The sequence below is a fragment of the Physcomitrium patens genome, chromosome 18 (assembly GCF_059467195.1).
Source record: "Physcomitrium patens ecotype Gransden chromosome 18, ASM5946719v1, whole genome shotgun sequence".
NCBI lineage: Eukaryota > Viridiplantae > Streptophyta > Bryopsida > Funariales > Funariaceae > Physcomitrium > Physcomitrium patens.
In genome coordinates, this window is record NC_143427.1 from 725,108 (window position 1) to 797,196 (window position 72,089).

Consider the following 72,089-nt stretch of genomic DNA (forward strand, 5'->3'; position numbering starts at 1 on the left):
TATCATGGCAAAAATACCATCCTATTATTTGATCATTGTTGAGGCCTTCATAATGTTGTTATAATACACATTGTCTTATTTACAAATGGATTGGTGTTGTAATACATGAAGTCTTGCTTGAACATGCATTGAGCATTTGGCTATAGAAGATAGAAGAGAAATTACAGCAATAAGATCTTAACAATTCTAATAGAATTCTAAATAAATTCCACTTAAATCTTAATAATGCTAATCAAGCTTTAATCAAATCTAAAAGAAATCTTTAAAAAATTACAAAATAACATGAAGAAATCCTAAAGAACTTCTAAACAATTTATAAAGAAATCATAAGTAGACATTAAAGAAATCCACAAGAAAACTTAAAAAAATATTAAAAAAATATTAAAAAAATCTTAAATAAATCCTAATCAAATCCTATTTTAGTCTTAATTGAAATCTTAATGGATCTTAATTAAATCCTAGATCAAATCCTAATTAAATATTAAATCAAATTCTAAACAAATCCTAAATCCTAAACAAATTCTAAACCCTGAATTAAATCTTAGAAAAATTAATTTAATCCTAAGATAGTTTAGAACCTCAATATCTATCAATTGTATCATTGATCTTACCTAAGTTTTTACACACCTTTCAACATTTAAATTGGCAATAAGTATACAAAATTTGAAGAAGATTAAACTTACCAAATATAAGATCAATCTAAAATTTTGTTTGGATGTTGGCTGGCCTCCTACTCTAATCTGAATGTTGAACTTCAAGTACTAATATTTCCTTCTTGAACCATTGAATTACTCTCAAAATTCATCTAAATTGTTGAAAATTGAGTTTAAACTCTATGTAAAAAAATTACTTTAATCCAACCAAAAGAATTCTAAAAAACTTAAAAATATTCACTAATCTTCAAACTCTAATTACTGAAACTTCAACCTATAAAAACCTTTATACACTTCAATCTAACAGTTTAATTGACCTCAAAATTTGAACACACATTTATAACTATCACAACAACATTCTATCTAAAATTTATTTATAGATATATTAAAAAATTCAAGAAATCCTCAATTTTGTAAACATAACTTTATTTTTTAAAATCTAACTAAGAAAATTATTAATTATAAAAAAAATTTAAAAAACTAAATATTAACTCAATTGATATAAACTAATGCTCAAAAATCTCTTTGCAAGTTTGTTCTCAAATTCCACTCTTTGATCTCTCAAAAAGCCATAAAGGTGCCATAGGTATATAATTTTGTACTTAGGGATCTGATTTCAACCCAGATTAATAAGCGGTACTCTTTGAGTATGAATATTTGATCATATGAGGTAATTTTTGCTTGAATCTATTGGTAACTCCTTTCAAAACATATCCATATCAATTACTTATCTCATTTACTTTGATTTTATGTCCCTACAAAGGAAATAGAAGCATCTTCTCTAAAAGGTACTATTAAGATTGAACCTTTTATTACCTTCTTATTATTTATTCTTATTTTTTTACTACGTCTTTCTATTAGAATCTTCTATAACAATATCCATATTTTTTTTTTATCATATAGTTGTATTATTACACAGCATCCACCTCCTTTGAACCTATACATCCTTTAGTATGCGACAAATAATCCAAATCTTGTTTGATTCATATTATATTCTCTATACCTTCATCTAAATATTCTTCATCATTTTTACTACTTAAGTCAAATTCATCTTTTTATTGTGAAAGATTTATATTGTCAATAAGGTCTTCTATATTTATTTCTATTTATCTTTGTTTGAATATCTTTACTCGCTTTCCTACAACTGATATTTTTAATCTTGTTCCATCTAATTTTTATAATAAATAAGTTACATTATCATGTATACTTGTTACTACATATGGTCCAAATCATTGTTTAAAAAAATTCTTTAAAAAACTATGTTGATTGTCCAAGCTACTATCATAGATTTAATTCAATCACCTTCTTCAATTGCTTTAGATCTCAATCGATGTTGTTTGACAAATTGTGCTTTGTTTTATAATCTTACTATTTTTAATCTTTCTAATGCTATTTGCATATTGTTCAATCTTTGCTCAAGTTGTTGATTTCTAATAGATAAAAATTCATCTCTTCTCAATTCTTCCTATGGCAATACACTCCAAGTAGGTACCTTCTCTTCAGTTGGCATAATAGGTTTTTGACTTGTCATGAGCACAATAGGCATATATCCCATAGCTAAACTATGTGCTATTCTATTAGTCTATAATGTAAATGACAAAAATTGTGGCCATTTTCTAACCTTTCTATTACAAGCTTTATCTAATGTTTTTATAATTGGTGCATGACTATATTCAATTTTTGTATTTCTTTTAAGATTATAAGCTATAGTCAATAATAAATTAATTCTATATCTTTCAAAGAATTCATGAGTTTCTTGAGCATTTAATTCTCTATAATTTGCATTGATTTTTTCTATACATTTATAGCTACAAATAAAATCTTCAAGCAAAAATCTACAAATGAGATTTTTAGACTTTGTTTTTAATGCTCTACCTTCCACTTGGTTTGATAAATTTACATGAGGTAAGACTAAATATCTCATTTTCCATAATCATATTGGAATAATAACTAAATCAAAAATCCATTTAAAATGAATAGCCAAAGGATATATAGAATTGAAACCATCTTGATGTTATATATTAGAATACGTTTGATAAAATTTACACAATTCTACAAATAAAAGTACATCCAAATATATATTTTTCTACCAATATCACTTTTTAAATTTGACAAAAGTAGCCCAAATTCCCTTATGCCCTACCTATAAACTATCATGAAACCTCTTTAATAATTTTTGTTGCTCTTTCTTGTTGCCTATCACTTGTTGTGGCATTCCAATTCCTTTCTTTGATCTCTTCTATAAAAATCCTTCTTGAAGCAAAAATCCATATGCCTTTTTTCTTATTTTTTAAAATTTTTCCATTAACCAATTTTCTTATTTAGTCAAGGTATTCAAATAACGACAAATATCCAATAACTTTTTTTCATAAAGCTCTTTAAAAAATAACTTGTCTTCATTGTTAAAGTTTAATATTGAATAGAATTTTGTTCCAATATCATCAATACCTTCAACTATCTTAGCTTTTCTTTCATATGTTACTCAAGAAAATATGTCTACCACCAAATAATCCTTTCCAATAATATGCCTAAAATTTGGATTTAATGATTTAATATAAGCAATCCATCTTAATATTGCAATATCTGGTATTGAATAATTAATAATCATTCCAAGTAATGGCAAGCAATCTATTTCAATTACTACAACTACTTTAATTAAATAATCTTTTTAGTTTTCATAGCTAAAACAACTCCTTACAGTTCTCTTTTGACTTGAAAATATGAATGTTGACTAGTACTTTAAACTTTAGCTCCAAATCAAATTATAAACATATTTCTTCTTAAATCATCTTAATCTATAGTCCATCCAATAGCAATAGGACTAGTATCTATAATAAGTATTACTTGCCTATTACATTCATAATTAAATCTTAAAATTGGAGGTTTCAACAATAATACTTTTAACTTTTGCATTGCTTCAATATGCTTTCTTTTCTATTTAAATTGACAACTTTTGTGTAATAATTCATAAAATGGATCTACTATATGAATATAATGAAAAATCTATATATAATAAAATATGCAAGCTCCTAAATTCTTTAACAAAAGAGTTTGCATATTTTATCCTATTTGTACTTTTGTTAAAGAATCACATGTAACTTTTATCCTTTCAATTGCATCAACTTTACATAGATCTAGTTTCCTCCCATAAAATCTACACAAATGTCCAACAATAATAACTTCTTATATTCCAAATGTAGAATTTACTTTCAAAAGTATAAGATAAACTTCTTCAAGTTAAGTTAAAATCTTTTCACAATCTTGTATATAATCAACAACATACTTGCAACACCTCCTTTCATTTAAAGTCTCATCTTTTATACCTTCTTTACATCTTTTGATAGAAACATAATCTAAAAAAATATATTTTTTTTTCAAGAATAAAGTCTCTCAATACTTTGTTCATCCCATTCAATATATGTGCAATTAAATAAGTAATATCTTGTAAAAGAGTATACATTTTAAGTAGTCCAAGTGGTATTTTTATTCTTATTAAATTTCTACTTTTATGTGCAAGTTAAAATTGATCATAGCCCAAATATAAATCATCCATTGAATAAATCGTCCTCTCTACAAACACTTTTGGAAACTCATCTACTAAAAGTCCTATATTTATATTTTTAATAGTTATTATATTTATTAATTTTATATCTTGGATAAAATGCAATGATCCATTTTTCTTAGGTACTACAAACTAATGGTTAGAATATAGAGCAAAAGAACACTCCAAATCTTTATTTGCATCTTTTTCTTCAATAACTCCACCAATTTATGTAAATGTGCGAGAAGTAAAGAAATTGGCTTTAAGTTCCAAAGTACATATAGTACCATTGTCGTATTATAAGAAGTCTTGCTCAAGAATACATTAAATATCTATCTATGGAAGATAGAATAGAAATTGCTACAATAAAATCTTAATTCTAATAAAATACTAAATAAATTCTAATTAAATTATAATAATATTAAATAAGCTTTAATCAAATTTTAAAGAAATTTTAAAGAAATTACAAGAAAAATAATAAGAAATTTTAAAGGAGTTGAAAAAATATTCTTAATAAACCTTAAAAGAATCCTTAAAAAATCCTAAAAAATATTACAATAATCACAAGTATATCTTAAATATATCGCAACTAATTTCTAATTTAATCTTCATTAAAATCCTAATAGACTTCAATCAAATCTTAAAAAAATTCTAATTCTAAACCAAATACTAGACAAACTTTAAATTCTAGATCAAATCCTAAATAAAATCTAAATCCTAAACTAAATCCTAGACAAATTCTAAATCTTAAATCAAATCTTAGATAAATTCTAAATCCTAAATCAAATCCTAGACAAATCCTAAATCCTAAATCAAACCTTAAGCAAATCCTAAATCCTAAATCAAATCCTAGAAAAAACTTAATCCTAAATCATATCCTAAACCAAATCCTAATCCTAAATCAAATTCTAAATAAACCTTAACCAATTCAATCTAATCCTAGTACTGTTTAGAACCTCAATATCTATCAATCGAACTATTGATCTTACTTCAAAATTTACATACTTTTCAATAATTAAATTAACAACAAGTATACAAAATTTGAAGATAATTGCACTTATCAATTAGAAGAAAAATCCTAAAATCTGCTTGGTTGTTGGTTGGTTTTCTACTCCAATCTAAATGTTGAACTTCTAAAGCCAATATATTTTTTTTAAATCATTTAATTATCTCAAATTTCACATATGTCTAGAAAATTAAGTCTATTATTTTTTTACATAAATTTTATCCTAATCCAACTAGTAGATTGCTAAAAATCTTAGAAATACTAACTGCCTCTCAAAGTCCAATTTCTAAGACCTCAACCTACTTGAAATTCAATAACCTTCAATTCAACTGTTTGATCAATTTCAAACTTATACCATATACTTTAACAACTATTTTTATAAGTCCTTCCAATTTGAACTATAGAACTACTATCTAATACATGAAATTCTCCAAAATATACTACTTTTTTTATTTCACAAATTCTAGAGCCACTTAAAACAATTATGACTTTGCAAAGCTCTTGCAAAGTCATTATATACTTAAATTACTCAAAATTAATGCTCAAAGAAATATTTTTAAGTTTTTTCTCTAAGTCTATTTTGTAATCTTCAAAAGGATTCTTGAATTGCTATTTGTGCTTGGTTTTGTCCCTCGGAGTCTAATTTTGACCCAAATTAATAACCAATCTTTTCTAAGTATCAAATTTTGCCTTTTTGAGTTAATTTCTACTAAAATCAAATTCTAACTTCTTTCTACATATTCTCATATCTTTTATTTTTCTAATCTACCTTATTTTGTATTATTTATGGCCTTATAAAGTAAGTAGAAGCCTACTTTGCAAAATGGTAGTATTTACACCTTTAGTTTTATTTTCTTTTGGACTATTGTCTATTTTCTAAGATAATTTGCTATAATATATGAAATAAAATCTTTTATAATATAATAATTTATTCATCCTTTTCACCTATTAGTCATATTACATCATGATATTGTGAAGATAATCATAGGAATAATAATATTAAGATATGCACATCTTATTTTATGAAGTCCAAAGAAAAATGATTTATCTCATTTTACAAGGATTTCCTTTAAAATATTCAATTTCTATTAGTAATAAAGAACCATCACATCCAATCTTTAATTCTTTAAAAGTCTCCTTCATAAATTGATATCTAATATTCTTAGGATCTCTTAAACTTCCTTTCTATGATGCTTCTTTTATTTGTTCCATAGAATCTTTTGATAAAAGAGCAGCAATAAGTTTTACCTTCTTATTTATTCTTTTATATTTTGTCTTAATAATATTTTTTGGTAATTCAAAATATTTAAGTATAATATAAACCTTCTTTGAATGAATTTTCACAATCTTATTATCATCTCCTAATCTAATAGATGTAATTAACTCAAAAAATCTTCCAATCCATTTTCTTCATGAACATCTAAAATTCTCTCATCTTCTAATGTCTCTAATCTATATAATTTTTTTTCAATATTATATATTTTTTAACTTTTTTTTCTTTTTAAATCTTTAATTTTCTTATATAATACTTCCATTTTTAAAACTACCAATAAAATTTTTATTAAAGGCATCTATATCTTGTAAGAGTATCCTCTTTTTTTGTACCTCTATAATCTTGTTTTATAGTGGTACTTCTCCAAAATCCTTAAATCCTTCAATAATTCTTTGCAATAGCTTCTCCTTCAATCTATTTCATTTTTGTTCATGATTAAAAGGTACGGTTAAAAATTATACCGCTTTCTTTCCATCTTCACTACATATCCATGCATAAGTTGAACCAACATCAAGAACTTTTGTTTCCATCTATGTCACCATAATATAAGGTTGTCCTAAAATCATTGGATATGATGTTGTATCTTGAATAAAAAAATGTTGGTTTATTATAATATCTCCAATTCAAATTTTAATATCTAAATAAGCTCCATATAATTCACTCCATATATTATTAGTTATTTATATTGCCCATCCATACTCCATATCAATTGGTCATCTTTGCTTCTCATGAAGATGCTTAGATATAAGATTTATCTCAAAACATTAGTCAACTAAAATAACAACCGATTCTTTTATATCTCCTACATTCACCAATATCTCTGTAGTTACCTTTGCCTAATACTTTTGAGTATAATAGATTGAATTGTAAATATTATCTTATAAATTCTTGATAGGCCACTCAATCCATTCCAAAAATAATTTCTTAGTAATACAATTAGTGTCTTCTAAGATTTTTTTTTTTTTTTTTTTTTTTTTTTTTTTGTTTAATGCATATAAAAATATCTCCCATAAATTTTCATAATGCTTCATAATTGATGTAACATATATTTATTATCTCCAATATTGTGGTAAGTCCAAATAATTCAATCATCTTCTTTTCAAAAACTTGATTTAATTCCATTTCTTATACATAACATCTTAAATACTTTAAAATATTTCTTCCATTAAATTGGTCATTTTTAATGACCACTACTTACAGTGCTTTAGTTGCCAAAGCTTCTATGTGAATATTGCTTTGTTATTACTTCATAGATAATGAAAAAGCTTAAAACATACTTGTAATAGTTGGATCTATGTACATACCTTGTCCTTTACAAGAAACTCTACAAGAAGCTCTACTTGAAGCTCCTCCTATGGCTCCTTCAAACCTCTTTCTCTTGTCCTCCATTACATCAAAATAAAAATAAAAATAATTAAACTCTAATACTTCTTACCTCAATCTTTGACATTGGGTTCACTACTTACATCATATTATGTGGTCTTGCTTGAACATGCACTGAGAATTTGGCTATAGAAGATAGAAGAGAAATTACAACAATAAGATCTTAACAACTCTAATAGAATCCTAAATAAACTCTAATTAAATCTTAATAATGCTAATCCAATTTTAATCAAATCCAAAAGAAATCTTTAAAAAATTACAAAATAACATGAAGAAATCCTAAAGAACTTCTAAACAATTTATAAAGAAATCATAAGTAGACATTAAAGAAATCCACAAGAAATCTTAAAAAAATATTAAAAAAATCTTAAATAAATCCTAATCAAATCCTACTTTAGTCTTAATTGAAATCTTAATGGATCTTAACTAAATTCTAGATCAAATCCTAATTAAATCTTAAATCAAATTCTAAACAAATCCTAAATCTTAAACAAATTCTAAACCCTGAATTGAATCTTAGAAAAATTAATTTAATCCTAAGATAGTTTAGAACCTCAATATCTATCAATTGTATCATTGATCTTACTTAAGATTTTACACACCTTTCAACATTTAAATTGGCAATAAGTATACAAAATTTGAAGAAGATTAAACTTACCAAATATAAGATCAATCTAAAATTTTTTTTGGATGTTGGCTGGCCTCCTACTCTAATCTGAATGTTGAACTTCAAGTACTAATATTTCCTTCTTGAACCATTGAATTACTCTCAAAATTCATCTAAATTGTTGAAAATTGAGTTTAAACTCTATGTAAAAAAATTACTTTAATCCAACCAAAAGAATTCTAAAAAACTTAAAAATATTCACTAATCTTCAAACTCTAATTACTGAGACTTCAACCTATAAAAACCTTTATACACTTCAATCTAATATTTTAATTGACCTCAAAATTTGCACACACATTTATAACTATCACAAAAACATTCTATCTAAAATTTATTTGTAGATATATTAAAAAATTCAAGAAATCCTCAATTTTATAAACATAACTTTATTTTTTAAAATCTAACTAAGAAAATTATTAATTATAAAAAAAATTTAAAAAACTAAATATTAACTCAATTGATATAAACTAATGCTCAAAAATCTCTTTGCAAGTTTGTTCTCAAATTCCACTCTTTGATCTCTCAAAAAGCCATAAAGGTGCCATAGATGTACAATTTTATATTTTGGGGTCTGATTTCAAGTTAAGTTGATAATCGGTGTCATTATATGTGGTGTTTCACTTGAAAATGCACCAAACACCTAGATGTGGAAGATAAAAGGAAAATTTCAATAATAAGTCCTAATAACTCTAATAGATTTTCAAAAAAATTACAATGAAATATTAGCAAATATAATCAAACATCAAATCAAATTAAATCAAAATTTCAAAGATGTTATGTAAAAAACACAAAGTATTCTTAAAAAACCTTAAAAGAAATCATAAAGAAATAATATAGAATTCAAAAATATACTAAAATAATAATCTTAATAGAATATTAAAATAAAAATCTTAATTAAATCCTAGTCAAATCCAAATCAAATTCTAATTAAATCCTATTTAAATCCTAAATAAAGCTTAACCAAACCCTAGTCAAACCTTAAAAATCTTAACTAAATCCTAATCAAACCCTATTCAAATCCTAAAAAAATTCTAAACAGATCCTTATCAAATCCTAAACAAATCCTAACTAAACTCTAAACAAACCTAAAAAACCTTAATCGAACCCTAATCGAATCCTAAACATATCTTAATCAAATCCTAAATAATCCCAAATAATTCCTAGAGCAGATTTAAATCTCAATAACTAATGAATGAACCATTTATTTTAACTCAAATTTTTCACACCTCTTTATAATTAAGTTGAAAATAAGCACAAAGTTTTTAAAGAAGATCGAATTCACCAAAAAGAATATCAACTCTAATATTTGCTTGGATTTTGGCCAGCCTCCTTCTTCAATCTGAATGTTGAATTTTTAGTGTCAATATCTCCTTATTAAATTATTTGATTAATTTCAAATTTCTTAAAAATATGGAAAAATAAGTCTATTATCCATATACATAATTTTCCTTCAAATCCAACTAATAGATTGCAAGAAATCTAAGAAAGCCTCACTGGACTTAAAACTCTACTTTCCTAGACTCCGACTCACTTAAACCTCAATAATCCTTGATCCAACCCTTCAATCAAGCTAAAAATCACAGCATACATTGAACACATATATATCCACAAACCTTCAAAATATCACTTATAGATCTATTGCCAAAACTACGAAATTCTCCAAAAAATATCACCCACTTTATTTCACAAATCTAGAATCACCTAAAACAAACCTCAACTTTGCAAAGCTCTTACAAAGTCAATACATACTCAAATCATATTAAATCAATACTCAAAAAAAATCTATCAAGTCAACTCTTAGATCCTATCCTTTGATCTTCAAAAAATCCCTAGAATCGTTGTCGGAGCTTGGTTCTGTGCCTTCGGGTCTGATTTTTATCTTAGTTCATAACCAACCCTCTCTAGGTATCAATATCTAGTTTTTTTAGATAATTTTTACTGAAAACTACTCCTAACTTCTTTCTTAAGATGCCTATATTATTTTTTTTCTAATCTATCTTATTTCGCTTTATTTGTTGTCCTACAAAGTGAATAGAAGCCTATTTTGCAAAAAAGTAGTATTAACACCTTTAATTTTTCTATCTCTTGACTATTTTTTTTAAGATATTTTGTTACAATATATTTAAAATAAGATCTTCAAAAATATGATATTTTCTTCACCTTTTTACCTACAAGCCATTTTAAATCATGACATCCACCCCCCTTAAACCTATGCATCTTTTGGCATACATCAAGTTTTTTATATCATTTTTATGTAGAATGGCCTTTATCTTTGTCAAATTTTTTATCTTTAACTTGTTCTTCTTCTTCTTTAACTTGTATCTCAATATCCCTAAATAGTTTTTCTTCTATATTAAAACAAATATCTTCATCTCTTTGTTTAAAGAATTTGATTTACTATCCTCCTATAGGTATTTTCAATTTTATACCATCAAATTCTCATAACAAATATATTCCATTGTTGCACACTTGTTTCACGACATAAGGCCCAAACCATCATAAGCTAACACCCAATTATCATCTTTAATTGCTTTAGGTCGTAGTCAATGTTTTTATCAAATCTTTCTTTATTTCTTTTCTTTGCTTCTTTCAATCTCATTATTACTGCTTCAATATTATTAGGTCTTCTTTCTAATTTTTGAATCTATAATGTTACTAAACTTTGAGTTGTACAATCTATCCATAGTATAAATGGTAATAGCCTAGACCATTCATGTGTTTTGCTATTGCATGCCTTTACTAATGTCTTAATAATAGGTGAATGTCCACACTCACTCTTTCCATCATCTTGTAGATTATATGTTGTTGTTAATGAAAGTTTAATTCCTATTCTACTAAAGAATTCTTGTGCTTCCCTTGTATCCAATTCACTGCTATCTACTATAATTCTTCTAATACAATTTTAGGAACAAATAATATCTTCCAATAAAAATCGGCATACACCTTCAATATCCTTTGTTTTTAATGCTTGTCCTTCAATCATATTTGATAAATCTATTCGTAAAAGTATCAAATACTTCATTTTTCCAAGTTCCATTGATATTGCTACCAAATCCATCACCTATTTATTATGTAAAGCTAAACGATATGTTGGGTCTAATCCATCTCGATGCCAAATGTTTGAATATACTTGATAAATTTTGTAAGATCCTACAAAATTTGCTATAACTTTATGTATGCCTATCCACCAATATTTTTTGTTCAACTTAGTAAATGTTGTCTAAATACCTCGATGTTCAGCCTATTGACTCTCATAGAATTTCTTAATGATCTTTTGTTGCGTCTCAATTCCATTTACAACTCGTTGTGGTATTCCACCCCTTTTTTTTTATGCTTCTATAAAAACCTATTTTGAAGAAAATATCCATATGCTTTTCTTTAAATCCTCTTAAATTCTTTGTCTATCCAACCTTCTTGTTGCATTAATGTACTTAAGTATTTTTTTATATACAACCATTCATCATTATATAATTCTTCTAAGAATAATTTAAATTATATAGCCAAAGAAAACCCATTTTTTCTTGTACACAAAGTTCAATAAAAGTCAATGTCAATATTTTCTTCATCATCAATCATATCATCTTCATTATTATATCATGTTCATGACAACATATCTACAACTGCATTGTTTTTTTTTAAAATGTGCTTGAATTCAGGATTCATAGACTTTATATATGTAATCCACTTTAATATTGCAATATCTAGTGTTGAACAACTCGTAATCATGCCCAATAAAAGTAGACAATCTATTTCTATTACTATCAATGTATCAATCAAATATTTCTTTTTATTTTTCATAGCTATTATTATACTCCATAATTTTCTTTTAATTTGTGTATATATCCTTTTTTTAGCATTCAAAACTCTTGCTCCAAACCTTATTATATATCTATTGCCTTCTTCATCATCTTGTCCAATTATCTAGCTTATTTTAATTGAACTTGCATCCACTATTAATACCACTCATCTTCCACACTCATAATTTATTTTCTTCAAAGTTGGAGGTGAAGAAAGAAGGTTTTTTAATTTTTCCATAGCTTTTCTTTACTCTTCTTTCCATTAAAATTTTTGATTCTTTCTTAACAACTCATATAATGGATTTGCTACATGAGCAAAATGTGGTATCCATATATGATAGAAAATACATGCTTCTTAAAACCTTATAACTTCCATTGTATTTGCACATTCTTTCATCTTTTTTATAACATCAATTCTTTTCATATTTGGCTTGTATTCATATGATCCACACAAATGTCCAACCATCAAAACTTTCTTAACTCCAAACATTGATTTTGTCTTCAATAAGGTTAAATGAACCTCTTCTACTCTTGTCAAAATCTTTTTACGATCATCAATATGATCTACTACAAACTTTCTATATTTCTTAAAATCCAAAGTTTCATCTTTTTTTTCTTCTTCACATCCCTTAATTGATACATTATCTAAAAAAAATATTGTTATACTTGGAATAAAATTTCTTAATATCTTATACATTCCATTCATCATATGTGCCATAAAATTTGTAGTCTCTTGTGATAAGGTACACATTCTGACCAATTCTAATAGTGTCTTCATAGTTGTCAAATCTTTGCTTTGCATTGCCAATTGAAATTGATTGTACCTTGAATAAAGATTTTCTATAAAATAAATTGCTCTTCCTGCAAATGCCTCTGCAAATTCATCTACAATTGAGTTTGAGTCCATATTTCTAATAATTATCTTATTTATTGATTGCATATCTTGAATAAACCTCAATGTTCCATTTTTCTTATGTACTGTGAACCACCAATTGGAATATGATGCAATAGATGGTTCTAAAATTTCCATCTTAATCTTTTCATTGAATAATTCAATTAGCTTTGGCAAATGGGTCTTTAAAATTGAAATTGGCCTCAAGTTCCATGGTTCATGTGGAATTATAAAAATAACCATAGATTCTATAATATTTGGATCAATGTACCTTATTTCATGTGATTCAAATGCAAATACCTTACCATGTTGTGAAAGTATTTCTTTAAAATATCTTTTCTCATCTGTTGTTAAAAATTTATCACATTCAATTTTCAAATCATCTAATGTCAAATCATCCTTGCCAAGTATCACCAAGACAAGGTGGATTCATAGTCTCAAAATCCACTAAGCTGATCATGAGTTAGAGTAGGAAAATGGAGCTCCCTATTAAAGGTGCTAGGGACCAATACTAGAGGTAGCTACTATCTCTCAAAGACAAATGGCACAGCCTCAAATAACTATAAAAAGAGTTGACTGGTATATCTAATGGAACTATTAAGAAGACAACCATGTCGAGTACTTAAAGATTGTGGCTCTACAAAAAATTACATCTCAACTAAAATTGCTGACAAGTTTCGAATTAAAACCAAAGAAATCAAGGAAAGAAGTATATACCTTGCAGATGACCAAAAAAACGTATTTAATGAGATCTATGAAGAAGAAACCTTATGATTGACAAATACCTACAACTTAAGAAAGAGATTCAAGGTGACAAAGCTAAGGTATGATATTATCCTTAGTATAGAATAGATATTAATTCGTTTTTAAAAGATATTGATAAAATATATTAATAGTCCATATAATAGGAAATTTAGGAGGATGGATGAGTGATTTAGTTATTAAAAGTGATTAATTATAGAATTACGGTTAAAATTTGGAGAATCAGGAAAAAGTATATAGGAGTTGTAGAAGTTAATTAAGGTGCCAAACTGTGATAGTCATGAGCCGAGAGCCAAACTGTGATAGTCATGAGCTGAGGACCATCGCTGTGATAGTCATGAGCCGAGGGCCATTGCTGTGATAGTCTGAGTCGAGGTAAGCTTGGTGCTACCTCTTTTCTTTTCTTTGTTATTTTCTTTGAATAAGAAGATTGAAAGTTTTTGAATATTGTGAAGTGAATTATGGAATGGAAATGTGATTGGTATTATTTGAGAAGAAGAAAGATTGAATACTGAAAGCTGATAGTAGTTCAACAGAGAGAATGAGTTTGTGTTTGTGTGAAACACTGTAATGTGAATGGCAGTTCTGTGTGAAGAATTCCAGTGATTGAAATGAGGATAATTGTGTGTTGAAAGCTGTGAGGGCACAGTATTACAGATGGAGATTATGAGGGTGAATATATCAGTAGAAATAGCAGTTATTGGTATGACTGAATTGTTGTAAGGAAGAGATCGATAAGATGAAGGAGGAGATTATAGTTTCCTTATGTATTCAGATATTGGAATTAGAGACAATACATTCAGGAGGTAATTGATTGTGTGACCCTAACGTGAAAGCTTAAGCAACTAGTCATTCTCTATGTTTGAATCTCCCTATACGGGTTTATTCTGGGAGGTTTCTTTTAGAATAAGTAAAACAACCAATCACACTTGATATACCATAGCTAAAAATGAAAAATAAGAAAGTTGATTAAATAGCAAGAATAATCTCTTTTAAAGTTAAAAGATGCAAGGTGACTCTTTGTACCTCCATATTAAGTGTAGAAGAAAGACATTGAACAAACTCTTGGAAAAAGGCCTCATTTGAGAAAGCACATCACCATAGGAAGCATCTGTATTATTTGCACCTAAGAAAAATGATGGATTTTTTTTTTGCATCAACTATCAAGGTCTCAATAAGCAAACTATTAAAAATGCATATCCACTTCTATGCTAGGATGATCTTATTGACCAACTTCGAGATACAACCATCTTTAGTAAATTGAATCTTTAGAGCAGCTATTGGTAAATACTTATTGGAAGAGAGGATGTAGAAAAGATGGCATTTTATACATACTATGGATATTTTGAATGGTTAGTTTTATCTTTTGGTCTTATTAATGCTCCAACCTCTTTCATGGATCATATGAACAGATTGTTTTGAGACTTTTTGGACAAGTATGTAATCGTCTTCATTGATGATCTCTTCATATATAGTAAAACCTTTGAAGAATATGAGCAACACCTACAAGAAGTGTTGTGCCAATTGCAAGATAGTTGCTTCTATTATAAACAATCAAAATGTGAGCTTTGAAAGTAAAAAGTTACTTTTTTTGGATACATGGTGTCCTCCAAAGACATACATTTAGAACAAGATAAGATGTCATAAACATATAGATTTACTTCAATAGTTACTTATATGAGTAAGTAGAAGTAGGTCAATATAGAATAAATTCATAAAGTCTTCTAGAGAAGCTTCCTAAAAGCTTCATAGATATGGTTTTGACTTTAGATGTATTTGTAGGTTGGAAATTTGGCCAAAAAGCTAACCATGTATTGATAGCTTGTAGAACAAGCCAACTACGTGGCGCATACATAGATAACTTGCTTTGCAAGATAAGACATGTGGCTAGCAAAGTCAATACATGTTGAAGGTCTTATAGGACATCGCCACATAGCTCTTAGTTAGATAGTATATATAGAAGCAAGAGTGAAGCCTTCTTCACTCTTGTCAATGCCTTTTTAGTCTTAGTATTGTTTCAAGACTTTCTAGTCTTTTTTATTTTTGGCAATAGCCATTCTAGTTAATATTACATCACCTTTTTGAGTGACTTTCTAGTTCTCTTTAGTGATAGAAGAGTGTATTGAGGATTCTCTTTCTCCAAGATTCATGTCTTTAACAGTTTGACAAGAGTGCTAACATATTGTTTCTATCTTATTTTAGGATTGAATGGATTATACCACTTCTATTGTTGTATTTTAAAGGTTGTAGATTATCCACCTTTAAACAAAAAATCTTATTTTCTAATACTCATCTTTTTCTTAAAGAAAATAGATTATCCCTCTTTGTAGGATTTATTTTTAGATATTATGGATTACCCTCCTCTAATTTAACTTTTGAATTCTTTTGATTTGTCTATGAAAGGAAAGATTATGGATGCTATTGTCAATGGAAGTGAGAATAGATTTATAACTATGGCAGATCTTCATGAGCTTGTCAACATTCTAAGAGTGGAAATCTCATGTATTTTCAAAGTGAATCATAAAAGTACTATGCCTATGCATATGGAAGAAGTTCAGAGTCAACGGCAAGAAATTGTGCAGTTGAAAGAAACAAATAGATCAACGTCACAACCAAATCCAGGGAATTTTATATGCAATAATCGTTTATTTAAAAGGTGTCAAGAATAAAGATTTGATTAGAAAGAAATAAGTCAAGTAATGGTGGCAACTCTCAAGTTTTCTAAAACGTATTTGTCAAAGCCAAAACCAATGCAAATTGATATGATACATTTTAAACCTCTCACAAAGCAGGAAAAAACTCGACGTCGCCAAGAAGGGTTGTGTTTATATTAGGGAGAAGCTAAGCCCACTGTTCAATATTATCCAAAAAAACAACACAATTACAAAATGAAGAGCACAATTACCAAAGAAGATAATGTGTCAAAAAACGAGTTTCTCGAACTACAATAGGGGCCGTGTGGCTAGAATCATGTGCAATACCTAGTAAAGGTTCTATCTTCTCCTCAGACCCCTCACCTTATTTCATAATAGAAGTATATTTAGGACCTAATAATCACAAAGTCTTTGAGTTGTTAGATTCAAGAACCTCAGCATGTTTTATAGACAAAGATTTTGCCAAAAATCAAAAAATATTTTTAGTGAAGAAAATTAAATCCGTACATGTAGAAGTCATAGATGGTCGTTTGTTATCTTTTGAAAATGTTATCCATGAAACTATTCCTTTAGATATAGTAATTAAAGATCATAACAATGTAGTAATATTTAATGTAATAAAATCTCCTTCTAATCTGATTATTTTAAAATTATCATGGCTAATAAAATATAATCTTCAAATAGATTGGATTTCTTATAACCTTAACTTTCCTAATAGTATAATCCAAGATCGCATTAGTAAAGTAGAAGTACGTAAGTCCAGTATATCCAAATCTTTACTAGTAGGTACAAAAGCTTTCATGTATGTTGCAAAAGAAGGATCATCTTTTGCTATATATGCTACACCCATTTCTAATGGTGAAACAAAGTTGAGTGATATTCCTAAGCAATATCAAGAATTCCAAAATATTTTTTAAAAGAAGAATGCAGATATTCTCTTCGAGCATCAACCTTATGATTGTTCAATTGATCTACAAGAAGGAGCTCAACCACCATTCTGACCAATCTATAGCTTATCGCAAAATGATTTTGCTACATTAAAGGAGTATATTGATGAGACTTTGGCAAAAAACTTCATATGCCATTCTAAAACTCCAACCAAGGCTCCTATCTTATTTGTGAAGAAGAAAGACGGATCTCTATAAATGTGTGGATTATTAAAGACTCAACAAGATCACCATCAAAAATAGGTATCATTTGCCTTTGATTTCAGGACTTCTTGACCAACTCAATCAAGCAAAGATCTATACCAAAATAGATCTACGAAGAAAATATAATTTAGTTTGTATCAAAGAAGGAGATGAATAAAAGACTACTTTTTGAACTAGGTATGGATATTTTGAATATAATGTCATGCTTTTTGGACTCACAAATGCACTGACCACTTTTCAACATCTTATAAATGATGTTTTTCGTAAGTTTTTAGATGATTTCATCGTTTGTTATTTAGACGACATTCTAATCTATTCTAAGAATATAGAAGAATATGAGCTTCATATTTGTCGTGTGGTACAGAAACTTAGAGATGCAGGATTATATGCTAAGTTAAAAAAGTGTGTATTCTACACTACTCAAGTTGACTTTTTAGGATACGTCATTTCCAACGAAGGCCTTATGATGGATCCCAAGAAGATTCAAACTATCATAGATTGAAAGATTCCAAGAATAATATGAGATGTGTAGTATTTTTTGGGCTTTGTTAATTACTATCGAATCTTCATCAAGAATTTTTCTCAAGTTGCACCTTCACTTACATATTTGACTTGTAAAGACAAACTTGAGTGGAATAAAGAAGCAGAAGTATCATTTGATGCTTTAAAGAAGGAATTTATTTCTGCACCAATCTTATATTGCATTGACTTTTCTAAGATATTTTTTATGGAAATAGACACATCAGATTTTGCTATAAGTGATGTATTGTCACAAATGAGAAAATATGACAAACTCCACCCAATAGCTTTCCATTCGAGGAAATTTTTAGCAGTCGAGATTAATTATGATATCTATGACAAAGAGCTTCTTGCAATTGTGGATTCATTTCAAGAATGGCATCATTATCTAGAAGGCACTTCAAGTCCATTTATCGTATATACAGACCATACGAACCTTGAGTACTTCATGTCAACATGTGTCATGAATCGTGGTCAAGCTCGTTGGAGTATGTCTTTATCTAGATTCAATTTTAAGATCACTTATCGATCCAAAAAACAATAAGGTCTATCAGATGCTCTTTCTAGACGTTCTTATCTTGCACCAAAAGAGGAGATTCATCTTTTGATCAACAAAGATCAATTCTCTTGAAGCTCGAGTATTTTCATCTTCGAGCTATAAAATCAACATTGATTATTGATTCAATATTTGTGAAGTAAATTCAATCAAGCATGTCCTCTAATCCTCTTATTTAGGATATCAAGGATACTTCTTTTAAGTCTCATGATACTTCCAAGTTTGAATTCAAAAATTATCTATTATATTTCGAAGGATGCTTATGTGTTCCAAAAGGTGAGGCTCAATTATGTGTTCTTCAAACTCGTCATAACTTTCTAATAGTTGATAGACAAACAAAATGGATAAATCAAGTTCTAGAGCAGTATTTGAGATGTACCATCAACTATCATCAAGATGATTGGACAACTCTTTTACCATTGGTAGAATTTACATTTAATAATTTGATATATTCTTCCACTCAACAAATACCTTTTTTTACCAATTATGGTTATCATCCAGATCTTGATACTTTTGACTTTTCAAAGTTGATAATCTTGTGGCAGAAGATTTAGCAAATCACTTATCAGAGCTACATACAACAATGAAGATACAATTAAAGGAAGCTCAAGAATGACAAAAGACCAATGTGGATGCCTATCACAAGGAGCAATCACAATATAATATGGGTGACAAGGTGTGGTTACTTCATTGTAATATCAAGACTACTCATCCTCGTGATAAATTAGATTATCATAGGCTAGGACCTTTTCTTATTTTTGAATAAATCAATCCTATTGCCTATCAATTATATCTACTCAAGTCTATGAAGATCCACCCTGTATTTCACATGTCTCTTTTGAAGCCGTATAAGATAGTAAAAATCTTGGAAATAAGACAAATGCCACCTCCTCCTATAGAAGTGGATAATAACCAAGAATTTGAGGTGGAAGAAGTCATAGACTCAAGGTAGCGCTGAAATAGGTTGGAATATCTTCTTCATTAGTGCGGTGTTGTATGGCATGATTTGCTATCTGGAAATATACTGGATATTTAGCTGTAGAGAGTGTAGTTTAAACCTTTATATGAATCTTATCTTAGCTTCCAAAGACTCCTTTATTTGCATAAAACTCAAAATATAACAAAATTTCTTCAAAACATATTTTTCCGGCAAAGGATTTTCTTATTCCAAACTTTAGAAACTCATAACTCTTGATCTAGCAATTCAATTTATCTCAAATTTATAGAATAGGTAGAATTTATCCTTAACTTTTATCAAAAAAAAAATGAACTCCAAATTCACTTTCAATCTTTTGATATCTAAGAAATACTAGCAGACGCTCTAAACCCTAATTTATAAGCATCTAAGCACTATTTTCTTAATATCTCAAGAATCCAATACTCAAATGTCATAAAACTTATATACAAAGTTTACTAACATGAAATTATACATTTTTTGAAATTTTTAGGCAAAATATTGTCAAATTGCTTAAAATATATAGCTCAAGATACAACCACTATTAAATCGAGTCACTTACTACCCTTAGATTGCAAGTATTGACTTCAAAATCCAATAACTCCTTCATTAAAACTTGGAATCCAGCAATCAATATACAAAAAATCTAGATACAAAAGTTTTCTTTCCAATCGCAATCGCCGATCTTCCATTGCCTTCTATACGCGTGCGTTATATCAAAAAGAGTGACAATAGCTCCCAAATCAACACCTTAACTTTGAGTATCTTTATCTCCTTCATATAAACTCCAAATCATACAAAAATTGCTCCAAAACCATAGCCAAAAACCTAAACTTGCTGACCCTAGCCTTCAAAGCTCAAATGCCTTCGAAAAACTAACCCTAATTCCTAATATGGCCTCGGGCAGCCTCCTCAAAGCCTATTGGTCATGATTTTTGACCAATAGGAATAGAGGTTTTCATCATTCATCTCCATTCATCTATATTGGTGCCCTAATTACTCCCTTTGCTACCAAAACCCTTCTTCAATCCTTTTTGTTATAAGATTTACATAATTTATGCTCTAAACAACAAATAAAAGAACCAAAATAAGTTTCCAAAGGTCACCAATGTCTAACAATGGCGACTCTAAATATTTAGAAGTTACTATCAACCAAAACCAATCTTAAAAGCTACTATCAAAAGAAAATTAAAGTTATACAAATTCTATAGTAATCTTTTTAAACAACCTCTTCTCAAGGTAATAATCAAATTATATTCTACAACCAACTAAAATCTACTAATATGGCTCTCACCATGTTACTTAATAAATTATATATTAAGTACATAATTACATTATTTTCATATAGCAGCCAAACTACAACACAACAGTAGATATGATATTAGTGAATGCACATGAGAGCCATCAAAGAATCTTGTAAATGTAGCAAAGAAAGTTGAAGACTTTCATCAACGACATCCATCAAAATCAAGATGAAAAATAGCAAACCTTTGCTATAAAAGAAACAAGATCAAATGAAAATAACATTCTACCTTCTATCTTTCATCGTAGCTTATGTATATTTGTGATGAAATGGAGCACCAACAACTAATCAATTCAACTCAAGAGCTTTCATTTGCAGACTTACCAGATAAGACATTGCGATTGTGATAACTTTCAAGATGACGGAATCGAGATGAAGATCTTCAAGAATGACATGTCTTTCCTCGAATGGATGGCAAGATACAATGTGTTTAGTATCACGACCTTAGAAGAGACTCCCGATGTTTGGTAATTTTATTAGAGGTAGGAACAACTCTTGACAGTGTTCCAAATGTTTTATTTAAAAGAAGTTATGAAGGCTTCAACAATGTCTAAATAACAGGGTGATCTTCTCGCCTTGGTATAAGACACTATAGATAGTTGAGAGGACCTATCAACCATCTTCAAAGAGAGTAAAGAGAAGAGTATGTAGCAAATACAATTCGCAGTATCTTGAACTTCTTCAACATATGAAGACCGCTCCTCCTGGAACTCATCTCTAGAAGGGGGGGTAATGTCACGGACATATATATTTATCTCAATAGTTACTTATATGAGTAAGTAGAAGTAGGTAAATATAGAATAATTTCATAAAGTCTTTTAGAGAAGCTTCCTAGAAGCTACATAGACTCGGTTTTGACTTCAGATGTATTTGTAGGTTAAAAACTTGGCCAAAAAGCTAACCATGTATTGATAGCTTATGAAATAAGCTATCTCCGTATAGTAGCTTGTAGAACAAGTCAACTACGTGGCACATATATAGATAACTTACCTTGCAAGATAAAACATGTGGCTAGCAAATTCAATACATGTTGGAGGTCTTATAGGATATTGCCACATAGCTCTTAGTTAGATAGTATATATGGAGGCAAGAGTGAAGCCTTCTTCACTCTTGTCAACGTTGTAGGGATAGAGAGAATTTGCCTCAAAAAAGCGTTGAGCTTTTAGCTGCCACTAAATACTCAATGAAATATAAGATATAAAAGTACCAAGTTCATATAAATAATATATTCTTTTTTAGAGAAATTACATCAATATATAAGCCAAGTACCAAGAAAACATCCAAATGTATGATAAAGTATCTTAAAACCTTATATATCCTTATGAGAAATATTTTTTGAAATTCAACAGCTCATATTTCATGATCGGACTGTCCAAACAACCTAAAATTTTATATGAAGTACTAATATACTCTCAAAAACTATCATAAAAAAAATCAACTATAAATTTTTTATAAATCTTGAGATATTACCAAAATCCTAATAATAGCTTTAAATCCTAGCTTACATACATCTATGTACTAATTTCTTCATATCTCACAAAATAAGTACTTAAATACCATGAAATTATGTTTTATAGCTTTTTAACTTAATAACTCACACTTATAAAAATTTTGAGGCAAAAATTCGTCCAAGAACTCAAGATATGGCTCCAACTATTACTATCAACAAAATGACTCACTTATTGCCTTTGATTTACATGTGTTGTCTTCAATGCCCTATAACTCCTTCATTCAGACTTGGAATTCATCAAACAGTATATGTAAAGTATAGCCAAGAAAGCATCTTTTCCAATTCTAGTTGTCGATCTTTCATTGCTCTCCATACGCATATGTTATGCTTCAAAGAGTGATAGTAGATTCAAATTTGACACCTTAACTTTGAACACCTATATCTCCTTCAAAAAATCTCGAAACTATACAAACTCTTCACCCAAATTATACCCAAAATCTCAAACTTCTTGACCCTTGCCTTCAAAGCTTGAATGCCCTTTAAAAAGAAACCCTAATCCTTAATAAGGCCTCGGGCAGCCTCCTTGAAGCCCATTAGATATGGCCTTCGACCAATAGGAATGAAGTTTCCCATTCCTTGCCTTTATCCAACCATGCCTTGCTTTCATCCCTCCCAATTAGCCTCCTATTAATTAAGATTTTCTTCTTTAGGCTCTAATCTCATCTTAAGGCTTTATACAAAATATTTAGGTCTCATAATTATTTTAAAGGCTATAATCAAAAAAAATAAAACTCAAAATAAAGTTTCTTAAATCCACTCTCTTTAAATTAATCTATTAACCATTCTAATATATATCTAGATTTATTAATATATATTATATTTTAATTAATTTTTACATAGTTTAAGCTTTTATAGTATAACAACGCCTTTCTAGTCTTAGTCTTGTTTCAAGATTTTTTAGTCTTTCTTATTTTTGGCAATAGCCATTCTAGTTAATATTACATCACTTATTGAGTGACTTTCTAGTTCTCTTCAGTGATAGAAGAGTGTGATTGTCATTTTACTTATTCTTCAATTTCTTTTAGAATAAACTTGTATAGGAGAATTCGAATTTAGGGAAAGACTAAGTGCATGAATTTTACTTGTTAGGGTCATACAATTACCCGTATTCCGAACCACTAAAATACCAAGAAACATTACAATACTTTCTCTAAGTAATAATATTCTTTCATCAACAAATAACAACAGTGTGCAACCTTGCACTCTCAAAAGACTGCTTAAAACACATAATTTCCATCCAACACCAAAAATAACAAACTTCACTCCAACCAATCTAAATTCACATAATTTCTGTAATCACCAACTTCTTTTGTCAAAAATACACACAGCTCTCAATAAACAACAATCATAATCTTCTAATAACTCTTCATATAATTCAATCACTTAGTGCTTCAATTACATAATCAATAACTCATAAATCAATCTCTGATTTATTCCACAAAATCACTTCTCAGTATTCAAAAACTATCCATTACTCTTCAACAACAAAGAAAAAATAAAGAGGTAGTACCAAGCTTAACCCCAACTCATAACTATCACAGTCTGATACTCAAACTAACTTCCACAACTCCTATATACTTACTCTCTATTCCTAGATTCTAATTATAATCCTGTAATTAACCACTTTTAATAACTAAGTTAACCATCCATCCTCCTGAACTGACTATTCTATGGATTATTAGTCTATTTTATCAATATCTTATAAAAACAAACTAGTATCTATTCTACAAAGAGTATTTTGAAGATTCTCTTTCTTTGAAATTTATATCCTTGATATAAGATAAAAGCAATGGAGGATTGGCCAACCTCCAAAGATGCTTCTAAAGTTTGTTTATTTTTGGGCCTTATTAGATACTATGGCCATTTTGTTTGATGATTTGCTCACATTGTTGCCTTATTGACAAACTTATTGAAAAAAGATGCTCCATTTGAATAAAAATTGGAGTAGCAAAATATCTTTGATAAGATAAAAGAAGTACTTATTACTGCTTCAATATTACAACCGTATGATCCTAATCTCTCTTCTACGCTTGACATTGATGCTTCTAACTTTGCTATTAAACTGATCTTTTAACAAGACTTTAATAGAGGCCTTCAATTTATGGCATATGAATCATGTAAGCTTAGAAGGACAAAGGGCAATTACTTTCCATGTGATTGAAAATGATTAGTAATTATACATGCCACAAAGGTGTCGCGACACTATCTATTGGAAAAACTATTGGTTGTTAATACTAATCATTGATCCTTGCTACATGATTTGCATTTGAAAAACATGAAATTATGACATCATCATTGAGAAGAATAATTGTAACTTTTTAATATCCAGCTTGAGTACAAGCAAGGATGATAACATATTGTGCTAAGTAGTTTATTATGGAAACAAGACTTGAAGGATGAATCAAGAGATAAGACTAAAATTACTACTATTAATAGTAATATTTTAGATCTAACCAAAGAGGTAAAATAGAAGGAATCTATATAAAGAAATACTTATTTTAAGATAGTTAGCAATCAACCAAAGGGTGGCGATATACAATATCAAGATTACATTCTTAATAATGGCTTATTCTATTTCAAGAAGTAAATTTATGTATGTGACAATGCTAAATTTTAAATGTGCATACTTCAAAAAGGACATGACATCCCAATATCTAGACATCTCAGATGAAAAAATACCCTAGAACGAATCTCAAGGACATGATTTTGGATAGACTTGGATTGTGATATTTGAGCTTTTGTACACTCTTTTGAGTCATGTCAAAGTAATAAAATATGCAACATAGCGTCTCTTAGATTACTATATCCAATTTTACTATCTATGGCATGTTGGGAGCAGGTGATTATGGATCTCATTACGTATTTGCTACAGATACCTCATAATTATATTACAATTGCCGTCTTTGTAGATCAACTCTCAAAGCAACTTAATTTAACTACAGTGCATTCAAATATTGATGTCTCAATGTTTGCACGAATTTTCTTTGATACCATCTTTCATCACCATAAATTATTTCATGTCATCATTTTAGATCGAGATCCACACTTCACAAGAAGTTTTTGGCAAGCCTTATTTAAGTTGCTAGACACACAACTTATCATATCTATAGTCTTCCATCTTCAAATAAATGGGCAAATAGAGTGTGCAAATCAAATCTTAGAGGATATGTTGTGGGCATTTGTGGTACTTCATTATAATGATAGAGATGAATACTTGATATCCTTGGAATTTACTTATAATGATAGTATTCAAATAAGTATCGATTATTCACCATTTTTTTATAATACTAGTTAGCATTTGATTATGCCAACAAATTTTTATTGTCTCATTGTCACCAACAACTTGATAATCAAGGAATTTATACAATAGCTTATAACAATGTTATAAGATACATAACATTATTTCTTTATTGCACAAAATTGATAAAAGTAGTATACAGATAATCATTGGTAACATAAGATCTTCTGAAAGAGTGATCAAGTGATACTCTCCAATGCCAACTTTCCACTTGCAACATCAATTCAAATTCATATATTAGGACCTTGGTGGCTTAGACCTCTAATGTTGCATACTGCCTTGAATTACTGCCATATATTTGGATCCATCCAGTCTTCCATATTTTACAACTAAAGGAATTTTATACCAAGCCAAAGGACTTTCTAGATCAATATCAACCACCACCATCAGTTGTAGTTGATGATCAATAAGAATATGAAGTAGACAGCATTTTAGAGCATCACTACCTTTGTCGTGGCAGTGGGCGTCTACAACTTTAGTACAAAGTTCTTTAGAAAGGTTATCCCATCCACAATGCAATGTGAGAACTTACACAAAATCTCACCCATTGCCAAGAGATAATTCAAATATACCATCGGTAGGAAAACAAGGACGTTCTATAGTAGTGGAAGGGGATTAATTCTAATAGGGTATAAATAAGATAATTATATAGATAATTAGAACCATGGAAGTTTATAGAATTAGAATTAAGTTAATGGACTAAGTAGTATCTATCATAGAATATTCTAAAAAGGATTTAGGATGGTTATTTAGATGGGATCCACCATAGAACCTTTTAGAATAGGCTTAGGGCGATTATCTAGGTAAAACTCATTATGGAACTTTCTAAAAAAGAAATTTAAGGTGATTATCTAGGCAAGGTCTACCACCTAAGAACATTCTAAAAAGGTCAAAGTGATAGGACAAGATATAAATAAGATTGATTAAGGCCTTTTGGGACATTTGGTCAGATATGGCTTCAAACCCTTTCTCTTAGTAAAGTTTGGTTTTACATCTTTTTGTTTAATTTTATTCTATTTTATTTTTATTTATTTAACTTTTCTTTCATATCTTATATTATTTAATTTTATTTAGTTTTGTTCTATTATATTTTATCTTATTTTGTGATGAGATTCTATATTGCTGTGGAATAGAATTATCGTGGATTTTTGAGATAGTCTGGTCCTATTTCACTCTTGAATTGAATCTGTTGGTTACTAATTTTTCATTTTTTTAGTACCACAAATACACAAAAGCTACAAATAAGGATAGAAAGTAGAATATTATCTCCTCTAGATCTTAATTGTAAAGAATAATAAAGATCTGCTATTCTTTATCTTGACTTTGATGGATGTTGTTGATGAAAAGCATTTGCAAGATTCTTTATCAGCTTCCATGTATATTTATTAATATCATATCTGTACTAATGAATAAAATATTCTAATCTATTTCAGCATCACCTTAAATCTAAGGCTTCTTCCATCTCAAATTTTATATTATTATTTACTTCTATAAGAGGAGGTGATATTTCTCTTCTTTTTAAGATATTTATTGTCTTATATGGCTCAAGAAGACACACATGAAATATGGGATAGATCTTTATAGACTCTAATACATATAATTGATAAGCAACATGATTAATTTACTTACAAATATGAAATGGTCCAAGTCCACAATAATCCAACTTATTCTAAGCATAGGAAGGCTTGATATTTTAATAAAATAACTATACCTTGTCATTCATGTTGAATTGTAGTTGTTCCTTACAATAGACATCTCAATTAATCTTTTGTGATTCTTGAGCTTCTTTTAATTACACCTTTATTATTGCATATAGCTTTAATAAAAAAATTTCTAAATCTTTTGTTGTAAGATTATCAAATTTTTAAAAGTCAAAAGTATCAAGTTATAGATAATAACTATAATTGATAAAGAAAGACATTTATTGAATAGAATAATGTATCAATTATTATATGTAAAATATATCAATAGCAAAAGAATTTTCTAAATATTTTAATAATAGTTGATGGTATGCTTCAAATATTGCTCTAAAACTTAATTCATCTATTTTGTTTGTCTATTAGTTTGAAGATAAAAAGCCAAAGAGAACTTAATATCCACATTTAAAATCTTAAAAAAATTTCTCCAAAATCTTCATACAAATTGAGTCCTTAAGCAATCCATGATAGTGATCAATGTTGTAAAAAAAAGGTTAATTATTTCTTCACCTAAGATAGATTTTTTACATGATGCAAAATATACCATCTTAGTAAAATAATCTATTATTAAAAATATAGAATCATATAAATCTAAGATTGAAAGATTCATGATAAAATTTATAGAAATTAAAGACTATGGTTGTTTTAGAATAGGTAATAGTTGAAGAAGTCCATAAGATTGATAATAAAAAGTTTTAGATTTTGAACAAATATCACATGATTATATAAAGTCTTTCACTATCTTTTACATTTGAGGCCACTAAAAATCTCTAGTAATTAGCTCTAAAGACTTGTTCTATCCAAAATGCTTGGTTGTTAAAAAGTCATGTTAAACTTAAAAAATACATAATTATGCTTTATCTTTTAGAATATATAATCATCCCTTGAAATAGAATAGATTATTTTTTTATATAAATTTAGAAGAATCATGATACTTGAAAGAATTATTTTTAATATTATAAATAAGAGGATCAAAGGACATACTCAATTGAACTTACTTGAAAATGATTGAAGTCAATGTTGATTTTATTGCTTCAAGGTGAAAATACTCCAACTTTAAGACAATCATTCTTTATTAATCAAAAGATGTATTTTCTTCTTTTAGTGTAAAGTAAGAATATCTAAAAAAGACGTTTGACAAATCTTATTGTTTTTTGGATCAATGAATAAGCTTGAAATCAAATCTTGATAAATACATATTCCAATAGATTTGACAATAATTTCAAATATGTATCGACATGAATTACTCAAGGTTCTTATGATTTGTATATATAGTGATCAAACTAGAAGCACCTTTTGGATAATGATGCTATTCTTGAAATGAATCCATGATTGTAAGAAACTCTTTGTCATAGATTTCATACTTAATCTCAACTTTTGAAAAATATTTGGAATGAAAAGCTACTAGGTAGAGCTTGTCATTTGCTTCTATTTGTAACATATGACACCCATAGCAAAGTTTAATGTATTTGTTTCTATAAAAAATGCCTTCAAAAAATTGATATTATATATAATTGGTGCAAAAATAAATATTGACTTTAAAACTTTAAAAGATGCTCTAGCTTCATTACTCTACTTAAGTTTGTCTTTACATGTCAAATATGTAAAAAGAGGTGTAACTTGAAAAAAAAATTTAATTAAGATCTTATAATCTTATATTTTTTAATTTTTATAACACACAACAAACATAAAATTCATGATTTATTATATTCTTGGAGTTGAATCTAACAAGGCTAAGATTTTGTGATTTTTCAATTCTAAACAAATTTTTATTGTAAAACAAGATAAAAGATTTGAAGAAAAAATAGAATCTTTATTAAGAATTATGTAAGATTCTAGCCACATAGATACTATCATAGTTGGAAAAAATTATTTTTTGATACATCATCTTCTTTCAAAAACCATACTCTTTATTTTGTGATTGCATTGCTTCTATGAATAATATTGAATAATATGCTTAAATTCTCCATAATATAGGCATAAAAATTCTTAAAAATATAAAATCTTTTCTTATTCAATAAGAAGTTTAAAACATGTCGATTTAATTTATATAGGTTCTAGCCTAAAGAAATAAGCTTCCAAAAACTTAAAAGATATTATTATGGCTTGATTTTTATTTTTCTAATCAAATCTTTGTTTTTGTCTTTCAAAGAATCAATAATTGTATGCAATGGCTTGAATAATAAATTACTCTAATGAATCTATTCTTGACATTATCAACAATAAATCTTTGATATTATCTTTTAACATATATTAAAACTAATTGATAAGAGCTTTGTCATTCTAATCTACATTACAAGCAAGATTTTAGAATTTAGTAGAATATATTGTGGCTAATTATGATCCTTATTATAGCAATTGAAGCTTAATCTTTGCTATTCTTTTTCAATCTTTTTCTCCAAATGTAGCCATAAATACTTTCTAAAATGAATTTAAATTATAGAGTATTCATGAATCTTTTTCTATCAAAGATACAAATCAAAAAAGAACACTTTTTGATAGAAGTGAACTTATGAATCTAACTTGAGTAAATCTATCTTGATATTGAAAAAGATGTAATCTTAAATAGAACTTAGTTCATTACAAAAAAATTTAAAATTTTGAACTTGTTCCATAAAATTTCTTGGGCATACTCATCTTTGCTTTTCTTATACTTATTGAAGTGAAACTTTATAGATTTGATTGAGAAGCTAATCTACTTACTTCCTTTAATTGCAAAACTTCCTGGTGTAGAATTTATATTTTTTTTTATGTGTATAGAAAAAATATTTCCATAATTCACAACAGTAATACATGAGATTTTTACTCTTTGAGTGTTTACAAGCTTATAAAGATCTATACTAGTTGTAAATCTATTTTAATTTCTACTGAAAGTAGCATCTATAATCTTTCTTTCCATAGACAACTCAAATAAATTCAAAATGTTAAATTAAAAGAAGATAATCTATAATCTCTAATATTAAATAAAAAATTTTAATAAAAAGTATAATACACAATCTCTAATATCAAATAAAAATTTCTACTAAAAAGGATAATATATTTTTTTTAAAGAAAAAAATCAATGTTTAAAGATTAGTAATTTGAAACCTTCAAAATACTACAATTAAAGTAGGATAATCTAATTACTTCTAAAAAAAGATAAACACTCTTATCAAACTATTAAAGATATGAATTTCAAATAAAGAAATCCTTAATATATTCTTGTGTCACTCAAAAAGACTAAAAAATCATTCAAAGATGGTTATATATTGAACAAAAATGGCTATTGCTAAAGACAAAAAGACTAAAAAGTCTTATAATCAGATTAAGGATTAAAAAGATATTAACAAGAATGAAGAAGTCTTCACTCTTATTTCCATATATACTATCTAACTAAGAGCTACATGACAATATTATATAGGACCTCCAACATGTATTGACTTTGCTAGATACATGTCTTAACTTGCAAGATAAGTTATCAATATATGCACCATATAGTTAGCTTGTTCCACAAGCCATTAATACATGTGACACATGGCTAATTTATTGACTAAATTTCTAGCCTATTAATTAAGTAAAAACATGTACAAAGTCAAAGCAGCATCTATGAAGCTTTTAAGAAGATATTATGAAATTAATCTACTTAAACTTATTTTTATTTAATCATATAGATAATTATTAGAATAAATATGTATATTTATAAAAAGATATTATCAAAAAAAAACTTAGTTATTTTTTTACCTAAAATAGAGTTTATACATGATTCTAAATATATTATTTTGATGAAATAATCTATTATTACAAGTATAGAATCATATCAACTTGAAAGTAAAAGATCTGTTATAAAAGGCATACAAAAAATTATCCATGGTTTTTTTAGTATAAGTAATAATTAGAGAAGTCCATAAGATTGATAAGAAGGAGTTTTTTACCTTGAAAAAATGTCACATGACTATACAAAAACTTTTACATCCTTCTATATTTGTGACCACCAAAAATCTTTCAATATTAGCTCAAAAGTCTTGTTGTATATAAAATATCTTATCTTTGAAAAGTCATGACAAGCTTGAAGAACATATAAATGTACTTCTTTTTTTGGAATATATAAACAACCTTCAAAATAGAGTATGTTGTTCTTGAACTTGAACTTAGAAGTATCATGAGATTTAAAAGAAGTATTCTTGATATCATAAAGAAGAGGATCGAAAGGCATATATCATTGAATTTGCTTAACAAAGATTGAATCAACAATCAATATTGATTTTATTGCTCAAAGATGAAATTTCTTGAGCTTTAAGATGACCATTCTTTGTTGATTAAAAGCTATATTTTTTTTCTTTTGATGTAAGATAAGAATGTTTAAAAAGTATGTTTGTCAAACCTTATTGTTTTTGAAATCAATATGTAATCTTGAAATCAAATCTTAATAATTACATGATCTAACAAGTATAGTGTCAATTCAACATGCATACTAATATAAAGTACTCAAGGTTCTTATGATCTATATAGCAAATTACTAGATTAGAAGGGCCTTCAAGATAGTGATACCATTCTTTAAAAGAATCTATAATTGAAAAAAAAAAAAAAAAAAAAAAAAAAATCTTTATTATAGATTTTGTAATTGATCTTTGATGCTGAATTTTTTTTAGAATATTAAGCTACTAGATGGAATTTTTCATCTACTTCCATTGGTGATAATATCTCATCCAAGGCAAATTTTAATGCATATATTTTTATAAAAAAATACTTTAGAAAAGTTGACATAATACAATATTGGTGTAAAAATAAATTCTTTCTTAAAAGTACTAAACAATCCTTTTACTTCTTTATTTCATTAAAGTCTATCTTTACAATTCAAATGTATAAGTGGAGATGTAACTTGAGAAAATTTCTTAATAAAGATTTGATAGTAATTGGCAAAGTCTAAAAAATATTACACATTTCTTTTTGTTTTTAAAATCTTTCAATTCATGATAGTTTGGACCTTCTTAGGATCCATCATAAGGCCTTTATTGGAAATAATATACCATAAGAAGTCAACTTGAGTAGTATGGAATATATACTTTTTCATCTTAGCATATAATCTTACATCTTTAAGTTTTTGTAATATACAACAAATATAAAGTTCATATTTTTTTAGATTCTTAAAATAGATTAAAATATTATTTAAATAATAAATGATAAAATCATCAAAAAAAAATATAAAAAATATCATTTATAAGATATTGAAAAGTGATTGATACATTTGTGAGTCCAAAAAGCATGACATTATTTTCAAAATGTCTATATCTAATTTAAAAAGTAGCATATTATTTATTTCTTTTATTAATACAAATTAATTTATATACTCTTTATAGATCTATTTTTATATAGATCTTTGCTTGATTGAATTAATCAAGAAATTTTAAAATCAAAAATAAAAGATACCTATTTTTAATGGTTATCTTATTAAATGCTTGATAGTCTATGCACATTTGTATAGTTCCATCATTTTTCTTTACAAATAAGATAAAAACTCTTGTTAGAGATTTTGAATGGCATATGAAGTTCTTGGCCAAATTCTCATTAATATATTCTTTTAGTGTAGCCAACTTGTTTTATGATAAGCTGTAGATTGGTCTAAATGGAAGTTGAGCTTTTTTTAAAGATCAGTTGAACAATTATAGGATTGATGCTCTAAAAGAATGTCTATATTTTTTTTCAAAAATATCTTTAAAATCTTAATACTAGCTAGGAATACCACTTGGTGTCTTTCTACTATAAAAAATGGGCATAGAATATATAGCAAAAGATGGACGTTCTTTTGCTATATGCATTAAAGCTCTTACACCTATTAGTAGGAATTTGGATATATTAAACTTATGTATTTCTATTTGAATAATAAAGATATTAAGATTATAAGAAATATAATCTATTTAAAGTTTATATTTTTCTAACTATGATAATCCTAAAATAAGTGGATTAATGGGATATCTTATCACATTAAATATTATTATGCTATTATTAATTTTAATTATTATATTTAAAGAAATAGTCTCATGAGTAATATCTTTAAAACATAATAAACAACCATCTATAACTACTATGTTGTCAGATTTAGCTTTCTTGATATATATATATATATATATATATATATATATATTAACAAAGTCTTTATTTACAAAATAAGTTGAGACTCTTAAATCTAATAAGGCAAAGACTTTGTGATTTTTAGATCTTAAATATACATCTATTATAAAACAAGATGAAAGATTTGAAGAGAGAATAGGATCTTTATTAGATGTTATATATGATTCAAATGGCAATTAGATATGTAAAGATTTCTTGAATTTTTTTGTGATGTTGATCTATTTGCTTTCTTCATCTATAAAATTTCTTGGCATAGACTCAAATTTCTTCTATAGACATAGGAATAATATTTTTGTAGTTGATATTAGTAATGCATGAATTTTCCACCTAAATAGAATTTTGATAAGTTTGTGAAAATTTACAATAGTTACAAATCTATCTTTACTTTTGTAAAATATAGCATCTATGATTTTTAATAAGAAATTAGAATAACTATTGCTAATGGTTAAAAAACTAGAGTCTCTTGAAACTAAAATAAAAGTAAGAAAGGAACTAATAAAAATAAAAAAGGCTTCACTTTTGCCTCAATATATACTATCTATCTAAGAGCTATATAATAATATTCTATAGGACCTTCAACATGTGCCCAATTTATAAGATACATGTCTTAAATTGTAATGCAAGTTTTTTATATATGTGCCACATTATTAGCTTATATCACAAACTACCAATGCATATAACATGTGGCTATCTAAAAACAATCTTGAATAAAAAGTAATAGAATGAAATTTTTTATTTCCTTCTATTTGTGACAATATCACATCTAAAGTAAAGTCTGATGTATTTGTTTCTATGAAAAATGCCTCAAAAAAATCAATGTATTACAAGATTGGTACAAAAAATGAAGACTCTTTTTAATGCTTCAAATACTTATTGAGTTTCTTCATTCTACTTAAGTATAAATGAAGTTATAATTTTAAAAAGATTCTTGATAAAAATTTGATAGTAATTGAAAAATTTCAAAAACATTCTACATCTCTTATTGTTCTAGAAATCTTTTGATCTATAATAGTTTAAACTTTCTTATGATTTATTATAAGACCATCATTTGAAATGATGTATCCTAAAAAATCAACTTGAGTAGTCTTGTGAGCAAAAATAAACCTCCACTAGTTGGAGGATTTTTTTAGTTCACAATAAGTGAATTAACTATGGAAATTTTAAAAGTTATAGCTATTAATTAAATTCTAATCAAATCACTCTTTATTCTTCTAAAATAATCCAATCCATGAAGCCAAAATTCTATTACCAACTCATACTTACAATTAATAAGTCACTTGACAAATTCCATGAAAATAAAAAATATATATATATATATATATATTTATTAACATGATTTGATTTTTATTTTATTTATTATCTTATTTTTAAATATAATTAATTCAAATTCATCTATTGGCAAAAATATTCATTCTTGAATAATATTTCATCTACATACTTCATCTATGTTTAAAAATTCACCATTAATTGAATCTCACCCAACATTCATCCATATGAGCTTTTAACCAAATGGATTCTAACCTAATTCTATTAATCCAATGTTCTCTATAATCAAGGAGCACATTTTATTCAAGCTTACTTGGTCGTTCAGCCTCCAGCACCACGTACTGTACCCTCGAATCTGGCAGTAGAGGCTCTATTGCAAATTCCTTCCCCTCCTACGCACTCCTGCAGCAGTAGTCTGATTTGCCCTATTGCCGATGTTCTGCTACTAGCATTACGTGCACTAGATATCGTGATACTCAATTGTAGTATTGACAGGTTTGCTTGCACAGTGATGAACTCTTTGAAAGATGTTGACCCAGCTTGCCTCGATATTTCACAACCGCAAGTACGATGTGATGTCCTGAGAAGAGTTTCGCTCTTATGCAGGTCACTTCTAGCACCAAGCTAGTATAAATATTGGAAGAGGTTATTATGCGTCGAAGATGAGTTGCTGAGCTCTTGGTATGGCCGAGGTTAATAACTCCATAACAGGCACACGTACAACAATTGAATCTACGCCAGTTGCTTGGAACTACATGGTGCAAACAAGCTACAGTACACGAACTACTTCTGCTGGCACGAAAAAGATTGCAACCACTAACTATTGCGATCCATGCTAAGAAGGTCACTAGAATGTTAGGAAAGTGTTCCAGTGGTGACGTCGAAGATCACGGTAGCTTAGTTTGCTACACCTGGAATTCCAGCTCCAATGACACCACTTAGTACTTTAGAGCTCCCACTCAAATGCCTCCTTGTGACTTTCAACAAGCAAGAGCAGAAATGTCTCGAGTTTTGACTCCAACCTTGGAAGTAGAACAACAACAAGGTCCTCAACCTACGTATATCAATGATGGAACAACTGCAGCCGAGCTCAGCACAGTCGTCGAACACTAACCGTTAACAAGGATTCTTTTGCCGAGGTGCTTGCCTTAGTAGCATGTTTCGTCTCGTATCCCTAAATCCATTGCTGAACTAAGCAGTCGTGCCACAAGGCTTGTGCAAGCTAGAGGTCCAACTTGGTGCCTACACAGATTCCAGCAACAGGGTTTAGCAGAGGTTGTAATGCTCTCTACCGATTTTGTTGCTACTGTGTTGCTACCCGATGGTTGGCAGTCACGCTCAACTAGTCCGCAACAGGTTCTCCAGGAGGTTGCCGCTTTGAGAAGGAACTGCCCACGCTCAACAATATCCAAAGACGACCATATAGCTTCCACAGACTTATCAAATAATGCACACGCGCAGGGCTCCAGCAATTGAGATCAATAGTTGCAGTTTTATTTTCTCTATATGCTACAAAAAAAATTAGGTGAGGGTAGGAATAATCAATAACAACAGGTGAGCACCGATGAACCCGCGATCATCCAGTTGCAGCTACCAAACTTGGCTTCCTTCAATATTAACGTGAGCAAGTTGATGATCAAGAGGATAAATAAAACACAAAATAGATCCATTGTTGTCGTTCTAGGCTATAGCAACCCGCAGATCCGTCGATAAAGATGCAATCTTCTGTCAAACAACGCCCGATGGCAATCAAGGCAGTCAGCGGCTCGAGGAGATAATTGGGTGGTGCAAGAACATCTATATAGCACCCTTGTCGCCACTGCTACACAACCGAGGCCTGGACCCACTTTGACGATAACTCAACACTCGATGTTCCACGCTAAAAAAAAAAAAATGAATGTTAGATACGCATCCCAAATTGTTGTCGTCAATAACAATATCGAACCTCGGCGCTCTACGTTGATCACAGGAGAAGAACTGCTGCTCGCAGCACCTCAACGGGCCGATGGTTACTCCGCAATTTCCACCACGACACCTTCCAATTACAGCTCCAGACTACTTTGGCTGCAAAGCACCAGGAGTAAAATGAGGCAGTCGCATAAAAAAAACGTAAAACGACCACCCTTGCAACTTGCCACCACGACAACGCAAGAACCAATTCTCACACGAAAGGAATATGGCCGCGCTTGTAGGAGAATCCGCTGCATGCAGCAAACAAACAACCCTGTTGGCAGACAATACTAATGAGTAACCGCACGCGACCACTAGCCCTCACCACGAGATTCAGTAGCCACTCAGCAACCACACACGGTAACCACAAGGACGATGCTGTACCGCAACATCTCAATGGAAACCAAGAAAATTGAAAAAAAAAAAAAAAAAAAAAAAAACACACACACCAGTAGACCATAGTAGCTAAGGGAGAGAGATGTTTTTCCCTTGAACTGCAGCTGAACCAACACAGTGGCAGATCAAAACCGGCTAGGATGTCCTCTACAAAGTACAAAGTGTTGCTGTGAATCTTTTGGGGCACAACGTCTTAATTTAAACTGCAATGGCACATATGTACAAAAGAAAAAACACATTGTTCTATTGTAATTATTTATAGTATGTAAATATTAATTAAAACATACAATATAATTATAAGTCTTGATGTGTATTAGAGTTGTTAGTAGGTTAATTTAAAGAGAGTTGATGTAAGAAAATTTATTTTGAAGTTTACTTATTTTGATTATAGTGTTTAAATTATATAAGATTTAGATATTTAGTATAAAGTTTTAGAGAAGATAGGAGCTCAAAGTTGAATATCCATACTAAGAGGCTTACTTGAAGGGATGAAAGCAAGGTTTGGATGGATGAAGGCAAGGGATGAAGGTCTTCATTCTTATTGATCAAACGCCATGCCTAATAGGCTTTCAATAGGCTGTCCACAACCATAACAAGAGTTTTAGCAACTTTAAAAGAAACATTTGAAAATCAAAAGCAAGGATTGTAAGGTTTAAAAATTTGGGCTATAATTTGTCCATAAAAATTAGAGGGTTTGGAATTAGAGTAAAGACGTTATAGCCGTTTGAAATTAAGGTATTTTTTAAGTCATATTATTGCTCTTTTGAAGATATAAGAAGTTGTATGATAGCTTTTTGAGATTGAAAGGTGAGAACACAAGGGCGGTTTGAAGACCTACATCTTTTGCAAAAAAATTACTACCTTTGGAGTTTTTATAAAGGAATTATAAGGCATTGAAGGCAGTACATGTAATTCAAAGATAGTAAGTAAGCAATTTTGTTGATAGTAATGGTTTAAGTCATATCTTGAGTTTTTGTACAAATTTTTAGCTCAAAATTTTTAAAAGTGTAAGTTATTAGGTTTAAAAGCTATATATCAAAATTTTATGGTATTTAAGTATGTAATTTGTGAGATATGAAGAAAATTGCATGCAAATATATGTAAATAAGGATTTGAAGCTACTGTTAGGTTTTTGGTGATATCTTAACATCCATAACAAATTTGCAATTGAAATTTGTATTAGTTTGTTTGGATGGTTTGATCATGAACTATGAACTGTTGAAGTTTGGAAAAAATTCACCTTAAGAATATATAAGGATTTAGAATATTTTTATCATATTTTTGATATTCTTTGGTACTTAAGGCTTATGTATTGATGTAATCACTCATATAGGGATAGTTTTATATATAAACTTGATACTTTCTTATCTTGAGACTTAATTAAATAATTAATGATAGCTAGGAGTTTAGTACTTTTTTGAAGCATTTCTCTCTACTGTGATAATGCTTTGGAAGAAATTCCGAAGTGATCAAAGTTCTCCACTTCCACAACCAATTAACAAAATAAATAAATAAATAAATAAAAATCTAAAGCTACTAGATTTCTATTGACAAAGAAGTTGCAAAATTCCTAAGAAGCCTCTCACACCCTCATTACTTTATCTTCTTCCTTTCTTCTTCTTTTTTTCTTCATTTTTTCCTTCTCATCTTCTTTCTTTTCTTTTCTTTTTTATTTCTTTTTTATCTTCTTTTTTTTAATTTCTTTTATTTTTATTTTTTTATTTTTTTATTATTATATGTATCTATAACTACTAATAATTAAAGTTTTTTTCTTTTGATAACAAGGGCTCCTCCTATTTGATTGTCATTTAATATTAGTTACTAAAGGCATATTCATCATGGAAATTTCTTTCAATAAATTCTATCCTAAGTTGCATATTTGCTACTAGCAAAAAATAATTCTATTTATTTAAGAATTCTTCTACTCACTCACAAAACATGTGATTTAAAGCATAATAGGTATTTTTTTTTAATACTAAATACCTAAGTAAGTTAATTCAACCACTCATAAGTATAAAATATATACTTTTTTATTTTGGTATACAACCTTATATATCTAAGATTTATTAATATATAGTAAATATGAAATTCATATTTTTTATATTTTTAGAATAGATCAAAATATCATCTAGATAACAAGCAATAAATTTATTTTAAGATTTTCAAAAGAGATCATTCATAAGATGTTCAAAAATAGTCATATATTTGTGAGTCTAAAAAGCATGACATTATATTCAAAATATCCAAACTTTATTCAAAATATAATCTTCTATTCATTTTTTTTATGTGCACTAAATTGATGTTCGTCAAAGATCTATTTTTGTATAGATTTTAGCTTGATTCAATTAATCAAGAAATCTATATATTGAAAGAAGAAGGTATTTATTTTTAATTGAAATGTTCATGAATCTTCAATAATCTTTATACATCCGTAACATTCTTCTTTTTTTTGAAAGTTTTGATAGAAGTTCTAGCTTGAGATTTTAAATAGAATATAAAATTCTTAACTAGGTTTTCAATAATGCACTCATTAAATTTAGCTAAGTGTAGAATGTATAAATGACTTTTCTGGTTCGTTATCGGTTAAATAGTAGTAATGTTGGCATTTAGATGAATGGTTAGTTCAATTAGTTGTTAATAGTAGGAAGTTAGGAACATATGCGGTTAAGAAGCCAAAGTTTCACAACCTGTGGAATCTGCTGAATGACAATTCATATTTTGGTAGGATAAAGAGGTTGAGGAAGAAGGAATGGAGGCCAGACTGTGATAGTCGTGAGCCAGGGTAAAGCTTGGAGCTACCCTTTTGTTTTCTTTGCTTTTGTGTTTTTCTTTAGTATTGGATTTAAGAAAAGGATTGCTGAAACTGTGATTGAGATATTGAAAATTATGAATTTGAATTAATTAATTTGGAGAAAGAAAGTGTGATTGTGATAATAGAGATTATTGCATTGTGTTAGTAGCACTGGAAGATTGAGTAAAAGTAAAGGAATTGAGAATTGAAGTACTATGGAAAGAGATTAAGCATCCTGTAGATGTCAGGAATGTCAGTGATATTTAGTAGCTGCAGGGCAGTGAACGATTGTAGAGATTGTGAAGGGATTGAATTGAGATGAGGAAGAATACTTTGGAAGTTTTAGATACTTAATACATAATCAATTGTGACATAACATATCCAATTCATACAACGAGTCTTTCCCCGAGATCGAACCCACCTATACTGATCAAATATCTTGGTGTTTTGAGTCCGAGTCAAACGACGATTACATTTTTGGCGCCGCTGCCGGGGATTGACAACAGTATGAAATGTTAAAGAATTGATGGTACAAAAGACGAGATCGAAGGAATATAAGCGGTGATTACGACTATGATAATCACAGAAGGAATCAACAAGTAAAGGAAAGACAGGAGCGATTTTATTTCAGAAATTTATTACGACAACAACAAGAAGGGATTCAACGTAAGAAACATCGATGGAGTTGGATAAAGTCGTAGCTACATGCATGTGCGAGTATTCGAGCATATCCAAGTTCTGAAAGAAGTGCAATATTGTACCATTATATACCATTGGAAAAATTACCGCAAGCGCTTGTAGGAGATACCGCGAGTAACGAAGCGTGAGAGTCAAGTTCAGTAATTATAAGAAGTTTAAGTATAGAAGAATTGAATAATAGCAATAGTTTACAAGAAAGAAGAGTGAGCAAATATCAAATTGGAACAAAAAGAAGAATTCATATTAATATAGCAAGAAGACCAGCGCAAGCACCAATGGCAGAAGAAGCACCCGCAGTGCCAATAGCGGTACAGATGGGAGCAATTGGAGATTGCACCACCAGCGTGGCTCCATTATCCTCGTTTAATAGATGGCCGGGTTCTGATCCCGATCAACACCTGTCCCAATTTTTGACAGCGTGTGTAGCCAATAATGGCAGAACTGAAGATGTCTGGCTACGATGGCTACCAGCGACTTTAAAGGATACAGCATTTGAATGGTATATTCGACAACTAGTGGGACAATTTCCTAATTGGAAAGCATTGAAAAATGCTTTCTTAACTTATTTTTGACCAATAGGATTCGAAGATCGTCTTCGAGAAAATTTGCTGAACAGTAAAATGTTTGTAGGAGAATCGGTGCAGTCGTATTATGGTTGAGTTGCAGATATATTACGTAAATGGCCAAACAATCAAATGCCAGACGCGTTTATATTGTCAATAATAGTGAAAGGGTTGCATCCCCCAGAATTGAAGATGTTTGTTAAGGAGTCTCAACCAGTTACGGTAGCTGCCTTCTTAACACGTGCAAAGGTGTGGGAGGAGTGCCATTATGATCAACTGTTGATGGTGGGAACCACAATGATTCCTAGTGTAGGAAATCAAGTTCCAATGACCAATACGATGATAGGAAGCTACCCACGAATGATTGCGTCTAATATGGGAAATCCCAATTCTCAAGGAGTAGTTAATGCCACTCCTTTGCAGACGATACCACCCGTGGCAACTTATCCTTCGCCGATGGCATATCGAAAACCTGAAGTACCGATGAATGCAACAATTAACGATTCTAACGAAGCTCTATTGTTAAATCTAACAAAGAAAATGGAAGAATTAGCCGTGCATATGACTAAAGATAAAGAGAAAAGGCATAAACCTTCTAATATGAGACCTAATGTATGGTGTAACAATTGTAAAGGGCAGGGACACTTTGATACAGAATGCTCCTCGCCTCATCAGAAGATGGGACAGTGTATGTATTGTGGAGGAAAACATAACACTGCCAATTGTTGCTACTTACCAAGACAACAAACAATGATACAACCAACTGTATGGAATGTAAATCAAGTGCAAACAGGAAATACGGGTGGATGGAATGGAAATAGAAATAATAGAGTGAATCGTGGTTTCGAAAATTTCCAAAATCCTAACTATAATCAGCCCTACGGGACCAATATGCAGAATGGTGGCCAAAATCAAATGGGAAATCAACCATCGATGCCAATACAACAGATCAATTAAGCAATGGCGACAACTTGTCAACCTGGATCCTTTACTGCACTAACATGGAACCGACCTGGAAGGTATGTCCCAACGGAGACTCCCAATGTAGGTGACAGGACAGGAAGAAAATCAGTTCGTTGTTTTCGATGCCGCCAATTGGGTCATTATGCAAGTGATTGCAACAACCCAAGATTTGTCGAAGAATACGCACCTCTTTGCGCAATATGTAAGCAATCTGGTCATTACCACTACCAATGTAATGTGCCTTTTAATCCAAATAGTAGGGACCACTACATGACATCAACAGTGCAAATTATAGAAGAAACAAACAAACCACAAGAATCATCGGTACATCGGGTGGAAGCGATTCACGCAGTATTGACAAGAAATCAGCAAAAAGGCAAAGAACCAATTCAAATATTGGAGAAATCGATACCAGCCCCGGTCAACAGACCAATACCAAAATCTGCTTCATTATTGGACGAAGCGTCACCGTCACAACCCAATTCGACCAATATATTGGTGCGTCCACTAATTTCACAAGTACCAATGTTACACCAATACTGTGGACAGTCGCACCAGTTAAAGGATCCAATTTTCAAGGAGCAGTTGCAACCAAAAATCGAGGAAGTACCAATTCCTGATATTGGAAGTACCAATATACGGGGACCAGGATCCGAAATCCGTAAGAAAAAAAAGACATTGGGAATCATGACCAATGTGGAACCCTATGATATTTTGAAGGATTTAGGTTCAATTCAACCAACAATCACAATAAAGCAATTATTGGCAGTAGCACCAGAATACCGTAACATCTTAAACTCTTCTTTGATTCGACGAAGAACTCGTCAAAAAGAAATTCGTGAAGTAAGTTTGAATCCAGATCCAATCCGTATTTCCTGTTTGCACTTGATTTACATTCCATACAGTTGGTTGTATCATTGTTTGTTGTCTTGGTAAGTACCAACAACTGGCAGTGTTATGTTTTACTCCACAATACATACACTGTCCCATCTTCTGATGAGGCGAGGGACATTCCGTATCAAAGTGTCCCTGCCCTTTACAATTGTTACACCATACATTAGGTCTCATATTAGAAGGTTTATGCCTTTTCTCTTTATCTTTAGTCATATGCACGGCTAATTCTTCCAATTTCTTTGTTAGATTTAATAATAGAGCTTCGTTAGAATCGTTAATTGTTGCATTCATCGGTACTTCAGGTTGTCGATATGCCATCGGCGAAGGATAAGTTGCCACGGGTGGTATCGCCTGCAAAGGAGTGGCATTAACTACTCCTTGAGAATTGGGATTTCCCATACTAGGCGCAATCATTCGTGGGTAGCTTCCTATCATCGTATTGGTCATTGGAACTTGATTTCCTATACTAGGAATCATTGTGGTTCCCACCATCAACAGTTGATCATAATGGCACTCCTCCCACACCTTTGCACGTGCTAAGGAGGCAGCTACCGTAACTGGTTGAGACTCCTTAACAAACATCTTCAATTCTGGGGGATGCAACCCATTCACTATTATTGACAACATAAACGCGTCTGGCATTTGATTGTTTGGCCATTTACGTAATATATCTGCAACTCGGCCATAATATGACTGCACCGATTCTCCCACAAATATTTTACTGTTCAGCAAATTTTCTCGAAGACGATCTTCGAATCCTATTGGTCGAAAATGAGTTAAGAGAGCATTTTTCAATGCTTCCCATTTTTCTACATCTTGTTTGATGCCAAGGATCTTTAACTACAATATACTTTCTTGATAACTCAAACCACTATAATGTTTTCTACTAATCAAAACTTGAGGTCATTGCCAACTTCTAACTAGATTGAATAATCATACATTGAGTTACTTAAATCCTATATTGTCGCAATATACAAGCTTGCGTAATAAGCTCCTTGATTGAACAATGATAGCCTTAGTGTCTTTGGCCTCATGCATCCCATGTTGTGGTCATTTATGCGGCTGTTATTGGTCTTGTATTAAACATCTTTTGCATGCACTATTTAACAAGGGAATTCAAAAAAAAATGCCAAAACACCACCATTGTTGCTCTAACCAATTGCTGCCATGCCTTTTTAGAGGATATGCTTGATTTTTAAATCAATGTTATCACATTGCATAGTACACTCAACCACAACACCTTGGTGATTGTTGCCAAAAATTGCAAAACTACATGATGATGACAACAAAAAATAGCCAATTCTATTATACAATCACCAAAAGAAGAAAAAAACTACTTTTGGCTGAAATTGCCACTGCTAAAAATCTTTGTACACTACTTTGCTGAGGTAATCACTACACCTCTAGATCCAAGACCACCAACCTTCTCATTTGTTGTATCTCAGTATGAACCACCAATTCTAAATGATGCCATTGCCTTGACAATTGATTACGAATACCGCGGCCACATAACAATATGCCAATAGTGTCAGCTTGATGGTTCTTTCAAGCCACTAGCAACATAAATAACAAAAAGAAAGAAAAAAAAAAAAACAAAACAAAACAAAACAAACAAACGCCGCTTGCTGCACATACCATGCACATCCAAAAGAGAACACACACTAGAAGGAGATCTAAAGCAATCAGAGTTCAAATCTCCAATAATCAAAGAGTAAGAAGGAGAAGAAAGAAAAAAAAAGAAAAAAAAAAAAAAGAGGAATCTGAGGCAGTATGGACTCCTATCAACAAGGAGGCTACCACCATTTAGGGGCCGCCTTTTGCATTCTTAATCATCTTTTATATTTCTTTTTATTTTTTTATTTTTTTATTATATTTTTCTTTTTTTTTTGTCTCTTTCTTCTTTGATCTTGATTTCTTTTCCTTCTCGTCTTTCTTTTTCTTTCTTTTTCATTTCTATTCTTCTTTCAATTCTTTATTTTTTTCTACTTCTTTTAATTTTTTTTTTTTGTATATAAAACCTATGTAATATTATTTATTTATTTTATATATATATATATATATATATATATATATATATATACGTGTATGTATATGTTTTAAGAAATATTAATAAAATAAAGTTTTTTTTTTTTTTTGATACTAAGACTACTTCCCTTGGTCCTTCATTTAATATTAGCTAACTAAAAATATATATTCTTTGTAGAATTTTTCTTACTAAACTCTATCCTAGGTTGCATGTCCATTATTGACAATCTATTTTCTATTTTTCATGAAATTCTACTACTAATTTACAAAATTTGTGATTTTAAGCATAAAAAGTGAATTTTTTATACTAAATACTCAAGTGAGTCAATTTAGTAACTCGTACTCTATCATAATAACACAATAGAAATGAAGAAGTCTAATGTTTGCTAACAACAAGTAAAAGAAATAACTAAAGAACAAAGAAAAAATTTAAAACAATATTAGTTTAAAAGTAGATATTCCAAAACTTCTAATATGCTTATGTCTTATTAAAAAAAAGAGATAATCTACTCTTAATTAATAAAAAATAAAATTCTAATATTATGAGTATAGTCTTATCAATTTTTTAAGTATTAGAATTTTTAAAAATTAAATAATTAAGTAAGATATTTTTCAAAGAAAGATGAAAATATATATATATTCAAAAAATAAATAAAATGGCTATTTCTCAAAAACAAAAAAAAAAGGACTTAAAACTAAACCAGAAGCAAGAAAGGAGTTAACAAGAATAATAAAGGCTTCACTCTTACATCTATATATACTATCTAACTAAGAGCTACATGGCGACATTCTCTAAAACCTCCAACATATGTTCAACTTGCAAGATATGTATCAAACTTACAAGACAAGTTTCTTATGTGTACACCATATGTCCAACTCATATCACAAGTGGCTAGCATGTACAATACATGGCCAACTTATTGGCCAAATTTTCAACCTACAAATCACTTATTGACATATATATAGACAAAGCCAATTTATGAAGCTTACAAGATGCTTCTTTACAAGATGTTATAAATTTTATTTATTATTATCTACTTCTATATATTTATATTGTTTAAATAATGTGAGTTCCACCAATGCATCTTAATTGATAGATTGATTAAAAACATAGTTTTAAGTCATTTAATTATATAAGTATTAAGATTAAAAATTCTTTTTAACTATTTAAGTATTTATGAGTTAAAAAAATCTTATTAAAAGAGAATTTATAAAAATATAATTTTAATAAATCTTAATTATAATTATCTTAATTAAATTAGTATTTTTATTAATTATTAAGTATTAAAAATTAGTTATTAAGATTAATATCTTCACTAGCCTCTCATCTATATGTATTATTTATAAAAATCCTATCAATAATTGATTAGTAATTAGAAGAAGTATAAAAAAGAACTTCATATCTTTTTAGTTAATTATATAAAAAAAGAAGATTTTTAGTAGATTTAAATTGATTTTATTACTATAAAAAAAAAATAGAAAAATATAGCTTCAAATGGATGTTAGAATTATATAAATATTATAGTAGTTTTTAGAATTTATTTAGAGTTTATTTAGAATTATTTAGGAATTTTTAAAGAAGATTTCAAGACTTTGGTAAAATTGAGTTTTATCACCTTGAGAGCCATTATGAAAAAATGGAACAAAATTTAAAGACCATACAAGTCATTTTTTATACTATGATGAAGTCAAAAACATAAAATTTTGGATTTTACTAGTAAGAAATAGGAGGACTTGGAGCTAGTTTAGTCCTTAAAGAAAGGGAGGTATACAAGTAACATATGGGTTGTAGCACCTTGAATAGAGTTAGGAGGATAAGAGTAAGGTCTTTCTTAACGCCGGATATACACTACATGTGAGCCTTGGTGAGACTTGAATCCTTGATCCACAACCAAGTTATCTTTGAGATAAAATATTTTTTCTTAATTTTTTAATTATTCACTTTTTATCTTTAAACTTTCATAACTTATTCATAGTAATTTGGATTTACATGTTTCTTATGTCGTTAGAAAGATAATAAAATTATCTATCTAAAATTATTTTTATATTTTTCTAGATGAAAACTCAGTGAATAGACTATAGACTACTTTTATTATATATAATTGTTTGATTGCACTTATTTCATTTGTTATGAATTATTCTTTCTTTTGTTCTTATTTATTGCATCTTCATTTCACACCACCCATTATAAGCAACTCTTAATTGAGGCCATCTTGTAACTTGAGTTGAGAGAGAAATTTATTATTACAAATAATTATTAAAATAAATATGGATATCCATAGAAAAACGGTTGTAATTGAAATTATATATAGATAAGATAATCTCTTATTTAATATTTTCTTATTGCTTTATGGTTCGTATTTAAATAATTATAAGATTGAAATAAAATTAAATAATTTGTTACTATATAATTATAATTTTTGATGTAAATAATTTTTTCTATATATATATATATATATATATATATATATATAAATTTTATTTTATTGACTTCCAACATCAATATAAGAAATTTTATAATATATTAAAATTATATATTTTCATGGATTTAATATATTTTTATAAATTTTTTAAAAGATTAAATTCTACAATAATATATTAATATTGCAAGAATTCTAAGATGATCATTATAATTGAAGATTTATATGCTTTTATAGGATTAAATTTTAAGATAAGTATTAAAATTTATTAAATGAAGATTCTTAATTGACTTGATTGCAAAAATATTAACTTTATATAAAAATTTGATTTTAAAATAAAGTCAAAAAATAAATGTACAAAACTTAGAAGTAAATATTAATCTATAACCATCTTCAAATGTTATAAGATTAAAGAAGAATATAGATCATATAAGATAGAGTAAAGAAGTTAAAAAATATTATTCATAAATTACATATGTAAGTAAATTTAAGAACAATGAAAGTTGATTATAAAATATAATAAGAAATTTTTGGTGTCTTAAAAAATAACCTTATATTTCTACCTTGTATCAAAAATTTAAAATCAAAATAGATTCTTTTTACATTTATTGTCATGATATGATTGTTATGGTTGAAAGTATTTTTTTTAAAATAAAATAATGATATTAGAAATTATTATTTAATTTATTTTATAAATATAAAATTAAAATAAAAAGAATATATTTTATATTTAAAAAAACCATCAATAGAATTCTTTTTTATTAATCTTTTAAAAAAATATAATCTTAAGCATTAAAGTATTATAATTTTTCTTGCAACCAGTATCATTTTTTAAAATGGTCATTAAACCCTAATAATAAAGAAATCATAAATAAGAAAAGTACCAGATAGATAATTCATCAAAAATACATATTTTATAACAAGAAAATAAAAAAATAAATTAGATATATAGAATAAATTAATGAATTAAATCCAACATATCACATATTTATTTAATAGATGACAACATATTATATAAATATATTTTTTATAGGCTTCTTCAACAATATATAATTTATTTTACATATGAAAAAATTAAACTAAAAATATATTACACCAAAATTATATATATATATATATATATATATATATATATATATAGAGAGAGAGAGAGAGAGAGAGAGATATTATTCAAAAAATATATATTGTGTTATAAAAATTTATTCTTTATTTTCCAATAGAATAAATTATATAAATTTCATATCAAGTTTCTTATTAAATGACTAAAAGTTATAGGAATAAAAATTAATAATATAAAGAATGTAGCTAATGTTTTGTAGAAAGACATTATTGCATATTATAGGCATTCAAAGATCCTTATTGGCTACATAAATAAAAAATTTGAAATTATATAATTTTAGATTTAATTTAATTCTATTAATTCTATTAATTTAAAAAAAATAAGTTACTATTAGTATTTTTTAAAATAATTATAATCCTTAACTCAATCAGAATAAGAAATTTATATTAGCCTTATAGATATATTTTACATGGTATAAAGTAACCTTGAAAAAAAATTTAAAAAATTAAAAAATAAATAAATAAATAAATGAATAAATAATGTTGTATTTAATAATTTTGCTTTTTAAAATATCAATATTATCAAAAATATTTTAAATATTTAAATTACTTCAAAAAAATTAAAATTCTTACACTGAATGCATTCAAGCAAATTAATGTTATAAAAAACTTGACTTTGTTAAAAAAATCAAACTACAAATATTACAAATACAAATGATAGTTTATGTCATAAGATGCAAGAAAAACAATATTTTAAAAGAAATTTAATGCATATATGGTAAAAGAAGCATTTTGTATCATCTTAATTCAAATAAAGATTTCAAATCTTGATAACTTTCATATACAACTATAAATACTATTGTAAACAATATAAGACTTGTGTATTAGCCAGGTTATGCAATTAATAATTAAAGAATTAGTTAATTCTCACCAACTTGGTTTAGCCAATTTCTTACAAAGTTTGAACACAAAGAAGCAAACTTCTAAATAAGACAATTAAGATAATAGCTTAATATGTTCTAATAAAATTAATTTAACAACACATGGACTTATTTTAGATCATATTAATTGGTCTAAACTTAACTTAAATGGGATCAATTATTAGTAGTATAGAGTAAATAAAATAATCTTCATTCTACTTTGTATGTGGTTTTTTTAATTATTGACTGTAAACAACTTAATTTAAATTTAGAAGAAACTAAATCACCAAACGGCCAATAAAACTTGATTAAGTATTCCTAACTTTTTTGCATTCTCAACTTTCAAAGTTGCAATATTAAATCAAATGGATCTTCTTTGGTAGTTTTCTCGACACATCACATTTATTTTGTGACAAACCAATTGAATAATAAAATACATTAATTCCAATTGATAAATTGACTTCTAAACAACAGCAATATGATAACCACTTAACTTCCGATATTGTATTAACAACCTCTCAAGAATTAACACAATGCCTGATAATCTAATAGATACAATACAATTAATGACAATACTTCCTTTCTGGAAAATAGCATTAATTTTTCAAGTTTAAACGTAATGCAGATTTTACACCCATATCAACCAACGCGGTAACATTGGTTGTGCAGTTCTGAGAAGACTGTTTGGGTGTAAAAATTTCTTACTTGAAAGTTTGTATCATGGTGACTACCAAATGGATACATATGAACATTCAGTTCTACTTTTCCCTGTCAACACTTTCACTGTCGACTGATCCCTATTTTCACAGGACAGTATAGTTCACGTTCACTAAGTTCTTGCGTACTACATACGAACAAAAGCATTGATAATTCTTTACCAAAATGTAGGTGATGATAGTAGTGATAGTCCTGAAGATCCAGGATGCAGTAAATGCAAAACTTCAACCAAATGAAGTTCCTTTCAAAAATTCAGTAACAATTCTAAGCTGCCATCAGATATGCAATAGGAGGTCAAATCAAAATTTCTATTGGTGAGCGGTTTAAGAATGATTACAATGAATAGGAATAAGTGAAATCCTGGAGGTGAGTTCGATCATCACTGATTCTAAAAGAATAGGATGGACGCAACTGTCTCTATGATACATGTGAGAATAAAGTAGATACGAAGAGAGGAACCCAGACAATGGCACTGGCCTCTCTTGCATCTGCCATCTCCCGTTAAAAGTTGAAGAAATAGATTGCTTCTAAGAACACGGACCATCACGCAGTTATCGCCGTAAAAATTTGAAGAGACGTGCAGCTCTTCCCTATAACATGTTCACTACCTCATCAACGCACTTAGACTACACAACTGAGGGTAACCTGTCAAGACTCTTCCCTTCCAGTTTCAATGGATGCGAACTGTCATCTCTTACACGGACAATTCTGGGCGACCCCAACTTTCTGTGCCGAAAACCAAGAACATCCAGGATCTGGTTGTCAGCGAATGTGAACGCCCTTTCCATCTGCTTGAAGCATGTATCCACAGAGTAGTCACCTCCGTTCTTTAGGCAAGGTTTGCACCCAACAAAGTGAGTAATAAATGGCCACCTGTCATCTCCGAATCCAGGGTGGCTCTTCGCCATATTTTCCTCGTATTTACCAACCAAGTCCACCCAGTATCCATGCAGATAGAACGATTTCTCCAGCATAACCTTGTTCGCCCACTCCAGCCTTTGGGTAATAAGAAGATACACCAGAGCAGATTGATCGTCCGCTTCAAAATTAGCCCTTCCCGTCAGGCTCTTGGACAACATTTCACCTGTAAATTGAGGCACGAGGTTGGTCTCATTTCATGCTATTCAACCCAGTTAAATGTCCAAACGGCTGCAACGGGCAACAGAGATTGAAGACGTCCATTCAATTGGGACGATCAACAGACGCACGAAGTTCAAGAGAGTGGGAATCATACCTGCTTGATTCCTGATCACTCCTTTCGGTCCCATAGGCGCCCAAGCGTCCAATAAGTCCAAAGCCCATTGACAGTTGCGAATAAAGAAGCTCCCAGTGTTCAAGCCAGTCCATAGCTTCTGCTGGTACACTTTGTCGTCAAATCCGTGCAATACCAGATTGTAGTTCTCGTACTTTTCCAGAGGCACTTCGAAGGACATATCCGTGAACAATGCATCGCTATCCATCCACCATATCCACTCCACAGCCGGGTTCGTCAACATTAACTTGCGCAGTAGCGGAAGCTTCGCCCAAAACCCTATCATTTCTTGATCCAAGTGCGCCATATTGTAAAACAATTCAATGTCGTGTAGCCGTGCGTAGTCAAGTTTGTTCTTCACAGACTTGAGCAAAAAATTATCACCTTCAGAATTCTCACAGCTTGAAGGTTGAGAGCCCGTCACAAGCAGCACCCGAGGCCTCCCTTGCCAAGAAATACTGGTCTGACTATTCTCAGATAACCACTGCTTTCTCTGGTCATCCCAGTCGCTTATTTTAGGTCCAAGGCGATATGGTGTCATGAGGTTGCTCCTAACCTCCTCGATGTCATCAGAGGAAGCCCCATCAGCTGATACTTTCTCATCAACCTGAGTGAGAACACGGGCAGCGTGATACTCCCGCGTTGCAGACCTAAGGTGTGCCTTTATTTCTTCGAAATCCTGGGCCGGAGTTCCAAAATTGCCTGCACCTATAGTTCCGCGGAGAACCAAGATGGTCATAAGACCGCACAAAACTGTGATTTTCATATTGTTGATAGACCTCTGCAATCGCCGCCCTTTCGCCGAACACAACGACCTCTGAATTATGCTGGGTGTCTTCATAGCAGTGAAATTTCAAGAACGTTCCCACTGGACAGACAGATAGTCACTACGAGGTAGCAATCTGACACCTGCCTTGTAACGGAAAAGTATCGTATTTGAAACGGTCACGTACCTACAGAACTTTATCAAATCGTCATTACCTTGGTCAAAATCAAAATATAATCGATTCCTAAACCTACTGAGTGCGAAATATGAGAGTATCTTAACGAAAGTTCAGTGCAATTCCAGTTAGCGTCTTCGCGACAGGCTCATTCAACGATGCAGAATTGTGGTACTGTTAAACGCCGTGAGCTACACGACCACTAACGAAACAAAAGATAACATTTCTGCTATGTAGCGTCATATCCCTCAAAACCTGCAAGTTACGAAGCAAAATGGCCAAGGAGGTTTTGGTCCGAATATGAGCGCGATCAATTCGCGCCTGTTAACCGCCTTCACGCAATGCAAAGTTGGCCAATGAGTGTTTCGTCCGATATAATTAATCAACCGGGAGACAAAAGAGAGGAGAAGGACCTAGAGTCACATGTACCACATCAGTACCCTCCAAGAAATGCCCAACCATGCAACACGTTAACTGAAAAGTCTTCAAGACTGGTTCCAGCCAGCACTCCGTAACGAGTTCTGGGTCTTCGGAGTTGCGTGGACGATCTGGGTACTCAAAATACAGTGCGGTAAACAGTGTATCAAAGAAAAACTTCCAATACGTCTCAACGATCAGTTACTGAAGTCGGGGACAAATAACATGGGAGGTTTGAGGGAAAGGAGAGTGCCTCTGAGGACAACGGATGAACCACCCTGACGACAGGGCACCTGTTGCCGGGGACGAAGTATGCGCCAACAAAGGAACAAACACGGTGCCTCTCCCGTGGCGGCGATTGATCGCAGTTTTGGAGAGAAGCGCGGCGACAAGTGCTCTTTCTAAACGGAAGCTGATGGACGCAACTCCCAGACCGCTCGACGGTAGCCGAGGAGGAGGGAGAAGCAGCCCTGTCTGACAGCTACCCTGTCTGTCGAGGCAGGCAGTCAGCCTGCTGTGGCGCAAAAGCACTAGAGCGCCTGAAAGACAAGAATGTGAGGGATCGCGAGCAAGAGAGAGGGTAAAATTGGGAAGGGGTGGAGGAGCAATCCCCGCTGTGAGCGCTCCTGCACGATGATGAAACCCGCTGCGCGACTAACTCGTATTAAGGATCCCGAGTAACCCCGACGCTTTCCCCAATGGCCTTTCACAATATACTCCCGCGTAGAGGTTTAAAGTCTCCCCCAGTATCGGTGGCGCCCTAAGACCGCGACATGGAGCCCCTATCAAGGCGAGCTTCGTGGAAGCGGAGGAGGGGCGAGGGGCTTGGCTGGCATCGCACTTGGTCTGAATGACCCGCTTTCGTTCACCTTGTCATCGTGGTGCACTTCTCGGGAATCCCCTCCCCCAGGACCAAAAGAAAACTGAAAGAAGAGGAGCTGGATCATTCCTACCATAGTGACACAGAGAGGGCCTTTTGTTTTTTATTTATAAATATTTTATTTACGAGCAACTGTTGGGTGACGCTACTATATGTTGTTATATGCTGTATACATAAGTGTTGGATTCATCAATAATGATTTCTTGACTGTAAGCACATAGCCTTTGTGGAAACATTGCAAAGAACAGAAAATAGAAGAAAACTTTAGAACAGCAGGAGGATGTGAAATCAAACATTTCGTCAAAAAAACTCGAAATCAAACTAAACTGGGACTTGCAACAAAAACTATTAAGAATTTGTCCTCGGAATTATTTGGTTACACCTTGGCAAGAAGCACAAGGAGATTCTTCCTCAGTTGTTTGTTGGCGAAATTATCTATTCTTAGGGTAAAGAGAAGATTACCGTTCATATACAACAGCAGCCAAGTTTTGTAAGCATTTATTAAGTGTTAAAAAAAATTCCATGGATATAAAATTTATGCCATGACAGTAGCATTAATAGAAAGGACTGATGAGCTTAAGCAGAGGCAGGCAAGATGACATGAACCTAAAGCAGGGAGAAACCGTGCTTTCTGAAAGAAGTCAAGTGAATAGGTAGCCGTGATCAATCCTGTGCAGTGTTCGAGCACGCCGTTTAATAGTTTCTCCACGTCATCCATTGTCAATCTCATCCGACCGTTTTGGAAGATGGGAGTGGGGGATCCGACTTGGCATCCAACGATCCCCTCGGCCACTCCAAAAACGCGTAGAAAAGGGCGGGACAGGGGGCTGAGCTGGCGACAGAAAAGCTTCGACATCATGCATTCATTAACGGTTACCGCAGGAGCGGAATGATGAGTGAGAGAGCGATACTACCGTTCTGGCAGGGCTGGCTGGGCTGGCTGTGCAGGCTGGCGCTGCACTGGCAAGTCATCGTTCATCGTAGGATCGTACGTCTCGATTATACTAACATCGTCTATTCAATGATCAAGTCATCCATCCATCGACGCACCAAGGGAAGGGAGAAAGGTGACCCCGGCGCATCCGGAAGTAAGTCTGACGCGTCGTCGTCGTCGTCAATGGCTGCGGACTGTTGTTGTATTAGGGCTGGCTGGCGTCGTCACCCCCCCCTTCCCAAAGCAAGCAAGGTCCATCACCACCACAGCATCAGAAGCATCCCATTGTGCTCTTCAGGAGGGCGGAAGCTATGTGGAGGAATGTATGGATGATGGACGGAAGGTCCACTTTGGATGGAACCTCCTCTCTCTTTCACTATCTTCGTCTCTCCTCTGTGTGTGTGAGTATGAGAGAGTGTATGCGCAGCATGGATGGATTACCATACAATCAATCCATGCCCTCTTGTCTTCTCTTTGCTCTGCTCCGCTTTGCACTTGCCTCGTTCTTTGCAATCTGTTATCATCTTCCTTTAGCTTTTCCAACCATTCTCATTGTCCCATTCCATTTTTCAGTTTTGCAATCAATGTTTTCCTAACTTGTGGTTTGAGTGTCACTTGCTCTTTATACACATTGTTAAAGTAAACAATGATTCAACTAACAAACAAGTTCATTAATAAATCAGTCAATATGAAGCTTCTTCAAGTTCTATATGATTTTATTAGACAACTAGAATTACATAATAATAACAATAGTTTTATGACACTAATCATGAGGATCTCAAAAGGATAATAGGAGGCATTTAATATGAATATCATATTATGAAGAATTAATATCAACTGGTAATCAAAACAATAAGAAACATATATTTTATATTTTAAATATAGTGGAATTTGCACATTTGTGCACTCATTTAAATTGTGTCAATCATTTACACATGTAGTTATTCATTTATAAATTCATCCAAAGTAAAGGATAATTTTTTATTCATTTAAATGTCCCAATAAAAATAAAAGGTAAAAAAAAAAAGGGGAGGGGGAGAAATAAAGAAAGAAAGAAAGAACTTAACATTCAAGGGTGATACCAATGGCCACATTTCTATGGGTTTTAATTAAAGTTTGTTTTGTCCATTTTGAAATAGATACATGGCATTATTTTTTTTTATTTTAATACTATTTGAAGAACACGATTGTAATAGAAATTAATTTTTATCCTTATCAATAAGCATTTAGAACTCAGTTGCTTTAACATATTACTCCCAATATAAAGCAAGGGACTCTAATGCTAATATATATATATATATATATATATATATGTATGTATTTGTGTGTGTGTGTATATATATTTGATGGAAAATAATTTGTCAACATTGAAAAAAATGTGACAGATTTATATGTATACGTAGACATAAAAAAATTATGTAACGCACATTGATTTAAGTATTAATATATACTTAATTTTTTGTTAATTCCTTTTTAAACAAAAAATAAGAGAATTTTGTTATTAATTATGTTGTTTTATTTATACACAAATTTAAATATTATTTTCAAGAAATGCTCACAAGTAAATTTACCATAAAACATGAAATGGCATTGTTAATGTAGGATGTATTAAAAAAACTGTTGTAAAATATTAAATTGTAAAAATTAAAGATTAATCTTTATATCAAGAAAAAAAAATTACAATTTAATGTGTGTCTATTCTAAGACAATTTTTTCTCGTGAAATTTATTTGAAGACCAAGAAAAATTTAAAAAATATCAAAATAATTTTAAAAATATCAATAGAAGTGACAAATATGCATGTTTAACTAATAAAAGATGTGGAATGTGAATTATAAGCATGCAGAATATTAACCTTAACCTAAAACAATAAAAAGAGTTCAAACAATATACAATTAATACAAATAAAGAATTCATGAGAATGATTCTAATAAGAAGAAAAGACAAAATAATGAACTTATTATTACAGAAATTGTCATATTAACATTGTTGTAAACAAACAGCAACTTGCAATTTTGTTGGTTTTTTTTAATATTTCATTTTTTTGACAAAGTTTCTTTAAGAATAAAAAATATACTAATTTTTTTCAATTTCGAATATCTACAATCTACCTTTGGATTTAATGACAACCTTTAGCCACTATTTTTGAACACATTCTTATGCATTGATAAAAAAGAAAAAGAAAAAAAAAAAAAAAAAAAAAAAAAAAAGATAACCACCCTTCATAAATAAATTTATAAATTTTTCATAACTAAAAATATAAAAAATAAAGAAATATTTATTTATTTATTTTCTGATTAAAATTGAACTGGTCTTTTAATATTTTAAAAATATTTTATAACAGCTTGCAAATACTTTGAACTTACAAGGTGTTTTTTTTAATTCAAACTATAAATTTAAAATTTTTCAATATGAAATTCATTGTGTATAAATAAATAAATATATATATATATATATAGGAAAATAAACTTATATTTTAGAATTCTGATTTATTTAATTACAAATCCTTTAGAATTAAATAATTAATATTTGACTATGATATGTTTCAACTCTAGAGACTAAAATATTTTACAACAAATAAATTTTAATAAATATTAAAGTTTTAATTTAATTTTCGGTTACTTAATGTTATTTTTTGGTGATTAAGTATTTCCTTAGACAAATTTCAATTAATTTTTTTTTAAATTAACCAAAATTATATATATACATTGATTTTCTCATATTGAAATTCTGATAAATTCTGAAGTGCATGAGCCAATTATGGGGTTCATTTTGGTATGTGTTAGTGATCATTGTTATATATTAAGTGTTGAAATTTGATTTGTTTATACCTTGAAATAAAAGCTTTTATGTTAAGATTTAGACTCTTCATAATTCGAGAAGAAATCAATCAAGAATATAACCATGATTGGAATTTCGAAATTATCAACAATCTAATTTTGCAAATTTTGGGATTTCTTGAAAGAAGCAGACTAAATTTTTAAAAAATACTAAATTATTTTTTTGGTTGCTGGTGTCATATTTTAACATATATATATATATATATATATATATATAGAGAGAGAGAGAGAGAGAGAGAGAGAGAGAGTTATATTTTCCACCAGTGAATCATATGATCATTAATTTTATGACATTATTATTTTATTTTTCAAAAAATCAAACCCAGTTTTGGATGACCCATTGATATACAAATGTTGTGACGTGCTTGGTGTTTAATTTTCAAATTTAAAATTATTATCCTAAAGTTATAGTCTAAATATTATTCTCAAAATAGTATAGTGCATTTAATTTTCATGTCTAGATATATTCTTTTTAAGAAGTAACATTTTGTAGTATTTGTACAATCTTTAGTTATTTACAAATTAGAATTTTTTCACAGAATTGTAATTTCTAAGTTGTAGCAGGATGTTTATAGTATCATATAATTATGTTATCTTTTTATAAAAACATATTTTAAAATAATGGATTTGGCAATCTTTGTGAGTCTTAAAGTGGTGGATTTAATGAAGGATTGAGCATAGCTAATCATGGTATTTAATATATTATTTAATTATTTATTCAAAACATCATAGAATTGCTACATCTTGTGTGATTTACATAATTTGTGAATAAATATATAATAAAATTAATGACTTGTGTAACAAAACAATAAAACTTTATAAAGTATATTTTATTTCAGTATTTTCTTGAAAATTTAAAATATTGTATCTTGCATTGCTAAAAATTAGGTTATCTCGGTTTCTTTTAATCAGTTGTAACTATTTTGAAATAGACAGTATTTGGTTTCAAAATAAAATACAGGAAATCATGTATTTTTCAAAAAATAAAAAAATAAAAGACTTGATAATTTCAGCATTTGTAACACTTCTAAGCAATTGAACAAATATTACATTTAATAAAACCACTATAACATATTGAATATTGAAGGATGTATATGATAACAAAATTGTAGATGCATTGTCATAAAATTGTCCTCATGACTATGCTACTGAATGGCAAACATAATCTCAATCTTTATTTGATTCAAACACATGACCGAATTTGGATAAAAATGAAATAATTACAAAAACATATTGATAAAACTCTGAAATGGATACTTCGGCATCCTTTTAAATTACCTTATGTGTGTGTGTGTGTGTGTATACATAGACACACACACACACACACACACATCTATATATATATATATATATATATCCATCTGTATTGACTATTTAGATTCCAATAAAGTAGCAAAAATATATTTATCCACAAAAAAATTCAATAAATTTTACTCTTTTATATTAAAAAAATAATGTATATTAATTTAATCAGTATTATAAGATGTCTTATTTGGAGTTCTAAAGATTTTAACATGTATGTTTTGCATAGTATAATAACTGGCATATGTTGAAAAATTATTCCACAAAAAGAAAGAAAAAGAAAAAAGAAGAAGATAGAACTACTCTTACGTAATTTGGGCTTTTTTTTAATCTATATTTGATTATTTGATAAATCTCAGAGAATATAGAAGACACTGTACCAAAACAAGATTTTGATATAAATTATTTGTGCTTGCTATAAATGTCATTTGAGTTGAGACCAAAGGGGTTTTTTTGTTTACTTGGGAAGGTGAGAGGTCAAATCCTTAAACGTTGTGATTAGTTAAAATTGCAAGGCATTTTTTGGGTTGATTTATATTTTAAAAAATTAACCAATACACTGTAAGAGAAATATTTGAAATGAAGTGTATTTGTTTCTTGCTTGACATGAATAGTGTTGTTTCTTGGAATTAGTATGAAGTCCACATCAAAGAGATGGTTTCTTTATTTATTTTTTATTTTACTATTATTTATATTTTTATAACTTTTTAGAAGATGTACAAGAAATTGTTTAAATATTTGAAAATAATTAAAATATTTTTAATTATTTAGGATTAAGATATGAGCTACCATGTGTAGTGATACAACAAAAAATATGATTTGGCACATTTCATGGCCTTTTCAGAAATTTACACCATCTCTAATCTCCAAAGTTTACAAATGAGAGTTTTTCCTTGCCCAGTGTAAGACATTTGTAAAGCTTTCCTATTATGGCTTTCCATAGTGGGTATTTAGACATAAAAACTTTCTAAACACGTAGCAGTGAACCAAATACAAAGAGACAAAAATTATAACAAAATACACAAAAGACAAAGAAGTATGCAAAGCCCAAAATTGCCCAGGGCAGGCTGCACCCCTGATCAGGGTGGGAGCTATGCACCTGTCTGGCATGGAAGAGGTGGGGCATCCAATGTCTCCTACCAACAAGTCCACTGCCATCTCTATGAAAAATGAATGAGTATGTTAGTTAGGTCATATGGGTGATGCCAAGAGAGAGAAAGAGAGAGAGACACACACACACCCTTTTCATTGATGGGGTGTCTTTTACACAATTTCTTTTTTCTTTTTTCTTTTCTCTTACCATGATATTTCTGTTATTTCTAACTTCATTACAGTAATTGCATTCTTGAATTTGTTTTGATGTCAAGTAAATTTTGCATTTTCATTTTTAAAACTCAAACTTAATTCCAGCCTTCAGCAACAAACCCTGAGAATAATGAACTTTTTGCAAAAGCTGAATGTAATGATGACAAAAACAAGAACAGTAGTTGCATTGAAGAGGAGGGTAATGGTAATTTATGAGTAAACATGTGAAAGGGGCCATGTGGCACAGGCCATTCAATGCTAATGTTATCCTCCTCCCCTCCCCCCTATGCTCCACAATTAGAAGCCACCACAGGGCACTCTTGCCAAGAAGTAAACTTGTGATAAGCCATTGGTTCATCATCTTATGCTGCAGGAAAGGTCCTTCAGCCTGGCCAAGTTTTCGGTACTTATTATGGTCTTTTAGCAAGAAACAAGGGTCAGCTAATTCCTGGGTTCCATGCTGTGGGAGTAAAACTTATTTATTACCAAAAAGATATTGAATACATGGTTTCTCTTAATTTCATTTTAAGATAAACATGTGGGTGAATTTGAAACCCTCCTGCACTCATGAATTCTAGCATTCTTACATGAGGCAATACTTGTGAGTGGCTTATTCATTAATTGAACTAACACATTCATGTTTCCTGTCAACTAGAATCAATTAACTAATAGCTGAAATACAAATCCTTCCAAAAAAAAAAGTTAAAAAGTAATATCCATATGACATTTTTATTTTACGAATTATATTATGCTAGATTATATTTTATTAAAAAAATATGGTTTAAAAGTTTTATAGAATGCTTGAAACTGATACATGCAGAGTAAAGTTCTTGAAAAATAATCATAGAAAATTTTTTAAAAATTATAATTACTTGTTTATTTGGAAGTTCAAACCAATTGGCCATGGTATATGTTATTAGAGCATGCAATTAATTAGAAAGAACAGTGAATAAGGTAAGTGCCAATGGAAGAATGCGTGAAGGTGGTGAGGTGGTGTGTTTGTTTGGATGGACAAATGGATGTGTGCATGAATAGCAATAGTGTGGAGCTGTTGTTTGAGAACATGAGAGGAGATGGAAGAATATGAGTGGGTGGAGAGGAAATGGGGTTAAATAATGCACGAACCCCTGAAAGTTGGACCAAATAATTGAAGGGGTGGAAAGAAGTGGCTCTGTCAACACACATGGGCAAGACTCTCCTTCAGTCTCTCTGCCTTATGGGATACACTTCCATTTACCCCTGGATGCCTTGCTTGTGACCCCAGCCTTCTTCTCCAGTTTTTGAGGATGCACACATCATCCTTCCAACCCTTACTTTTCCCCTCACGCGTTTGTTGCTCCTCTTTTTCTGTTGGATTTTTGTGCTGTAGGACTCAAATGGGCCTTCACATTCAATAATTTGCCCCATATGACTGTGATTCTAGCATTTGCCTAGGCTGCTTTCATTTCTTATTTTAAATATGTTGAATAGACCCCAATTTTCTTTTAATTTTTATTCTTATGAAAGTGTAAAAAAAAGAAAAAAATAGAAAAACTCTATTGAGATTTTACAGCAATGCAGTGGGAACCCTTACAAGTATTTTGGATGATGGGAAGAAGAATCTTACATGCCGAAATTGGCACCCCACACTCATACAGCCAGAGTTTCTTCTCTGTTTCATTTGCTTGGTCACAAGCAGGCATAAAAGAAGGCAGGCTAGCAGCAAGGCCTTGATTCCCCAAGTGGAAGAGGGATGGAGAGGAACCTATGGGGGGGGAGGGGGGGGGGGTGTGGTGGGTGGTGGGAGGCAAAGAGAGACCAGGCAAGGAAAGGAATTTCACACTGGTACTACTGCTTTCAACATTCTGCATGTGTTGTATGGAATTTCAATGATGCAATTTGCACATGAGGCCAATGCAAGTGGGCCCCTCTTCCCTTGTCCTCCTTCCTGCTCTCTCCTCTCCCCCCCCCCCCCACACCCCCACCTCTCTCCCACAATTTCAATGTGCCTGCCCTGTGGACTCCAATCATGGATCCCCTGCCCTGCCCCTTGCTTCCCTCCCCTCCTCCCTTTCATACTTGGTTCCTTCCCTAACTCTTGAGGAAATGTTATTATCTTATCATTTTTCAGGTCTTCTGTGTTGACCTCTTTATTCTATAATTTGTATGTATGATTTTATTGTATGGACAGAGGGCTTAAAGATGATGTACCACCAATAATATTTGCTCAAAATGGGCAACATATGTTAGCCAATAATGCATTCCTGCAGTTGCAGTGTCTTTCTTGTAGTGCTGTTGCTGTGGAGCATAATCTTTCATGGATTTAAATTATGTGCATGGCTAGATTTTGGGTGGTAGAGGGTTTGACTAATTGCTTAGTAATTGTGATTCTCACAATGCACACAGGTAGTTCTATATTTTCATCTAACCATTTGGAGAATACTGTAATGAACATAATTTTATTGGGAAAAAGTAACAACTAGCATTTTCAAGATTTAGCACAAAGTTGGTGTGGTAAACAACACTGAATGCCTGTCACAACTGAAAAAAATAGCACATGACAGATTTGGAATTGTCTCTTTGACTTGTACTTGACTCTGGCTAGTACCTCATGATAATGTTACAAGATTTTCAATATTTAATATATGAAACTATATAGAAAATATTGGTTCATCACAAAATCCTGTGTCAACACTAATTCAACAGAGAGAGATTGACCACATTGATTCAAGCAGAGTGCAATGAAGCTCCAGGGACCCCAACTAGCTGTAGCTGAGGATTTTCATGGCAGATTAACATTCCATTGTATTTGAGTAAGCGATTCACTCAATTTGTTGCTGGTTGTGCATAATAGATGCATATTTTAGCACAAATTTTAACCTCCACGTTTCTTTGGGCTCTGGAGGTGGGTAGAGTTGGTAATTTCTAAAATTAGGACTAGGATAGATTTAGATTAATTTTAGAAGGACGATCAATTTTATCACTATGGTTAGAGCCCACTCATACACAGCTTCAATACAAGCCAAACTAATCCATACCCCAATAGCATCAACAAGGTCTGAAAACAACAAGGATTTTTCCAACACTGTGCAGAGAGATGATATTGTGGAATCTGAGTTGGTGGCTGCAGTTACCAATATGGGTAAACATGCTAAGTTCCATCTTACTATACCAATAGAGGAGAAAAAGTCTCTAACGATTAAGCAAGGAGTCATACAGACTTCTTTTTAAACACAAAGGTGCTAGAGGTAATAGTAGACCAAAACATCATGAAGAGAGAATCTAACTACCTCTAAAAGCACATGGTGGTAGTCTACTTTGTGGGAGGTAAGCAATCCTCCTCTGTCTTAGTTAATGGGTAGCTCTAATAAAAGAGCAAGTGGGTGCAAGGATGATGCTTGGGCAATACCTGGGCTGGAGATTCTTCCAAGTACTTTGTCAATATAATAATACTATCCAAAAAATGCTAATGCTTATGCCCCATCATTCATAATAGAAAGCATGTATTGTCCAAACTTAGATGCATGGCTTTGATTCGAACTAGCCTTGAGGTCTCTAGATTTGCATATAAGTAATGTTGTGGGGCGTTTCTAGTGAGTTCCTTCAAGTAGCCTTTCAAATTATTAGGAGCCTCGTCACCATTCTTAATAGTAATTCACAAAATGATATCAATTCAAAGTAGTAATATTGTATTATAATAGAGACAAGTCTTGGATGGCATACATTATTATTAGTTACAAATGAAGAAATAAATAAATTTTCTATATTCTTAGTTGACCAATCCAATGTCCTTTTTGCTTGAGCACTAATCACTTAATTAAAGAATGCTAAGAAGTAAAGTTGTAGAAAAGCAAATATGCATCTATTACAACAATGTCATGTGGTAACCTGACTATATGGTAAAAAATAAAATATAGATGTTATTATAGACCAACCTAATAAAAAGATGTAGTAAAAAAAATAAAAAAATGAAAAGATGGTAGTAATGTTTTTAGTCTTAATGCTACCTTTTATGAAAGAGACTTTTATTTACTTTATAAAAACATAAATACCTCAAATCAAAGTAAATAAAACAAGTAAATAAGACAAACATCTTTAAAAAAAATTAATAATAAGATTAAGAAAAAATTACTTCAAATTATCAAAAATTGATATCCAAAGAAGATCAATTGTGAACATGGGTTGAAATAAGACCTTGAAGCATAAAACTACACACCTATGGTAATTCCAAGGTTCTTTTGTCAATTAAAGAAAAGAATTTAAGAGGAGACTTGAGAAAAGATTTTTGAAAGTTTGTTTTAAATCATTTGGATGGATATTGAGGTTTTTGAAGGATTTTCAAAGTTGATAATGTACTCAATAGATTTAGAGTTTGTATTTTAGACATATATATTTATTCCAATAATTATCTATATGATTAAGTGGAAGTAAGTAATAATAGATTAATTTCATAATATCTTTTACAAAAGCTTTTTAGAAGCTTCATACATACTACTTAATTTTACATATGTTTGTAGTTAATTGATAGGCTAGAAACTTGGTCAACAAGTTAGCCATATCTCACATGTATTAGTAGCTTGTGAAACAAGCTAACTGTGTGGCTTGTATATAGATAACTTGCCTTGCAAGTTAAGACATGTATCTAATAAAGTCAATACATGTTAGAAGTCCTATAGAATATTGCCACATAGCTTTTAGTTTAAAAGTATATATAGAAGCAAGAGTGAAGCCTTTTTCACTCTTATCAATGCCTTTCTAGTCTTTAATCTTATTTCAAGGCTTTTTAGTCTTCTTATCTTTAACAATAGCTATTCTAATTCAATATATTATCATATTTGAGTGAAATTTTAGTCATTTTGAGTCACATAAGAATGTCTTGATATTTTCTTTTTTTGAAATTCGAATCCTTGGTACTTTAATAAGAATGCTAACTTATTATTCTCCCCATGTTTTAGATGTGAATAGGATTATCTCAATTCTATTATTATATTTTGAAGGTTATAGAGTATTTATTTTTTAAAAAATAATTTATTTTTTTAAATATTTTTTTAATATTTTAAAGAGAGTATATTTTTATTTTATTTATTAATTAATTGTTTTTTTTTTTGTAGAAATTTTCATTTGATATTAGAAGTTGCAGATTACCTTTTCTAATTTATATTTTTAAATTTGTTTAAGTTATCTGTAAAAAAAATTATACATGCTATTTTCAATAAAAAAGAGAATAAATTTGAAACTATTTCAAATTTTCACAAACTTGCTAATATTATAATAAAAAAAATCTCATATATTTCTAATGAGAAGTATAGAAGTATTGTTCTTACATATTTGGAAGAAATCCACATTCTACATTATTGTGATGTAATATGGCTAATGAATGAAAGAGAGAAGAAAAACAATATATAATAAAAGATCTTATTTTAAAATATTATAAAAAATATCATAAAAAATAATTAATAGTCAAAAAGATAATAAGATAAAAAATACTATTATTGCCTTCTTATGAAATAATTTCTATTTATTTTGTAAGACAAAAAATAAAACAAAATAAAATAGATTGAAAAATAAAATGATATTATTGAAGAAATAGAACTTTGGAGTCACAACACATAGCATCATCAAGGTTGTACACAAAAAGAGTATGGAATAAGATATTTCTCACTTCCAACACTCAATACTTACAAATTGTAGTTGCTACCTTACAAGACAACTTCCACTCATTGATTTCTATACACATAATCCTTGGTCCTAAGATCCTTTATTATCTAACATATCTCAAATGTATCCTAAGGTCTTTAGATCTTTTGGCATCTTACTAATCACAAAGGTATCCTATGCCAAACACTAATTACTCTTATTTAGTCTCTGAATACTCCCTAGTTCATACTTTATCCCCTTGGCTTTGACTCTTGGTCCTTGACCTTCTCATATACCCATAAGATGCTCTTTCTATACACCAAGAGTCAACTCTTCAACCATTAGCAACTTAAGTAAGGTATCATCGTCTATAAGGTAACTTATTCTAATTTTACTTTTACTTCAACACTCCCACTTTGCTATTAGTCAAAAGAATTTCAATCCTAATGCCTTTGTCAACATGTGGTGTCTATCCTTTACTAATGGCTTTATCAACAAATCAACAATTATGTCTTTCGTTGTACAATACTTCATATCAATCACTCCTATTTCAATCTTTGATCTTATGAAGTAATGTTGAATGTCAATATGCTTGATCTTTGAATGATGCTTTGGATTCTTTACAAATATAAGACATTCTTGTTTATCACACTTCATTGGAGTTTCTTCCATTTGCACATCTCCAATATCCTCCAAAATTTGTCCTAGCCATATTGCCTCCATTGCACCATGGCTTGCTGCCATATACTCTGCCTCCATTGTTGACCTTGTAATTGTTGGTTGTCTACTGCAATTCCATGAAATTACTCCCACTTCAACAAAGAATATATATCCCATTGTTGATTTTCTATCATTTGTATGTCTACCTCAATCCGCATCATAATAACCATGCATAGTAATGTTATCACATCCTAAACATAGTTTAAAGTTCAAAGTACCTTTTAAGTACCTCATCATCTTTTTGATGGTTGCCCAATGGATTGATCCAACCTTTGACATGTGTTGACTCACAACACTCACCGCATATGCTAGATCCATCCTTCTGTCAACCATTGCATACATAAGTGAGCCCATTGCTGCCTTGTATGGAACACCTTGCATTTATCCTTCAACTTCAGCAAACTCTTCTTTTGTGAGCTTCATCAACTTCAAATTGGCTTCTAAAGGTGTTCTGTGATAATCGTTTTATTTATTCTACAATTCCTTCTACAATAAATCTGTATAGAAGAATTCGAACACATAGAAAGACTAAGCACATAAGCTTACAAGTTAGGGTCACTCAACTAATCGTAATCCGAACCACTAAAATGTTAAGAAACACTACAATGCTTCCTCCCAGTAACAATACTACTTCATCAACTGATAACAATAGTGTGCAACCTTGCACTCTCAAAAGACTGCTCAAAATTCATAAATTCCATCTAACACTAAGAATAATAGACTTCACTCCAACTAATCTGAATCCACAGAATTTCTATAATAACCAACTTCCTTTGTCCGAAACACACACACAACTCTCAATAAACAACAATCTTAATCTTCCATCCATAATCAATCTTCTAATAACTTCTCATATAATTCAAATACACAATACTCCGATTACATAATCAATAACTCATAAATCAATCCATGATTTATTCCATAGACTCACTTCTTAGTATTCAGAAACTATCCATTACTCTTCAAGAAACAAAGAAACAAAAAGAAACTAAGAGGTAGCACCAAGCTTACCTCGGCTGATGACTATAATAATCTGGGACACCAATAAACTTCTACAACTTCTATATAATTGCTACTAATTTCAAGATCCTAACTATAATCTTGTAATTAACCGCTTTTAATAACTAAATCAATCATCTATCCTCCTGAACTGACTATTTTATTAACTATTAGTCTATTTTACTAATATCTTACAAAAATAAATTAATATCTATTCTACATAGCTCTACTCCTATCTGTACAGCATCCTCGCAAACACACAATTGATTCTTATCTAAAAACTACTTAAAAAAATTCTACAAAGTTACTATTTTCTCTGGCCCATCCAATTGATCATTTGCTGCATTATCTAATGTAGGTTCTACCATTTTTGATTCTAAATTCAAATCTTCTTCCTCCTCCAATCTATCCATCAACTCCTTTCTCAATTGGTTTGATAGATTTTCATTATACTCTTCCAATTCATGGACTTGAGCTTCCTATTTCAAGATCTAGACATCACGGACTTCCAATTGATGTTGCTGCTGATTCATCCCTTCTAGAACATCTTCAATCGACACTTGAGACTGACTCCTCACTGTTAATTCTTCCGTCAATTTTGTCACTTTAGCTTGTAAAACTTCGATTTTGGACCTCAACTTCTCCGTTTTGCATCTTGATTGGTCACTCAATGCTTCTTTCTCTTTTGTCAATAACTTTGCCTTGTCTCCTTCTGCTTGCATCAGACATTTGAGTTTCTTCCATTTCAAATCCTATGTATTGTGATTCTGGATCAATTCGTCCCATTGTCCTTCCACAATCTATAAGATGTCTTCTTTTTCTTTCGTCCAAACTTCTTATTTCTTTAAAAATCTCCTCTCCAATGCCAACTTGGATTCTGCATTCTCTTAGAGTATCCGTTCTTTCTCTACAATTTTTTTTCCGGTTCTGCTCTAATATCACCTTCTTCCTATCCTCCAAATCTCATTTCCTACTGTCTTCTTTGTCCGTAGTTCTCTTAGTACTTTCAATTGCTATGACGCTCCCTCTTTCAAGCTCTTAAGTGCAACTATTACTCTTGAATATACAAGAAACACAAGAAATGGTACTACAACCAACCAAAACGACACCATAGAATGACTTTAACTGGTGCCCCACCTCTATTCTTTTACTACCTGGTGATATCGACAACAGGTTATCCATACTGTCCATGAAAGATAATGAGAAGTTATCTTTCTTAGTGGCCACATTAAGTTTCTAGAAATCCTGACAAATTTAGATTTTTTTGTTCTTTTTTGGCACTATCACGATTGGAGAAACCCACTCACTATTTGGTACCAGGTAAATAAAACCAACCGCAAGAAGCTTGTCCATTCCCTCCTTCACCATGAAGAAATATTTAGAATTAAGGCGATATTGTCTCTGTCATACCGGTTTAGCATTCTCCTCTAAAATGATACGATGCTCACAAACTTCAGTGGGCATACCTTTTAGATCATCATAAGTCCAAACAAAAGTGGATTTATGATGCAAGAAAAATTCTGTCCAGCAGGTCAATTCCTGTTCTTTAATACCTTCGTAGACCTGAATTGTCTAAGGCTCTGCTGTGATTGCCAAGTTGGCAATTTGACATAAAGGTGCAGCAGTGATGCTCTGTTTCAACTTCGCATTGATTTCAAATCAATCAATAAGTTCGACATGTGTAAAGTACTGAATCCTGTGTCTAGGGTACTCACATGGTGCATATCATACTTAATCATCCAATCAATACTAACTTGAGTAGAGATTTCTAAATCCAGCGAATATATCAAGTACTCTTATGGACCACCACATTGGTACACCACTCCAGGGTGTTGGGTTGCTTCCACGGACGCCTCCGTAATTGGTGCTACATTGTCATCATCGGAGCTAAGTTCATCATCTAATGCAAATTCATATGCTGACAATTGAGATTCCCCGTGATAGTATACTGGATACATTTGTAATACCATTTTGTCTCTACTGATGCCAATTGTCAAAGTACCCCTACCTCAATCGTTCTTGGCCTTTGCTTGATAAAGCTAGGGTCGTCCGAATAGAATTAGATACGATAAAGTCAAACATTATACTCAAAAGACGATATAGTCAATTACATTTGCAATACCGGTAATTATAGTTTGAACTTTTTATAAAATATCCATTGATTTAATCCGGCTATAATTTGCCATCCATAATGCTAATGTCTTGCGTACTAAGTATTTCAAATCTAAAGCATCGATTGTATCAGCGTTCATTAAATTAACGTTGGAACCACCATCCACTTGAATATTCGAGATCATAACACCGTCAATCGAAACATCAATGGTTGGTGCACCTGGATCAGGGTTCAAATTGACTTTACATACTTCTTTATTATATTGCCGATGCCGTGTTAACGATGAATTTAATATAGAATGGTACTCAAGCACGACCGCTATAAGTTGCTTTATAGAAATAGAAGGCCGAATAGCATCTGTAGATTGCTAGATATTGTTAGGGACATAGTCCTTAGACCTTTCTAGAGACAAGTTTCTAGAACCTTATAGAAAGAAGTCTCTAGAAACTTCCAGAAGATTCCTTGAATATTCTCTTAGAATATTCTTCAAAGATTCTCTAAAGATTCTCTGAAGATTCCCTAAAGATTCCCTTAGAAGGCTCTAGAAGATTCTTAGAATATTCTAATAGATTCTAGGAAGTTACTTGAGAAGCTTCCTAGCTCTTGGGTAGTTGCTCGAGAAGCTTCATAGTTCTTGGGAATCTTCTTGATGTGCTTCCTTAGAACCATAGGCCAGTAGTATATATAGGAGTCGAGGCTGAAGAGTTCTTCAGTCTCGACAACACATCTCTTGGAGTTCTAGCTCACCTTTCTGGTGTTGTTCTTGTACTCATCTGTTTAATCTAGTTCTGCCACTTCTTCTTGAACTTCTTGTTAGATTTCAAGACTGTATTTTGTGTCCGTGACAGTTTGTCGAGACTACTTTTATCTTAATATCAGAGCTGAATCCTTCTTGTTTGAGAGCGGATTACCCCTCTTCTTGAAGGTATTCTAGCGCTTTAGGGGTTGCGGATTACCTTCCTCTAAACTGATATTTTCTCAGTCACAATATCAGAGCTTAGTTCTTTGAGGCATAGAGTGGACTACCCCTTTCCTTGGAGATACTTGAGCGTTCTAAGGGTTGCGGATTACCCTCTCTTGGACTGATATTAATTCCTTCTTTTTGTTTAGCATAGCTAGTAGAAAAGACTGTTAACATCGATTTCAAAGCTTTGCCTTCTTCATAGAGTGTGGATTACCCCTCTTCTCGAAAGCATTGAGGCATTGTTAGAGGTTGCGGATTACCCTCCTCTAAAACTGAAATCGTTTAGTGTTTTTTTTTCCTTTTCTCCGAGTTGGTTTTAGTGACAGGTAGTGCTACAATTTTCTCCAAGAGACTTAGCAATTTCTTCTTCTCTCAAAATTTTAATCCATCTATTCTCTAAATATGGAAGTAGACCAGGTCATAGACAGTGCATCTCCACAAGTAGACAATAGAGTGGCAACTCTTGCAGATCTTCAAGCTCTTATGAATAGTGTACGAAAGGAGATTGCATTTCTCCGCAATCCAAATAAAGAACCTCAAATTGATCTAGTGACCGAAGAAGCTAGACGCGAAATTCATAGCCTACAACAAGAGATTATTCGACTGAGAGAAGCAAGACATGTGTCACATACGACCCCTATAGATACTTCAAGGATTAGTACAAAAGAACCAAAAGCAAGTATGCCAGACAAGTTTGACGGAACAAGAGCCAACTTTCGAGGTTTTGTGCAATAAGTACGGCTTTACTTACGCCTATACCCTTCTCGTTATACGAATGGATTTACCCAGGTTGCTTTCATAGGTACTCTTCTATCAGGAAATGCTCGCTCTTGGTTTGTTCTACTATTGGAGAAGGATTCTCCAATATTGTACGACCTAGAGGCTTTCATAGAGAGACTTACTGCTGCGTTTGGAGATAGCGATCGAGAAAGAGTGGCTAAAAGAAAGATACAAAATCTGCGACAAGGATCACGTTCTGCTGCAATCTATGCTGCAGAATTTCAACAACTTACATGTGATCTTGATTGGAATGATAAGGCGTTCATGACACGATTTCGATATGGACTGAGAGATGATGTCAAGAACTTATTGATCACCATGCCTAAGGTAGATACTTTAGAAGAACTTATATCTCAGGCAATTATTTGTGACAACCGCCTCTTTGAATTATGACAAGAAAGACGATCAGGCCGGAGAAATGATGGAGCATTTGCTACATTTTCAAAAGGTCTAGAGAATCACTCCACAGATCCTGAACCCATGCAAATTGATGCGGTACGTTTCAAACCCCTCACAGCTAAGGAAAGGAAGCGACGGTTTGAACAAAACTTGTGTTTATATTGCGGAGAAGTGGGCCATAAAGCTGTAGATTGTCGGAAGAAACAGAAGCCTCAAACAACAAGATTCAGGAGTACAAGC

At 30.5% G+C, this 72,089-nt stretch overlaps 1 protein-coding gene and 1 long non-coding RNA gene across 2 annotated transcripts; both read right to left on the minus strand.

Moving 5' to 3' along the window:
• Window positions 1-35,120: 35,120 nt before the first annotated feature.
• On the minus strand, window positions 35,121-37,314 carry LOC149987420 (uncharacterized). The gene is made up of 2 exons (XR_016498354.1): window positions 36,937-37,314; window positions 35,121-36,233 (listed from the first exon to the last, which is right to left on the minus strand). It is a non-coding gene; the product is annotated as an uncharacterized LOC149987420 (long non-coding RNA).
• A 13,363-nt stretch (window positions 37,315-50,677) lies between these two features.
• LOC112295388 (xyloglucan 6-xylosyltransferase 2) lies at window positions 50,678-53,542 on the minus strand. Its single transcript, XM_024546903.3, has 2 exons — window positions 51,623-53,542; window positions 50,678-51,472 (listed from the first exon to the last, which is right to left on the minus strand). Exons 1-2 carry the CDS (start codon window positions 52,479-52,481, stop codon window positions 51,015-51,017), a joined length of 1,317 nt encoding a protein of 438 aa, XP_024402671.1. The 5' UTR covers window positions 52,482-53,542; the 3' UTR covers window positions 50,678-51,014.
• Window positions 53,543-72,089: the final 18,547 nt, after the last annotated feature.

Bases quoted from the DNA above. Each gene is read 5' to 3' on its own strand.
- LOC112295388 (XM_024546903.3), bottom strand. From the start codon at position 52,481: ATGAAGACACCCAGCATAATTCAGAGGTCGTTGTGTTCGGCGAAAGGG. The intron at 51,473-51,622 runs GTATGATTCCCA...CTCAATTTACAG, and splicing joins AGTGATCAGGAATCAAGCAG to GTGAAATGTTGTCCAAGAGC.